We start from the raw sequence: 57,147 nt of genomic DNA on the forward strand, positions 1-57,147 counted from the left end.
ATTAAATTGATTAAATTAATTTAATTAATTATAATATGGCAAATAGGGGTAAAATATAGAGTGTAATAATGATGTTTTGGAGTAAAATGTGTAGAAAGTGGGGTAAAAATTGGCATTTTTGAATATAGGGGACAAGAGTACAAATTATGGGCTCAAGAAAAAAATGGCATGCGTGGTACTTGGGGCTGCTTTGGAAGGCAGCTGGAAGAGAAGCTGCTGAAGAGAAGTGCTGGCGTGCAGCATAAGACTTGCTGGAGCTGGGCCGTGGGCCTTGGCTTGTTGATGGCATTTGGAGGCAGGAGGCTTTATGAAGCTGGCATTTGATTGAATGATGGAAGCTTGATGCTTTTGGATTTGAGGAGTGATGCTTCTACGTGGAGGGAGCTTGGAGCTTCAAATTGGCACATGTTGGGCAAGGAAATTGAAGATGGAGGAGAGATTGGGCCTGGGCCCATGGCTGGTTTGGGCTTTTGATAAATACCAACTTTCTTCTTCTTTCTTTTCCTTGAACCACTATATTTTCCTTCATTTTTCTTGCTTTTTCAAGAGCAAAAATTGCAACAAATCCTCTACAAAAATCAACATAAATTAAATTAAAACTAAATATTTTCAATAATAAAATACACAACAAAAGTTCCATGAAAATATTAATTAAAATTTAATTTACTTAAACATTTAAGCTCAAAATTCCATATTTTTATTCCTAACTTAACAATATTAATTTCAAATAATTAAACTACAACATATTACAACAAAATGACTATAAAAACACACAAAAATCTATAAAATTAAAATAAGACTAATAAATTCAAAATTACTTAAAAACTTAATAAATCAATTGAAAACTCAAGAATTAAGCAACAATTAGCACATAAAAAGTAGTAAAATAACTCTATTTTGTAGAGTTGTCAGTGTGCCTGAGAATATTTTGGAAGATCTTGGTGTGAGATCTCGAGGATTTAGCCATACGAAAAGATAGCAACAAGGAAGGACCTGAGGTAATTTTTCTATTCATGTCCTTGATTCAATATACATATGCATGTGAAGAAGTAGATCTAGAAATCTTATGGGATTAATCTAACAATTTGATTGTTGTTCCGCTGCGCATAATCTCTGATTTGATCAATAAAGACCAACATACTATTCATAGTGGGTCCCACAGTAGGGTCCACATGGGTCCCACAGCGGGGTCCACCCCATGGTTCCCACATGATGATGCAGTAGTTGATAACTCTATGGTATAGAGTTATTTTTATTGGCTTTAAACTTGATTTATCACGAAAAGAGTAATGAAAGTGTGTTGTTTGTTAAGTTTGATTAGTTTTTGTCTTCATTTTCTATTTAGTATGATAGCTTTTGAGTCTTGTAAAATTGTTATTTTTAGCTGTGCTTATTTAATTAAATCATGTTTGTTTGTTGCTAGGAAAGAAAAGTTAAAATGCCAAGGGAAAGGAAATGAGGCGAGGCCAAAATGGACATTGAAGCTGAAAACTGGGATAAATTGCTGAACAAATTGCTATAAAAATTCAGCATTCTGGGCAGTGACGTGGACAAAGTGCAGAAAGAGTTTTTTTCAGCTGAGTCAACACAGAGGTGGCTGTCATTTAACTTTATGACAGCTGGATGATGTGAGAATGGGGGACAACAGAACCGTGGGCCAAAAAAGAAGAAAGTGGGCTTTCTAATTAGGGTAAATGAAAAATTGTACCCTAAGAAGGAGAGTACAGCCGAAATCATCAAGGAGAGGAATAGAAAACAGAGTACATTTTTTTTTACTCAGCAAGAAACAGTGGGAGAAAAGTTGCAGAAAAAAAAGAGCATGAAGAAGAAGAAGAAAAAGAAGGAAACACAAGGAATTGAATGAGGAAGATAAGGACAAGAAGATCCAACCTACAACACCATCAATCTAGGCTTTGTTCTCATTTCTTCCTTTCTTCTCTATTTTGTATTTTCTTATTTTGCATAGCTATTCTAGCACTCATGGATATTAATTTTCTATTTTGGTTTATGTTTGCTACTTTAGTTATGAGCTAAACTTTTGAGACTTGAATGGTTAAAAACCCCTTTTGTCATGTATTTTAAATTTGAATGCATTACTTAAGCTAAATTGTCATTGTTCATTCAAGTGAGCTTCATGTTTATTTACTGTTGTTGTTTGGAAATCAATGGCAGGTTATTAAGCTAGATTTAATACTGGAAAGGTTAAATCTAGTAGTTGGTACTTGAATGATGCAAGAGAATACCCATTTCTAGGTTATTCTTAGTGAGTGAAATAGGAATATTTTACTACCTTGCATAACTTTGAGAATTGGTGCTTGGATTGTGTTCTTAGATCTGATTTAATATAGGAATATATTGAATTAGATGATAGAACTTTATTTCATGAGTTTTGGAAAAATCTCATGAACATATAGGAATTCTAGTTAATTCTGTGCGTTTTACTGAAGCAATGCTGTAGCAACTGGGCAGTTTTAGACATAGGGGGATTTAGCTATTCAAGTCTGTTTGTCCTTTGATTACTTTTCCTTGCAGTTAATTTTCCAGCATTTGTAGCAATATTTCAATCTTAATTCCAATTCAATCAATTTTATTCTAGTTCACAACATCCAATCAATTTATTTTCTTAAAATCCAAATTGTTAAATAATTGATTTTGCATTAAATTTTACTTGCAATCCCTGCGGAGACGATCTTACTTATCACTTTATTACTTGTGTGACTGCGTATACTTGCGTATATTAATTTTTACAAAGTAGTGATACAATGATGACTTTAGCAAACCACCATGCTTAATATTTTGAATATTTTATTATTCCACTATGCTTGATATTTTTAATATTTTATTAGAATAGTATCACAGGTTTTTCCTATAAATATCCCTTCCAAAACTCATTTTGAATCACAAAACCTCATTTTCTTTCTCTCACTCTACCCAAAAATCTTCTTAACACCCTTCTAAAGTTCTAAAATTCGAAGATTTAGGCAAAGTTCTGTCCGTAACGATAGCCTACGAAAACCTTTTAGGTAAGCTCTTTCCCGAGCCTTTCATTTCAGTTATTTAGTTATTATATATATAGATTATTTTACTATGCCGTTATAATGCAAAAATTTATATATAGATTATTTTACCATGCCGTTATAATGCAAAAATTTATATATAGATTATTTTACTATGCCGTATAATGCCAAAAAAATTTATATAGATTATTTTACTATGTCGTTATAATGCCAAAATTTATATATATATATAGATTATGTTACCATGCCGTTAAAATGCCAAAATTTATATATAGATTATTTTACCATGTCGCCATAACTTACAATGCAAAAATTGAAATATAAACTATTTTTTTATGTATCTTTATAATACTAAACTTATATAGGCTATGGTCACACTTTGGACTATTATGGATTTTTATTATATGACCTTATTCCATATTATTATGGACTGATACTATGACCTGGACATTTCCGTATGACTATGACCATGACCACGACTTTTAGACCGGGATCTTGCCATGGACAATTATAGTATGACCATACGTCTGGACATAAAATAAACAATAAAATAAGAAAAATAGAATAACAACAATTATAAACTAAAGTTACATCATGTAGATTTTATGTAAGTTAATAGTTTGTGTTTTTATCAGGAAGCTAACAATTTCGGTTGTTTTGTCAAGACGCAAGGTAAGTAGAATCCTCATCTACAATACAAGTCTTTTATGTATTTTATGTGCATTTATATGCTTTATATGTTAATCTGCCATATTGTTCTTATGCATAAGTTATTTTCAAGAATGTTATATTTATTATGAATAAGCACGCTTAATGTTCACAAACAAGTTATTGGAAGCGTTAAAGTAGAGGTGCTGCTTGGGAGACCTAAGTCCCAAAAATGTAAGGAGGGAGATGTACTTCCCTATATAATGAATGTTTATGAGGGAGAAATTCCCTATTATCATGTTTATGTTCAGGTGGGAATGTGATTCCCTATATAATGCCGACAGCAGCATCCTCTAGGGCCCAAAAGAAAGGAAAGTGAAAGAAAGAAAATACATAACATGTTGCACGTTTATTTTAATGCATATGAGGTAGTTATTCTGCTTACTGAGCCTTAGCTCATCAGATAATGTTTTGTATTGTAGGTAAGATGCCCCAAATATAAATCATTGATGAGTATACATGGAGCCAACATGACTGTACATATGGGGCTGACCTGAAGGGAGTGGAGTTCTGCTATGCTATTTTATAAATAAACAAGAAACTTGATTTTATATTTCTTAAAAAGTATTTTGTGAACTTTATAAATTACACAAAGCTTTAAAAGTATTTCATGAACGTTGTAATTTACATAAAGCTTTTAAATTTATTGGTTGGATACATCTCTAATTCTACGTTAAGGTGTAGTAACGCCACGAAAAAATTATTTATAAAAGTTGTACGCCCTGATTTTCCCACGGGCTGATTAGCGAGCTGAGCTGTGGCCTAATCATGATTATCTCGTGGACATCCCCAAAACCGGAGCTGCCGTCATAAGGTCGTACCTCCTTAGCTCGAGGTAACCCAAGGGTTCGCCAAGCTTGCCTAAGAACTGAGTCCGGACTCTGAAGACCAAAGGTCGAGTTAAGTATCCAGCTCGCGGTACGAGCTGGATCTGGAGGTTATGATCCTTTGTAAAGTCAACACACGCAAGGTAAACGTGCATATATCAGACACCCATGACTGGGTTGGGCCGTGCGGCCCATTATCACCTTACCTATTGATTTGACCACACTCATATGTCAGGTTTAGGAATTAATCATGAATGTCACAGAGTTGATACGATAGGTAAGAAGGTCACGGGATGACCTTCTTACCAACTCCCAGGCGCCTTCTCCTATAAATATGGAGACCTTGGGAGTTGATAAGGGTTGGATTATCTCTTGTAAGAAATACTCTGTAATCAAATATCTAATATATAGCAATAATACTGACTAGTGGAGTATAATGATTTTAACATTTGAATCACTTAAAAAACGTGTCTTGAGTCACCTCTTTCATTTTCTAAGATCATATATCTGTTTCAGTTCAACATTTAGCACTAATCCCTTTCTCTTCTTCTCTTGATTACCTGTTGGCGAAGAACCGCGTCAACAAAAGTATTAAGATTTGTATGTAAGATAAAATTTTTATTTAGTTTGTGGGTATTGTATGGTTTGAAATTATTAACATTAGTTTATGTATTGTTTAATAAAGTTTTTTGTAAATTCAGAATTTCAGTATTGTCGTATTTAGGTTAAACTTTGTTTTTATAAGTATATATATGTTAAGAAAGGAGGTTATTTCAAGGAACCCCCCTGAAACGACCTTCTTCATCTCCTTCGATTCCAACCTGATTCCAATGCTTCCAAATCCCATTTTTGGTGCCAAATGAACCCAAAAACCATCTCAACATACCCCCAACATCCCAACCATATGAACCCTAGCCAAAACTCCCAACAAAACCAAGATCTCAACCTAGAAATCACAACTGCAAAACATAACTAAAACAAGGCAAACCAGGGAATACAATGGTTAGAAACTTACCCAAAACTCAGCTTATGATGCTCTTCAATGGAGGAACACACTCCCAAACTCCCAAGGCTTGCTTCCCAAGCTTGAATCCTCAAGAATGGTTCAAAAATCACAAAGAAAGTGAAGGAGAAAGAAGATACGGGAAGGCTTAGAAACTTACTCTGTTTTTCTACCTTCTTCTCAGCCAAAATGGTTATATTTATCCTAGGGGTGAAATGACCATTATATCCCTAGGTTAATTTAAAGTTTCTAAAGGCTCCCAAAGGCAAAATTGGTATTTTCCTCCTATCTCGTTAATCATAATTAACACTCTCCAATTCTCGCTATTCTCGATAATCCCGAACACCAATAATTTATATCCCGTTACCCTTTAATTCCCGGTAACGCTCTAATCATTAAAATCACCCCGAGACTCACTCCGAGCCCCGCACTTAAACTTGTTGTGACTAAACCGCTAATCAGTATTCCAAGATCGTCTCATGCCGAATAGCTCGAACAAGCCTACATTATAATGTGGTCTCAACAACATATCACCGACATGCATACAAATATACAATTACACCCTCAATGTGCCAAATTACCATCACACCCCTGAGATTAAAATGTGGACCCACATGCATGCATTTAACATCATATTATAATATAATCCACATATACATGCATATTATCAGTTAATGGCATAATTAAACAAATATGGCCCTCCCGGCCTACTAATCCCACCATTAAACCACATCGGAGAATTCGAGGCATTACATTGTGATTTGTAGTTTTTTTTAAAAGATTTTTTTAGAAGTTATTTTATAAATTAGAATAATTTTATTATTCCTAATTTATTTATATGTATATTTTTTTAGGATAATTTTTTTATAGGAGCTTCACTTTAAGCCCTATCAATAGGACTCTTAGTGTTTATCGACTCATGAACAGTTTGTGACGTGATTTTTTTTTATGACCATGTATATTGTAGCTATTTAGAGCATCTGCAAATTTTCAAAAAATTCCTAATAGTTTACAGTACCGAAAACTAGGTTCAAACATGTTACTTTCCACGCGCATAAAAAAATTTAGTCACCCGTGTAACAACATATTTGAACTTAGATTTCAGTACTGTAAACTATTCAGAATTTTCTGAAAATTTGTAAATGCTCTAAATAGGTATAATATATATGATCATAAATAAAAATCGCACCAAAAACTAATTACGGGTCGAGAATACTGATAGCCTATCAGTAAAACTTAAAACGAAGCACCTATAAAAGAATTCCACTAATTTTTTTTAATTGATATCCAAACAATTTTTTTCGTATTTGGGGCAAAAAGAAAAAATATTTTTTCTTAATTTAAAAGGTCTTCGGGGATAGAATCATGAAGTCGGTGCCGAGAACAGAACACGATTCAGCTCAGCTGTTCCACAATCCACACTACGACACAATTGTATAATCAGAAGACTGTAAAAGAACATTTGGATCCTTTCTTCATTTTCACCACAAAACATTCATATATTCACATAAATATATGAATATATAGTACAGAAATTCACATCTATATATGAGATGGTTAGGGCCACCGGAAAGCACACATCGGCGAGGTTATTGCTCATATGCACAGGTCTTTTGGGCATCGCTCTCGTTGCTGACATCTTCTGGGCTTCTTCTCCTCGCTTTTCATATTCCAATCTCTCCCAATGGTCTTCTCAGGATAAATCCCAAACCACCTTAGTATTGCCCTCGAAGACGTCCCAACGAGATACGCTCGCAAAGGTAGAAAGCTGTTTTCTTGACTCTCATTGCTCTTACTTTTGGTTGTTTGAGTTCAATTCTCAACTGGGTCTTGTTTGGTTTGAGAGAAAATGTGGAAAAGATTAAGGGAAATGGGGATTTTGTGAATTGGTTGGATAATTCACTGGGTATGGTTTAAGCTTAGTTGGGAGTTCTAATTGGATTGAGTTTAAGGATGGAGATTTTTGTATCTTGGACCATCAGGATTTTATTATATTTTTGTTATAATGGACTAAGTCGGGGGAGTAGATGCAGTAGTGATTTTATTTAGAATATTATGTTTGGATCTAACGTTAATCTCAACCTAATGCAGTCATTTCAATTGATCGTATTGGAAAATTAGTTAGAGATGGATCCTGATTGAATAGTTGTTTGGTGACAGAATGTTGACAAAATGAGAAAAAATAAGGAGATTTTGAACTACATTATCAAACACTGGATTGTGGTTGGCTCTATATAAAGATTAATGGCCCTATGCTTGAACCTTATGCTCTTCAGTTAGATTTTGAATTATGAAACCAATGCATTGTTTGTTAGTTTACTTGCCATTGGTGTCTTAGGAATCTATGGTTGGGTCCTTATTTTATTTCTCATAAAGTAATGACTGATTCCTGTTGCTTACAGGAAAAAACTATCAGATATAAGAATGAAACTATTTCTGGGAGAATTCTTTCAGCAACTTTTGCGGATCTGCCTGCACCAGAATTACAATGGGAAAAGATGGCTCCTGCTCCTGTGCCTCGTCTTGATGGGGCTGCAATACAAATAAAAAATCTTCTTTTTGTGTTTGCTGGATATGGAACCATCGATTATGTAAGAACCTTGTCTTGCTCCTTGAATTGTTAACTTAAACGTTCCTCTTCCGTCTACAAAAGCTAGATATCTGTGTTGATTGTTTTACTTAGTCTATGATGTTTTCTTTTTGAATAAATTGCTGATTTATCTGTTGTACATTTTTACTATCTTGTTGGTCTAGAAAACACATAGACCAACAAATTTTTTTCTCACAATCAGCTATATCTGCTAGTTGATTCAATTCAAGTGTAGGAAAGGTCTGAAAATTTAACAAATGGATACTGACATTTGAAATTAATGGTTCTACTATACAGATTATTACATTTTCATGATTAGAGTCACAATTTGATTGTTTCACAGAGTTATGATAGAACAATGTAGTTGTGCTACAATGCTTCTTTCTTCATGGTTGCTCATGCACACACATATTCATGTGTAGTTGTAAGTGTGAGTGATGGTACATGTGGATATATGCACTTGAGTCATGTATATTATTTTAATAGTGATGGTTCTTTTTTAACTTCCGTATGAACGATTACAATTTATAACAATGAACAAGGACCCCTACTGGGGTTGCAATTGCCAGCTGATACTACAGTTGTTAGATTAGAATTTACATACGTTGAACTGGAAGATATCTGTTGCTGTTTGCTTGTAAATGCTTATTATGGAAAAGATTATCTTGTTATCTCATAATAAAGAGTCATGGACCCTAATCTTCTCAACTTTTTCTTTTGTTGACAATATACAGGTGCATTCTCATGTGGATATTTACAATTTTACTGACAACACATGGGGAGGAAGATTTGATATGCCAAAAGAGATGGCACATTCGCATCTAGGAATGGTAACAGATGGGAGATACATTTATGTTGTGACAGGACAATATGGACCACAATGCAGAGGGCCCACAGCTCATACATTTGTGCTCGATACCAAGACAAAGAAGTGGCACGACATGCCACCTTTACCAGTTCCTAGGTATGTATTTTTATCAAGAGTACATTGACAAGTTGTGCACTGCTATTGGGACATGTATTCATTTTCTAATGCTAAAGCTGATTGTTGGCTCTCAGTTCACACCTCTCCTCCTCCCCTCAGCCAAACCTCTGCACTAAAATAAAAGTTGTGCAGCACTTGTTAAGCTTCCGTTGGGCATCATTATTCTTACAGTCTCTTGTGTTTTATGTCATGTTAAGATGTTGCACTGTATTGAACATCTTTTCTGTAATTGTTTTTAGTCTTGATTTTGTGCCATTCTTAAGTTGATAGTCGAGGAGTTTTTCGCAGTTAATATTGATTCTTTAGATTATATATCAAGATTTTTAGTTCAAATGGCTATCGGAAAATCGTGGCTTTAGGACTTCTAGGTTTATCGCTTCTATAGTCAAAAATTTTGGGTATATGTTAGCTCAAGAGGGGTTGACAGTGAACTTATCAAGAAGAAAATGAAGTTGATCATCTAAACTCAACACGTGGTTACAAATATATTTAATAAGTGAAAAGATTCTTTTACTGGTATTACCTGGTTTCACAGTCCAGATCCTTCGTTTACTGTCATTGTATGTCGAGGAAAAAATTGACTTCTATGATGATGTACTAATTCTTCAAGATTAGTGATATAATAAAAAAGTTCATGGTATAAACATTGTAAAGTCAGATGGTTTGACCATTCTTGCAGATTACTGCTTCAAACCTGTAACATTACATTTACATGATATTAAACAAGGTAAAATAGATTGTCTGAACACAAGTCATTAAAGATTTTCACTCACAGGTGTTTGGTTGGATCATGGTTCGCTCTCATAAGTTTGAATTTTGGGGATCTACGTAATGATTTGGTTGGATTAAGTGAGAGGACAAGTATCACGACTTATATAAACCATATTTTTGCTTTCAGTTCATGCTAAGAGTTGCATTTAGTTCTAGCCTTGGATGATAAGCTAGCTTCTACTTCTTCATTATTTTTGGGGTTAATGCTCTTGATGTAAACTTATATTCGTGCAGTTTTTTGCTTTTGTTGAGTTTCTTGATTAAGGAAATGGTAGTGAATGCATTTTGTTGAAAATTGGTCAAGATAGGAACTAAAGTATTTAACAAGAATCATATGGATTTCTGTGTCACTCCCTTTGTATTTATGTTGATTTCGTGTTCTGGGTATTAAATGGTATTGGAGTTTAATTAGTGGCTGCAAGTATCTAGTCACAAATAACTGATTGGAAACCTGCTAAGCTCACCCTAAATCTGAATGGTTTATACTGTTTACTTTTCAGGTATGCACCTGCAACTCAACTATGGAGAGGTAGACTCCATGTGATGGGAGGTAGCAAGGAGAACCGACATACTCCTGGACTGGAGCATTGGAGTCTTGCTGTGAAGGATGGAAAAGCATTAGAAACGGAATGGAGGGCTGAGATACCTATTCCTCGTGGAGGACCTCATAGGTTTGTGCAAATGCAAAGTATTCCTTTCAAATATGCAAACCTAATTATGTAAAAGATGAAAATTCTTTTGAAAATGGTTTCCTTACGGCAATCAAGAACTAAACAGCTGTTCATAATGCATAATTGATTTATTTATGTTGATATAGTAGGACCTAGTTGCGTTTCTTCAAATTCAAACTATTTTCATCACAAAGTTTTGTTCTTCAGTTCTTTCTCAAAAAGTGAATATTCTCTCCTTGTAATCTCTTGGCTCTTATTTTGAAAGGTTTTGTCAGGAATCTCAAAGTGTTAGAGAGTGAGATAAAAGAGATATGCTATTGTGGAGATCATTGTAGGGGTATCATTGTCTAAGAACATAGGCCGTATGATATCTAGTGTTATAACTGTCTGGTGGCATTTTGTTGTTCTTTATTGCCGTCATTTGACCACCTAAACCAAAAGTCTTAAGCTACGCAAGTCATTGTGATGACACTTTGGTAGAAAAACTAAGCACTTTCTAATTACATCAAGTAAATAAATGCCATCTAACTTGTAATTTTCTTGTAGGGCTTGCGTTGTGGTTGATGATCGACTTTATGTAATTGGTGGTCAGGAAGGTGACTTCATGGCAAAACCCGGTTCACCTATTTTCAAGTGTTCTCGAAGGAATGAGGTGAGGAAGTTTGTGTACTTTTCATCCGTGTAACTAAGTATTGCCAATTTCCTAGTTCATGTATAATGTCGATGGTTGGTCATTGACTTTCTTTTTTGCCAAATTACATATTTACCTGGGAAGGCATATGTTTCCCAGCTTAATGATTTTGCCACAAAAACAACACACATGCACACAGGTTAAAAAAAGGCTCATGTTTTTTAACACTATGAATTCTCAATGAAGTCTTCAACGAAACTATATGCACATAAGAATGCATTTTAGATTATTGCATGCTTCTTTTAAAAAAAAAAAAAAATTGTTTGATCCTTTTTTAAAATATTTATGAGTACATCGACTTAGTTGACATACAAATATATGAAGAAAAGAGATAGATTAGGTTTACCAAGAGATCAAGGAGCAATAAAGAGCAGGGGTGCTATTATAATAGTGTTTTTCATAAGATACATTTATTTTTCTTTTTAACTGTTGCAATGAATATAATTCTTATTTTCTTATAATGGAAGAGAATCTGAAATTTTAATTCAATTATTTACTGAATTGTTACTGCAGGTTGTATATAGTGATGTTTATATGCTTGATGATGGGATGAAGTGGAAAGAGCTACCTCCAATGCCCAAACCAGATTCCCATATTGAATTTGCTTGGGTTATTGTAAACAATTCTATTGTACTTGTTGGAGGCACAACTGATAAGCATCCTGTAACCAAAAAGATGGTTTTGGTTGGAGAAATTTTCCAATTCAACTTGAATAAGCTGGTAATACTCTCTCCTTTTATAATTTTATTTAAGCATTTCACAGATGCATAAGTTGTCACCGTGTAATCGTTCCAGCGTCTGCAGCTTCCTATGCTTTCTGGTTATCCACACATGTGAATGAAATTCTATGAATTTTGCTTGGCAGTGCCCTGTCCATGTTTGTAACTTTTTAGATTCATCTTCTTTTCATGGTGGACTATTTTAAAATACAACATCTGAAACAGTTGATTTATTATGTTTGGAATGGGACCAGTTTGGAGTTAGTTGGTCATGAACATAACCCTTGTTAGTAACAATTTGGATTCAATGATTCTATGTGAAGCTATTTGATGTGTAATCCTTTTCTTTTATGAGGATGCTAATTTCTTATATTGTTGGGGTGAACATTTTGTGTTTATTACAGGAGTGGTCAGTGATTGGAAAACTTCCATTCCGAGTAAAAACCACGCTCGTTGGATTCTGGGATGGCTGGTTGTATTTCACATCCGGACAGCGAGACAAGGGACCGGACGATCCAGCCCCGAGGAAGGTGATTGGAGAAGTTTGGAGAACCAAATTAAAATTGAACTCATGATTTTTCCAATAATTTTTTGGCAGGGAGGGATGGTGTTATGCACATTTAACTTTCTTCTTTGAGAGGCAGCCAAGTCAAAAGAGCCTCTGGTAATTTTTCTTTACATTTATATTCTTTTCTGAGTAGGAATTCAATTGAGAGTGGAGCAAATATCTCCTAGTTAAATAGCTTAGTCATATATTTGTATTGCTGAATGTATAATGATATATATATATATATGTACACTGGGGTTTACTTACTATTAAGACTACATTCTTTAAGACATTAGATGATATTGACATACGTGTTGAAATAATCTCCTTGTTCATTTATTATCTTTAATTTGAGCCCAAAATTCTCAAATCTTAATAACTTTTAGAAAGGCCATTAAATCTCCAAATGTTGGCAATTAATTCCTTGAGCTTTTATTATTATTATAATTACAATAAAACATCCATAAAGTATTACTCTCTATTGGAATAACTCACATTCACTTATAAATATGAATAAACTTCATATTGTAATAAGTTATATTATTTCTTAGTTTAGTCTTTAGAAAATATGTCTCTACACAGTAATAATAAATATTATATGTTATCTTATACATAATAAAAATTTATGATAAAATTAATTATTAATTTAGATTTGTAAAATAATTTTGTATATTTCCAAAATTATATATACATGTAGCTATACATTTATGTTATTTTTGTTTATCAATATCAATGTTTATATATTGAATTTGATATGTTTATCAATTATTATTTAATTTAGATTCAAATGTGTATTCTATTAAATTATAATTTTCTCATCCTAATAAAATATGTTGGTCCAACATTATTTCTTCTTTGGTTGGATAATTTTTCTCTTTTAACTCCTAAACTAGTCGTTTTTAATAATTATGTCGTTTTTCAGTGAAGATGTCGTTTTTTTCGGTATTGTAAAATTGTCGTTTTCGATAAGATGTCGTTTTCTTGTTAATTCTTCGTTTTTGAAGAATAATGTCGTTTATTTGAAGTTGTGTCGTTTTTTAATGTCGTTTTCTTGTAAATTTGTCGTTTTTACGATTATGTCGTTCATTCCGAAATAACGTCGTTTTCTCGTAAAAGTTCTTGTCTTCCTGTAAAGTTGTCGTTTCCGAAATTTTGTCTTTTTTTTTAGTATTTATATAAAAGAGCTATGCATGCATGGAAATATGAACATTTATTAATTAATAGGTCTAATAATAAATCAACCAGTTCTTATCTCAACTAAAATTAAAAGTCAAACGCATGTTAATTCCAATATGACTTGAAGATCATGAAACTTTTAACAAGAGAAGTGTAAATCGGAGCAAACAAAATATATGTATATATAATGAGATTTTCAGAATAAAATTTATATACATAAATATATAGTTCCATTCCATATATATGAGTCCAATATATATATATATATATACACATATAATAACATATAATTTGTTAATTAACTTTCCACCGTTGAGCTACCAGAAACGAAGCTGATGGTGGTGGTCCGCCGTCCACGGTGGCCGACGATGATGCCTTCCCATGCTTACTCGGAAAATCTCAACCAAAAATATAATGGTGTCATATACAAATTTTACTAACGTAACTCTTGTTCATACGGTTTTACATATAGATAGTTTATAATTGAGCTGAGCCTTTGTTTTCCACATATAATAAAATTTACTTCTTGTTCTGTAAAAAAAATAAAAAATCAATTATTTATTTAGAGTTAAATTGGCTCTTTCATTTAAAATACTCAATTACTATTGAAAACATAAAGAGATTTATGATATCTATCATAATTCATAAATAATGTTTAGGAAGAATTATTAATAATCTTAATAGAAATATAGACATGTAATTATAGATAAGTAATTGCACATAACACACCTAACTCTAATTATAAGTAATCAATGTGTGTGGAGAATCAAATCATAGAAATATAAGAAAAAAAATGACAAATTTCCTATAAAATTATTCCAATTATCAAGTTTTATTTGCCTCTACTTTTTTTTTCAGCTTAACAAGAATACTCATTGAATTATTACTTGGTGAAAGTGGTAATAATTGTTAGAGATAAATATATTGCTTCAATAGAAAATGGTAAGAATTACAACTCTAAGCAAAAATAATACAAAGACAAGATGATTGATTAAATAAGATTACAACTGAATAGTAATAAAATACACGTAAATGTAGAAAATGTAAATAAAGAGAATAATAGAAAATACATCTCTAAACAAAATATACAAATAGACTAAAAGTAGTAGAGAAAATATGTAGAAATGATTACAACTCTAAAAGCAAAGTGTAAATAGAAAAATAAAAGAAAAAGATGAGAAGCAATAGTAGAAAAAGAAGAACAATAACAAAAAACAAACGCTCTCTCTCACACAACTAAAGTGAACAGCATTAGGGATCACCAACTTGAACAAGATTTACAACATTTGTCCAAAAACTTATTTTTCTCCTATCTCAAGCACTAAGGGAACTCTCACAAATAGAAATAGCTCTATGGAGTAATCAAACATCTATGGTGAATTTTTAGCCAAGTGCTCTAGTAGATAGAAATTGAGGTGTCTAACAAATGAGCAATAGACTACTATTTATAGAGTTTTGAGACACCTTATGAATTTCAAATTCCACCAACCCCATGTTTGTTACCAATGTTTAATTTGATGTTTAGATAATTGAAGATAATTGAAATGGAGATTTGAGAATTACTTGGTTGTTGGAAACATTCAAAATTGGATAAAAACGAAGTTGGAAAAATGCTTTCAACACTCTAGAGAATGGCCTGGGATATGCCTGGCCGCGACCGCTGGCTTCTGTCCCCCAGGCGGCCTGGGACAATCTGTGGCTGCTCATTTCGGCCACCCAATTTTCCAAACTTTTCCAAAACGTTCCAAACTCACTCACACTTGATTTTATAACTTCCATACACATTATGGAAATTAAAATCACATCTCCAAAAACCATATCACTTATGGCTTTGTAAAATTCAAACTCAAAATGTGTAACATATAATCTACATATTATTGGGTAATATTTGAGAGTTACAAATTTATAACTGATTTTGTAACCTCAAATATGTTACACATATTCACACTATCCAAAAAATATAATTCTCATATATATTATGTTACAATATGTAACACACTTTTATCACATTATTTAATCTAAACATTATATTATAACTAATATAACAATAATTTGTTATGTTTAGCCTATTTTGTTCTTTAAATTCTAATCTAATTAATCATAATTTGAATCGTTCTCATTATAGTTACCAATTCCGATTAATTATAGATTGTCAAAAAAAGTCACTTGTCTAATAATAAATAACTAATATTATCATTTGATATATGTATTGTTATTGATTTATATATATAGGGGAATTTTCTTATAGGGGCTTCATTTTAAGTCCTACCGGTAGGGCTCTCAGTGTTCTCAATCCGTGAACAGTTTTCGGCGCGACTTTTTTTTATGACTATGTATATTGTAGCTATTTAGAGCATCCTACAAATTTTCAGAAAATTTCAAATAGTTTACAGTACCAAAAACTAAATTCAAACATGTTGTTTCACAAGTCAATATATCACTTGTATTAGTGATAATTGGAGATATAAAAGCTACAATTAATGTGAAATTAATAAAGTTGAGAATATGATTGTGCCTGAAGGAGGTCTAATTGGAGGATTTTAGTTAGGTGTCAACTAATCCATTTAGAATTCCTCCAAATGTTTCTTCTCTAAAGTGTAGTTTGTTTATACGAGTGTTGTTATTTGACACCATATGATTGATTAGCGATATTCTATAATACTTATTAAATCTAAATGTGGGACTTAATATTAGAATGCATCAACAACAGTATATCTTTACAGTATACTGGTTTCCCATTGCTTAGAAACTAACTTAATATATAATGATGTCATGTAGTAGAAGATTTATATCATTAAAGTTCAGTTTCTTATAAGCGAGTGAAGATTTATAATAATTATAAATATTAATTATAGCCTTGTAGATTCATTTAAATAATTTTGGCTTTGACAATACTTTTACTTTTCACTTCGGAGTTTTTGAAAAGATTATTTTAGGATGAACTCTAACAATAAAAACTATATGGTAGAATTTTAGTATCATATTTTTTTTTCATTTACTATACACCACTAAAACTTATAAAAAAATATATTATTTATTATTATATTATTTTATTAAATCATAACAATAATTAAAGATATTAATATCAAAAAGTAAAAAAAAAAACAAAAACAACAAGTACTTTTGTCGTTGCTATAGAAACCTAACATAAAAATGCGAGATACTGTAGCTCATTACCAAAATAGTGAGGAATATGCATATCGGTTGGGATTAATTTGGTGTTAAAACAACACCGAAACGGTAATATATCATCAGTTAAAAATAGCGTGAGAAGCTATAAAGATTAGTTTTATGAGAAATAGCTTTTTACGCTAAAAAATCTAAATTGCACGATAAATCTAACCGAACTTTTAAATTTTGAAGGCTGAGATAATATTTTCAAAACCCTAACCAATCAAAGTTTTAATTTATTTCGAATAACATTACGTAATTTTCTTTTATAAGTAGCTGATAAAATTGTCACAATAAAATAATAATTAGATTTATACCATTTTGAATCTCTCTGTTTTTAAGAGGACCTCTCTTATTAATAATCCTATCCTATGTTACTAGTCGAATGTTTAAAGTTTATTATATATTGTCCACACAAAAGAGTTTTGGTTGGTAGTGTAATAATTGTAATCGAAACTAACTAAATATATGAGTACGAGAGGTGTTGTCTCTCCCATAGTCTTTAATTTGTTAGGCATTTATTTATTTATTTATTTTAATTTAAAGCTATACAAAAAGGGAGTATTCTATGATAGGGGCATAAAAAAGAGCCCTCTCGACGGGATTTTTTTGTATTTTCGACTCGTGAATAGTTTTCGGTGTGATTTTTTTATGACCGTGTATATTGTAATTATTTAGAGCATCCTGCAAATTTTCAAAAAATTCCACATGCATAAAAGTATTAGTCACGTGTGCAACAACTTGCTTTTAAACTATTTTTTGACACTGTAAGTTGTTTGGAATTTTTCTAAAAAATTTGTAAAATGATCTAAATAACAACAATATACAAATTCATAAAAAAATAGTTTATATCTTTTTGGATCTTGTGTTTTGTCTCATTCTCTGTTTGGATCCTGTGTTTTGACAAATTACTTTTTTGACCCTATATTTTGTAAAATGGTTAAAATAGAACCCTAAACCCGATTTTGGTCAATGTTTTCTCAACTAAAATCACAAATAATTTAACAAACTAACAATTCAGAACAAAAATAAAATTATTCTGCTTAAAAATTATGTTGTTATATTCAATTTTTTGTTCATCAAAATTGAGTTTATGATTCTATTTTAACCATTTTACAAAACATAGGATTCAAACAGGTAATAAGACAAAACACATGGTCCAAAAAAATATAAACTCAATAACCCACCAAAACTTTTTTTAATTCCATACCGTACAAATTTAAAAAAAAAACAGTAACTATATTTATATTCTTTTATTTATTTGTTTGTTTATTTATATAAATATATTTATAGGCACTGTGTGTTTCAACCACCGCCGCACAAAAATGTTTTAATGCGCGCGTAAGAGATATTGTGGCTCCCATTCCATTCCATTCATTAATTTACTTATTCATACTCAATACTACTTATAGTCATTCATGATATCTACTCCTCAATAATTACTTCACATTAATTATTAACCAAATAAAAAAAATCTACACCTTTTTCTTTTTTTGGGATTAAAAATTATAAATGCATTCTAATTAAATTGCTGTACCTACCACAGAAAAAATGCATTGTAGTGACTAGTGAATTTTAACAAGAACAATAATATTTTTTTCTACCAAATTATGACTCTCTTAGAGTTTTGTCTCTTAATTTTTCTGTATTGCAAAAATGTCTCCCGAATTTTAGAAATTATTGAAACTGTGCTATTTCTGTTGCATTCTGTTTATTTTTTAAACGGTTTGCTGATGTGATTACATGCCACATACATAATTACAGTACAATAATCTATTTAACTAACTAATACGAGCCAGAATCGAATTTATTAGCGCTAAACATACAAAACAATAGTTCTAAGAATGCAGATACATGTTCTTAGAATTTATTGTTAAACCACTATTTATACATGTACCTTCCACCTGAACTCTTGAATCGTGCCATATTAGCATCACATCATTAATACATCAGCAAACAGTTTCAAAAAATAATCGAAATGCAATATAAAAAATGACATTTTTAATATTTTTTATAATTCGAGATGATTTTTGTCACACAAAAATATTCGTGGGACTAAACTCTAAAAAAAAAAAAAACATAATTCCATCATAAAAAATGTTATTTCTCCTTTTTAACATAACACTACACGTTACAACAATAGATTATAATTGGCCCGAGCTTAAAATGGAAAGCGAAGCCCACCAAAACGGCCCCACCAGAAGTCGTTTCAGTCACGCCAATCATGTGTGCGGAGGAGAGAGAAGAGAAGAGAAGACCTTGCTCACGCTTCCACGCGCCGCTCCGAACGCGTGGCGGAGATGTGGGCGTCTCATCGGCCGCCGGGTCCCCAAACGCTATGGTCGCGCCACGTGTCGCCCATGCCGTGGCTGTTAAATATTTTATTGTACGAATAAATAATTATTATATTATTGTGTGGTGTTTGGTTACATGGTTGTAAATCAATGGATGAATCTGAATATCGATAAATGTGGCGCCACGTCATCAGATACTGTTAAGTGTGGGCCCCACAAAATAACGATGATATTTAGCATCGCACGCAATACCCCCCGCGAACTGAAACACGTCCACCTGCTCCCACGCCACGTGTCCGCCATTCCTTTTTCAACATTTTCAAAAGAATAATAGGACAAAGTTTTCAAATTTTTATTCTTTCTGACCAAAATACCCTCGTTCTTTTTTATTTCCCTCTTTCAAATCTAAACTCGTAATAATTAGTATTTTTTTAATTATTGTAAGCGTAGTGATCGGTAAAAAATAACTAGATCACTATTTTTTTTTTAAATAAAGTAAATAACAGCACACTCAATGAATTAACTAAAATAGCTAATTTTTTCAAAATTTTGAAGAAATAAAAAAAATCATTCTCCTAAAGTCAAAAAAATGAATTATTTCTCTCATTTTAATTATATTTTATTATTTTCTTTTTATTTATCTCTTTTTTTTATTATTTTAATAAATAAAAAATAATATTTAAATGATGTAGAAAAAATAAAAATAAAAAATCTGATGTACGGTGTAATATAAAATAAAACAAATAAAGTTTTTATGATGTATTTTAAAAAACAAAGTAAAATATTTTTTGAGAGTGATCTAATTAAGTAAACTTAATGTGACACTTCACCTTAAGCGCCACATCATTTCGAGACAATCATTTATACTATTTTGTAATGTAATTAAATTTTTTATTTGATAAATTTGTATGAATACTATACAAGGATGGAATGGTAAAAATTCTACAGATTTTCTAGAAGAAAATAAACGCAAATGAAAACGGTATTTGAAAAATCCATATTCTGGTCACAAAAATTGTTAGGTAATTCAATTTTGTTTTTTTTTCCTTGGTCAGAAGAGTCAACAAGTCAAGTTTGACATGAATCTTTATACTAATTAATTTAGGGTTTTATACATTTTATTTAATTTGTTGACATTCGTGTGGGATTAGCTTTTGTCCTTATATACGATGCCACGTGCCATTACATAACTGCTTTTCTATCTTTCTTGCCCACATATACATGAATGGACAAAAATTCTTCCTTATATGAAGCAAGAACATGTGTAAGGAGGAGATCAAACAAGTAATAACAAAACAACATTAGAGGTTTTAATTATGATTGAATAAAATTTGTATTGTATTAAATAAGATCATTTATGATCCTACAAAACAAATCACAACGTGTTAGTTTGTGACTAATTTCTATTATAATTATTATTATTATTAGGATTTTTTTTTTATCCTATATATTTTTTTATTACTTATTTGGACTTTATATTTTAAAAAAATTATTTTTTGACCTTATATTTTATAAAATGGTTCAAATAGATCTATAAACTCAATTTTGATGAAGAAAAAATTGACTGTAACATCACAGTTTTTAAGCATAATGATTTTATTTTTATTCTGAATTGTTAGTTTGGTGAATTATTTGTGATTTCAGTTGAGAAAATTTTGACCAAAATCGGGTTTAAGGTTCTATTTGAACCATTTTACAATACATAGGTTTCAAAAAGTAATTTGTCAAAATACATGGTCCAAAAAAGTATAAACCCGTATTATTATTATTATTATTATTAGCCATACAAGTATTTCTAGAAGAGTGTTGTTATTTGGCACCTTAAGGTACTCAATACTACACCAGGTGATACCTTATAATTGATTAGCGATACCTCATAATAATTATTAAATTCAAATATGTGAAATCCGATATTGAATTGCACTATTAGCGATATGTTACCTCATTGTTGTGTTGGACACCACTAGTACAACTTACCAATTCTTTTTCTAGAACTAGTTGGTAGTACTTTGTATTCAAAATTAAAGACCTCGTAAAAACATATTTATTTATTTAAGAAAAACAATAATATTTTGATCACGTATTTTGTTGAATAATAATTATAGGTTTTACAAAATGCATCAAAATAGTATGTTAGAGATCTGATTTGAGTCAAAATATTTTTAATCATAAAATTAATTTTTTGAGCATTAGCGATAGGATGAGTTCAGAAAAATTAAGAAATTGGTCGATAAGCTAAGTATATTATATTTGAAATTTTCTTTTTTACTGTTTTGATTAATTTTATAAAATATAGAGTTTGAATTATCATTTTACAAAATAAATATCGATCGTTTATATTAAAAAAATATATATTTTAGTTTTATTTAATTAAAAGAAAAAAAAAGGTAATTGATGGGAGAGGGTAAATTTGGAAAGTAAAAAACAAATAAAGCTTTCGGCGAAGCAAATGATAGGAAATTGTACCACGTGTCAAACTTGATGGTTGTGGCTGTGGGGTCATCTTCATCTTCTTACTATAGAGTTGGTAGAGCCAGATATTTTGTTAGACCAACCACACATATATTCTAAACTATTACATCTTTGTCCTACTCTTTCACTTAAAATATCCCTTCGAATCCGCCAAATTAATTTCTTAATTTGTAATTTTTAATAACTTATACTTTTTCCCAACTTTTTTTTAATGTTGATATTTATTTAGTGGAGGAGACAACAAATTAAATAACAATTTGTCACACCAAATTTTAGACTACTCTCAATGCTGGCCACACAAAGTCAGATCATGAACTTATATAAATAAATTAAAATATAACCTTGTTGTATAATAAACAATAAGGAAAATAACCAATTTACTAAAATAATATAATAATTTTAATCTTTAAACAAAATTGATCAATGTGGGACATAACTCACACGTTATATCATTATCCATCCACACGAAAAGAAGGAAGTACCATTACTATCAGTGATTTTTTTGTGTTCTTGATCCGTGAATAATTTTTTGATGACCGTATACTACAAATTTTTAGAAAATTATGAATAATTTGTAGTGCCAAAAATTAGATTTAAACATGTTATTTTCTACACGCATAAAAAAATTAGTCACGCATGCAACAACCTCTTTGAAACTAGTTGTAAATTATTCAGAATTTTCTGAAAATTATCAAGATGTTCTAAATATATAACTACAATAGACACGATCATAAAAAAATTATTCTCACTGAAAACTGTTCATGGGTGAAGAACCCAAACCACAAGTAGGATTAAAAATGTTGTACGTACGTACGTACCTCTATATTCATTGCAACAATATGAATACATGAATGGATGTATCTAACACCTCCTCCTACTTTTAAGACCACTACTATTCGTTCAAAAACAGAAACTACTATCTATCTATCTATCTATGTGTGTGTGTACACACACACACACACGAGAATTCTTCTTTGGGGGCTTCTCTTTAAGCTCTATTAGTGGGGCTCTTCAGTGTTACCCACCCGTGAACAGTTTTCAGCGCGATTTTTTTTATGACCATATATATTGTAGTTGTTAAGAGCATCCTGCACATTTTCAGAAAATTCCGAATAGTTTACAGTACCGAAAACTAGGTTCAAACATGTTGTTTTCCACCCGCATAAAAAAAATTAGTCACGCGTGCAACAACATGTTTGAACCTAGTTTTCGGTACTATAAACTATTCGAAATTTTCTGAAAATTTGCAGGATGCTCTAAACGACTACAATATATACGGTTACAAAAAAAATCGCAACGAAAACTGTTCACTGGTGGGGAATACTGAGAGCCCCACCAGTAGGGCTTAAAGTGAAACCCCTATAAGAGAATTTTCCAATATCTCTTCTATATAATAAGTGTGTAATTAACGAAAATTCTTGGTTTTAACAGTTTTTTTTTAATGTTAACTTTAACGGAATATTCTTATATTTAGCAGAATATTCTTATATTTAACAGTAATATGTAAACCCTTAAACTTAAATAAAATAAAATAAATAATTAAACAATTAAAATAAGATATTTTTTAGATATTTTACAATGATAATTATTTAAAAATAATAAATAATTAAACAAATTAAAATATGATATTTTTCAGATATTTTACATTGATAATTATTTTAAAATAATAAATAATTAAATAAATTAAAATATGATATTTTTGAGATATTTTACAATGATAATTATTTAAAAATAATAAAATCGTACATTTTTTAACTTAAATAAAATTTAATTAAACTTAAACTCACTTATTAAAATAATATCATATTAAACATATAATATAATCTACTGTGAATTAGTAACAAATTGTTTTTTTTTTAAAACTAGCAAGAAAATTAAATTTAAAATCTACGAATAATATTTAATATTACATTAAAGATATAATATATAATCTCTTGTTGTCACTCCCAAATTCAAAAACTAGAACAAATATAAATTTAAACAAAAATAAATAAATTATTTAATTAAAATAGGATATTTATTTCAAAATTTATATGATATTAATATAAATTCAATAAAAATAATTAATAAATTTAGTAAATAAAACTAAGCAAACATTACAAATTGTTTGTATCTAGTATATATATATCTTAATGAAAATAGATCAATAAATAAGTAACTTGCACAAGACTAGGACACTCTTACGTGACTTATGACTTTGTCCATATAGTTGTGGTTTGGCCGAGTAATAATTAAGCTGAGATCTTCGGATCGGAGTGGTCTCGATCAAGCCTGAGCATGATGTAGAACAACCGCTCGGAGATGGCATGTCATGTGCTGCAAAAAATGGCCATCGGAGGAGCTATCATAAGCAAACTAAAAAGAAAGAACCCATGGTCAGACTCTGCACAACCTGCCTCACAGCTACAAAATACTTTCAATAATAATAAAAAAAATGAGAAGAAAATTACATACACTCTAGTCTACTCTACTCACCTGTACCCTACACCTTCTCCACCACTCGATTATATATCAATGACCTAAAATTTTACCTCACCCATATGGACAAAACACGCTTCCCTACAATAATCTTATAATTTTTTAGAGGTGTGCGAAAATCATCCATTCCAATTATAACCAACTGCCAAAAATTGGATATCCAATTATGACTGGATCAGATCGGATCGTATTTTGAAGATCCAAATTGGAACGGATCGGTTGTTGGATGATATATGCAAAAATTCAATAAAACCGAAACGATCCTGTACGCCCTGGTTTTCCCACGGGCTGGTTAGCAGGTCGAGTCTCGGATTAATCAAGGTTAGTCCGTAAGCCTCCCCAGGTCAGAGATCTGGTTTTCCCCACTTAGCTCGAGGAGATGGAGGCTGGGTCAGTGAAGCAGCTCGTTGTGCGAGCTGATGCTCGTGGATTCCTGGTCCTTTGTGAAGTCAACACACGCAAGATAAACGTGCCTATATCTGACATCACGTGTCCGATATCTCCCTGACTTTCCGGTCACGCATCAGGAACGTGCGCATTCAGACACCCACAGCTGGGTTGGGCCGTGCGGCCCATTATCTCCTTACATACTGATTAGACCACACTTATGTGTCAGGTTTAGGAATTAATCATAAATGTTACAGAGTTGATATGACCAATGGTAAGGTCACGTGATGACCTCCCTACCAACTTCCAGGTGCCTTCTCCTATAAATATGAGGACCCTGGGAGTTGATAGGGGTTGGAAAAAATAGTTTCTGAAGAGCCATATACTTTGTAAACCAAATACCCAGAATACATCAATAATATTGACTAGTGGAGTAGAATGATTTTAACCTTTGAACCACTTGAAAAACGTGTCTTGAGTCACATAGTTCATTCTCTAAGATTTCATATCTGTGACGGTTCTACTATCAGCACTAATCCCTTTCTCTTCTTCTCTTAATTACCTGTTGGCGAAGAACCGCGTCAACAGATCCAATTGTAAGTATATTTATTTTATTTAGGATTATGTTGTATCATTTTGAATAAATTATTCTTTCTATTTATAATAGTATGAATTATGTGAACAAACTAAGCTAATAATAAATATGCAAAAATATCGAATGGATCAAATCAAATATATAAGTAAGGAGATACATTCAATGGATAAAACTGATCCAATCTAATAGATAATTGTATCGGATTGGTTAAGACAAATTAATAGGATTTGATCGATTGTAAAAATCCAACATCCAATAAATAATTGGATAAGAATAAATAATTGGATCAGATTATATAGGCATAACAATATTAGATGTGATCTAATGAACATCCTTACAATGGTCTAGTGTTTTTTCCGTATAACATAGGTACAAAATTTTGACCAATATTGTTTAAGAAATGTGGAGGCACAGTTTAGCTACGGTGGTCTGTCCCATATAATACAATAGCTTGATATTGTAATCAAATAAGTAATGTCTAAACATATTATATATTCAATTATTTTTTTTAACAAATTATATGTGAATTGTTAGTGATACTAGTTTTTCAAGACAATAATTCAAGCATAGTACCTTGAATACTGTGAAACATTCTCAAAATGTTTGTTTTTGTTGCAACAAAAGATTGTGATAATGAAGAAAAAAATCATCAAGGACCACTTCTCAGGAAATAACTATAAAAAACTAATAAATTTGGGGTAAGTTGCAAAAAGAAAAATAAATAATAGAGAGTTTCGAGGGTAACGAGGTTATTCGTGGAGACAGGCATAGCCAGAAACGCACTAATGGACCCACGTAAAATGAATAAACACAATAATTTATTATTGAAAAAAATTATATATTAAAGTAAAAAATATCACTAATAATAATAAAAAAATAAATATATTTTTTTATAAATTTTATTTTTTTATGCTCTCTTAATATCAACCACAAAAAAAATTATAATACGAGTCAATATAAATACTCTCCTCGAGTCATCAAACTCACCACCACCAGTCCAACATACCGGTTTTCTCTCTCTAAAACCCTAATCAAAAATATAGTTTCTCTCACAAGGTCTCTTATAAAAATCTTTTTTTTTTTTTTTTTGTTTGAAGTTCGAAAATTCTATTGGATCCCATCTCACAACCACATAATCCTCCAATGGTTTTCCTTTGATCTTTTCTTCTCTCTCTACAAAAACCCATTGCTCTCCCAACCACTCTTTCCAGTTTTCCATTTCATTTTCTCTCTAACTTGCTTTCTCAGATCAAGAAAACCAGCCATGAAAGCAAACCAAGTTTGCTGTCTTTGCGGAGAAGAAGCTTTCCTCTTCTGCCGTGCCGATCGTGCTCTCCTTTGCCGGAGTTGCGACGCCAGCGTTCACAGCGCCAACTTCCTCGTCGCTCGTCATATCCGCCAACCTTTCTGCTCCGTGTGCAAGGATTTCGCCGGGAATTTAGTTTCTGGCGATGATCTGCGACAGCTTCGTTCTCAATACTGCCGGAGTTGTTCGCCGTTGAATGTTTCTGGCGGAGATCACGTCGAGGACGACGACTCTTCTCTATCGTCGTCGGTTTCCTCCGTCTGCGTTTCCAGTAGCGAATCGAAGATCCGATTCGAGGATCGGCCGAAGTTGATGGAGAGGATCGGTTCGTCCGACTCCGTCACGGATCTCTCCGGTTCCGTCGAGGAAACGAGCGTTCCGGTTAAGCTCGGCGGCGAAGTCTCGTCGGCGAACAAGACAAAGAGAGACTCGCTTAGACCGCGGGGCAAGGGTTTGACCAGTGTGGACGCGAAGGCGGAGGGCATTTTCGAGAAATGGTGCAGAGATATGGCGCTGGGAGGTAATTTCGCGGTGGTAGGATTGGCGTCGGAGGCGCTAGGGTTTTGCGTCGCGAGGTCGCGGCTTTTGCCGTTCAGAGTTTCTCTGGCGGCGTCGTTTTGGTACGGAATGAGATCTTGCGAGAACAAGTCGGCGGCGCGTACGTTGCACAGCCTTAGACGGCTACAACGGTTGTCCGGCGTGCCAGTCAAGTTGATCGTGGCCGTTGAATTGCAGCTGAGCCGCGAATTAAAGGCTCAAAAGCATCGCCGACGCGATGATCTGAAGGAAGGTTGGGCCGAGTGCTCCGGCTAAACGACCACCGTAAAAAAAAAAAAAAATACACACTTCTGTCTATATAATCTATGGGAGTTAGATTAGTGTTTAACCGAATTAATTAGATTATTAATCAGTGTAATCTCAAATATATATTTAATTTTTTTCTTATTTTGGATTTTTAGTGTTGCAATATTGTGAGTGTTTTTTTTATTTTTTAACTCGTGTTGTTCGCATTATTGCAAAGGTGCAAATATGAGAATCGAATGAATTTTCTGACCATTTCATTGGAAACTTGTTATTTAATTAATTATTAAAATTATGAGGTGAAAAATATATAGTATTTTTTTTTTAAATTATGAGGTTTAAATTGAAAGTAGAGTTTATACATTTTTTGAACACGTATTTTGTCTCATTACCAGTTTGTTTGTACCCTGTTCACAAATTATTTTTTGGGCCCACAAATTCCTTCTAGTCGAGTCTCTTTGCCTGTCATTATACCCCGTGAAGTAGAAATAATTACAATTCCCATCCTGCCTAAAATTCTAGAATTCGTTGATAGTTAGAATAGATTCGTAGACCAGGTCGACTGATCTGATACGTTCTAGATGGCCCTTTCCTATTCCTTTTATGTCGTAGGGTTAAAACCAAAAAGTAATTGGTGTTCTCATGATGTTTCCTCATATTTTCAATAAAACCTTCTCATAAAAAGATTTTAACAATATTTTTTGTAAAATAGTTAAAAATTGAATATATATTTGTTCTAAATTGTTTGATAAATTATTTATAATTTTAATTGATAAAATATTTAGCAAAATTAAATTTAGAATTTTATTTTAATCATTTTACAAAAAAATAATTTATCAAAGGTCCAAATACACATATTCCAAAGAAATAATAGAAAAAACAACAAGGCTAAAAAAATATAAGCCCTTAAAACGAAAGTAGTTGGGTTTGATCGTATGGTTGATTCGAATTTTCTTTAATTTGGGTACTGAAGCTTTTCTGTAAAAGGCTGTATAACGTACGGAATATTAAGTCTGACAAACTGATCACATCCACTACTTTAAAAGGAAATTAAAAAAAATGGGTATTTAATATTCTTCTTATTAAATAAAAAAAAAGAAAAAGAAAAAGAAAAAGAAAAACTATCGTATGTATTGCTTTTGAAAATGATCATTCTGATTTTAATATTAAATAAGGTAATATTTTTTGGTTAATTTCTCAGAGCAAAAAAAAAAAAAATGGAAATGTATTAGTTATTCTCGTTAGATATTTTCTTTCTAGCCAGATATTATATTCCACGTGTAACTCTTACCTCTTTAGGTTTGTCTAAGTAAATTATGGTAATAATAGTTTAGAATAATTTTATTTTTCGTTTTCTATTATAATTTTGGACTACCATAATGGGTGTTCACAAAATACCTCATTTAAATTAATTTGGACGATCCAATCCAATTTAATTTGTAAGTGCAGATATTCACATTTGCGCGGATTGAATTGTATTGAAAAATTTAAAATTCGTACTTATTATGATTAAATCTACTTTCACTTATAAAAACAATTGATCCAATCTAATTTAATCCGCAAAGTACAGACATCTACACTTGTGTAGATTGGATTATATTGGAAAATTTAAAATTCGTACTTATCCGAATTAGATCTACTTTCACTTGTAAAAGTAATCGATCCAATCAAATTAGCATCTATTTTTATATATATAGATAAAAATTATAAATATATATTAAAAATATTAATATTTTAAGAAATTAAGAAATATATTTTATATAATTATGCTGTTAAAAAATTATGTACTTGCTTTATATATTAACGGAGATTTAAGCTTGAAGATGTTATGTGCAATTAAAGTTTGTTTATTTATTATTGGATATTTAAATTTAAAAATAATATTTTATTTCAATATTTACGTGACTTATCTGCTATGAGAAAATATATATATATTAGTAAAAATTATTATAAAATTTAATATTAAAAACTGGAATATTGTACGGCAGAAGTGTGAGTTGGATAAATTATGAACAAGATAGTACAAATTGGATTGGATTTACACCTCATTATTAAAAATAAATTTTTTTATAAAAAAGATATATAAGAAAAACTCCTCTCAACTTGTAATATATCATAATATTTTCTTATAATAACGCATATTTAATTTACATATTATGACGTGATATACATATTATTAAGATAAGAACACACTAATTTTATATGCAATTTAATAATGAATTTTTGTGTGAGTTGTGTACCTGAAATCTCTTTATTCAACCATTAATATAAGTTATAAATTTTCTCTCTTTTTCTTCTTCTTCAATTATTATAAATGATATATTTATTGAAAGAGTACATTGATCAAACAGAGAATGACACAAAGAAGTGGTTGAAATAATCAGTTAGTAGAATTACGAGTTCTAGTTTTCCAAACCTAACAAACAGTATGTCAATAATATATCTTAATAATTGATTAAAAATACAAAAAAAGAAAAGAAAAAATAAGTAAATTAATTATAGACAGTTAATATCATTTTGTAATATATCATTTTATAGTTACTTCACTTTAAGCCCTATCGGTAGGGCTTTCAGTGTTTCTCGACTCGTGAACAGTTTTCGGCGCGATTTTTTTTATGACCGTATATATTGTAGCTATTTAGAGCATTCTGCAAATTTTCAGAAAATTCCGAATAGTTTACAGTACCGAAAACTAGGTTCAAACATGTTGTTGCACGCGTGACTAATTTTTTTTATGCGCGTGAAAAACAACATGTTTGAACCTAGTTTTCGATACTGTAAACTATTCAGAATTTTCTGAAAGTTTGTAGGATGCTCTAAATAGCTACAATATACACGGTCATAAAAAAAAATCGTACCGAAAACTGTTCACGGGTCAAGAAACACTGAGAGCCCTACCGATAGGGCTTAAAGTGAAGCCCCTATAGAAGAATTGTCCTATATATATATATATGAATCTTTTTTTAAGTAGATGCATCATTTTTGTCCCAATCGCATGAATGTTTTTTATTTTCGGTATTTGGATAAATTATAACTCAATTCTTTTTGCACGATAACGTATATTATAGTTATAATATATATCTTCCCAATTTTCGGAAAATCCCAAATAATTTACAGTGCCGAAATCATAGTTCAAACAATTAGTTGCACACGTGTCTGACTTTTTTTATACATGTGAAAAACAGACTATTTGAGCTCTAATTTCAGTATTGTAAATTAATCAAAATTTCCTAAAATTTAGCGAGATACTTACTATAACTGTCACGTACATTTTCATATCAAAAATAATTAGTTATAATTGGCGAGATCCCTACGAGCGAGCGAGGTAAAAGTAATACCAACCCTAAAAAGCTCACTATATATATAAATAAATAGAGTTTTGTTCGTACTCTAAACCATGGTTAATTATCAAACCTGTAATCTATAGTCTTTAAAATAAATAAAAATTAATTAATATATAATTTATATATGGCTGTGATAACACATATACGTGTCTCATGAATTAATGATATATCCGCGGTCCATGTGATTTCAGTACCCACCAAATTTATATAAAATAAAAAGAATATAAAACTAATCTTTTTTTTTCTTATATATATACTCAATAAATAGTAATATTAATAATATGAAATAATTAAAAAAAAATGGAAACTTAATACAAATTTGACATGTGTGTATTGAGATATTTTTGTACCTTGTCATTTGGTTTTCCTATTGATAATATAATATTGAAGCCGGTACATATATTGGAATATGCTCAATTTTAAAAAGTTTTGTTTCACATTGGATAGGTTGCTCTGATTTAATAATATATTATATAGTCCTTAAAAATATAATTGTATTATATTGAAGATAATGTGTGTAATATATTATATTCCAAAAATGTAGTACTAGCATTCTGCTTTTTTTACTATATAGGGTTATGATAGAACGATAAGGATCAATGTATAGACTATATATTGAGGTATTTGATCTTCGATTAAAATCTTATAGACTATATATTGAGGTATTTGATCTTCGATTAAAATCTTATTTTATGGGTAAATATGTATAATATATAATGTTATTATAAAATGTGATACAAATTAAGTGACCAATTATGTTATATCGTGGATTTAATGTGTAGAAACTGAAAAATAAAATTTTAATTTTATAATGGGTAAAATTAGAAATTATTAATTATAAATTAGGATTGTGGTCGCCTATATATGTATCATTTTATATTATCTGCAATATCATACTTTCTCTCGTAGAGATACATATTATATAAAAAAAATATAAATTTTTTGTGCAATTTATAACAATGGCTTCAAGTTAGTGCTTCCGCTCTCATGTTCGTCTTCTTCTTTAATTTAGCAAATGATCGATAGAAATATGATTTAAGATTTTATATTAAACCACTTTTAGTAATACATTTAGAATATAGAATTATGTATTGAAATATTGATATTTATGCATGTCGCTAGAACGGTTTCGTAAAAACTAACATTTGACACCTTAATTACTTTAAAATTGTTAATTATAACTAATTCGAAAAAATGATTACTATTAATTAAAGTTATCGATATTGAAGTTTTGTCTTTATTGTTGAAGCATATTATACTATACATAATATGTGAGTATAATTCGATTATTATAATAATAAATTTTAATTGACCGAATTTAGATATTTTAAAATATATAAAATTGCAAAAAATGTTGATTTCTTTTATTCAAATACAATAACATTTAATATGGACATGTTGGAGTGTTGGACTATATCTTTTCAAGAAAAAGAAAAAATATATCATAAAAGACAATGATTTTTAGCAAACTTATTAGCTAGATTTGATTGATTTGAATAAAAGAAAAAAAAATTGGGTAATATCAATAGGAGGCACAATGATTTTGAAATATATACAATGGCTTTGCCCAACCCAATGTAATAACACTTTTAATAAATATTAGGAGACATTTATGGCTCTAACTAATTACTATGTCACTAATAAAGTTGTGGAGGATTCTATGCTAGTAGTGCCCTATTGATAGACCTACTTCGTACTTTCGATTCGTGAATAATTTTTTTCGTGATTTTTTTTATGACTGTGTATATTGTAATTATTTAGAGTATTCTGTAAATTTTTAGAAAATTATAAATAATTTACAGTGCCGAAAACTATATATGTTCAAATATGTTGTTTTTCACGCGCATAAAATAAATTAGTCACACGTGCAATAATTTATTTTTAAACTAGTTTTCGATTCTGTAAATTATTTATAATTTTCTAAAAATTTGCAGAATGCTCTAAATAACTACAATATACACGGTAATAAAAAATTATGCTGAAAACTGTTTACGAGTTGAGAATACAAAAGAACTCCACTAATAGAATTTTTTTTATGTCGCTGTACGTGGAATAAATTATTAATAATGTCTACGTGTCAAAGAGAGATATCAAAGGATGTAAATGAAAGTAAAAAGAATAATAATAACAATTTGTGTATATGTTAACGATAATTTATTGTGTGTAATGTTTTAGTATATTAAGATTAATTCGTATTTATTTTATAGGGCTAATAATAGAATTTTTAATATTTTAAGGACTTTTTGTTGTATTTTTTTTAAGCTATAATGTTTTATATAAGAAATAAAAGATCTAAATATATTACAGTCAATTCCAACTCAGTTGTGACAAAGAAGTTACACATTTATTTGTGTTTCATGGTTATAGCTTAATTCATTTTCTAAATATAGATCATATTGATATACAATATATATAAATATATAATATGATATCGTATTTAATGTAACATATATATATATATATTTATAACTCATGTACTATATATGTTGTGGTGGGTCCCACATATACACACATATAAGCATGAAAGAGAAAACTCCAGCTTAAAGATATATGTATGTATTCTATCAACGTAACTTTAATATACTCATATTATATCAATTATATATATATATATATATATAAGACTTCCAATCAAATAATTATGTTTGATTTTCTTCTATAAATTCTGAGCCATGCATTCCGTGAGATTTTTGGCTTTAATAATATGTTAATAACACGATAATTTGTGTTCAGAAATACACATTAGTTTATGATATTTTCCATATTATAATATATATATACATGGTATATATAGAACATGGATAGGGGACCCATTTATATAATTATTATATCTAAATGTTTACGATAAGATACCCTCCTATAGTTTTTTCTTTTTTTAAAAAAAATCATTATACATGTTACATTGTATTATAAAACATAATAATAATCCCCAAATCTATTAACAATTTTGTGTGAAATTTCACACAGCTGACCAGAAACACCCAGAAAAAGAGTGACGAATCTCATCACGAGAAAGATTAAAAATCATAACAATAGCACTATTTTGGAGGACCAATAATACCACCACCGCTACACCTTGGGAGACAAATATCTGCATGTATACATATTTATAAATTTTTGGCTTTGATCCAAATTTAACCTCTATCCTCATGGTACAAAGCACGAGATTCTCATCGCTAGGTCAACCGGACGCATATAATAATGACATGAATATATACATTATTAATATTATAGTATTACTATATACAATAATACATAATTAATATACCAATGACAAGACACATTATGAATTATTAAACTAATTAAATAATGGTGACCCAACCCTATGGCTCAAAAAAGCAAAAAAATGAAGGCCATAAGTAACTATGAGGCTATATGAGAGAGTTGAGATGTTTATTTATTTATTATTATAAATGCTTGGTGAGATGGGATAAAGTGATGCATATATGGTTATATTTTATAATATATATCATCAATCTCAAAAATACAATGTTAAATTTAACACAAATAAAAGTTAATAAAAGACATATTTCATAACACAATTTTTGTATAATAAGTAATGTCAAAAAAGTAAATAAAATAATAACATTTAATATTAATAATAAATAAGATATCAAAAATAATATATAATTAATGGCAAAAAAGTAAATAAAAAATGAATATTTATTGCTAATCTACATTTGAATCAACTTTTAGCATATGAACAACTTGTAACACACATTGAAGAAGTTTTTTTATTATATTTTTTTTATTTAAGTGTACTATCATAGATTTGCATCTCCATTAGCGATGCTCTTAAAAAATATGAAAGCAATGGTATTGTAAAATGTGCGCTAAATTTGACACTTGCTAAAAATTATATAAAATTTAACATAAAATACAACAAATATCAAATTTGGCACACAATAAATATCAACTTTTTTTTACTTACTTTTTGCTACTAATTAATACCATTTCTAAATTGAAAGCTTTATAACTTTTTATTTATTTATTCAAATATATATATTTTTTTGTATATTTTCAATAAAAATAAAATTACTATTAACTTTTTGAGTTAATTTATATCACTCGTGTAAAAATTGAGCCAAATATAACATTAGCTCAATTTTCGGTCAAAATTGACACAAAATCTATGTCATCCATTGGAGATGGTCGGAAATTACTAGGCAAAAATATTATTAGAGAGAGAGGAGAGATATTTTTCTTTATTTTTCTATGTCTACCATACATACAAATGCTAAATATATGTATAGTAGGTATGATTTTCATGAGTAGTGTGAGCTAATATTTGAGCCATATAAATAAAAATGAAATTTCCCTACTCTTAAAATTGAATGGTCATTACTAATTCTCTTGAATATACTGTATTGGGATATTAATATTATTAATTAATTAATTATTAGGTGAACATTTAATATCTATGTCTTTCTACACCTTGTTTCTTTTTTTCTAGATATTATTTCTATATATATATATATATATATATATATTAATCCTCTTGAAACTAAAGTAGAGTATAGTACTGTCAGTCTGATCATGATGAGATTTTTCTTATTTTTGTAGCCACAAGATTTTCCTCAAGTACGTACTAAGATTTTCTAATATAATTGTTATTTCATTTGTTGGTACATAGTTACCTAACTTATTCATATCAACACATATAATATATAATATATACTAGATATAGACAAAGTGTAATATTCATATTTACTTCATTTTATTTATAGAATTTATTAAACTTTTATCTTTGCTATATAAATTTTAAATTAATAAATAATATTATGTATAAAAGAATAACACAAACATATAAAATAAAAAATTAAATCAAAATATTATTTATGATTTTTTTAAAAATATATATAATATAATAACATTTTTAATTATATTTTTTTTAGTAAAAATTAAGATTATTATTAAATTTATATTAATATAAATATTACTAGTCTTGTATTAAATATAACTATTATAATAATATTTTATAATATTTGAATTCATATGATATAATTAATAAAAAATTAGGATTATATATTACTATTGTATAGCATTTAAATTTATATTAATATAATATTAAATATCTAGTCTTGTATTATATATTATTATAATAATGATATTTTATAACATTTTAATTTGAATTTGAATTTGAATTTATAGTATAATATTTAAATTTATATTATATAATTAATAAATATCTATTTTTAATTAATTTTAAAAGTATATTCCATTAAGTATTTAAAATATTCCGTTAAAGTTCACAAAACAAACAATTAAAAACAAAAAATTTCGTTATCTACCCACTTTTTATATAGAAAAGATATACAATATAGGTAGGGTTTTGAATGGTAGGCAATATTTGAAAAAATTATAATATTTTAATTTAGATTAATACGATTAATAAATATTTATTTTTAATTAGTTTAGAAGTATATTCCGTTAAATATTTGAAATATTCCATTAAAGTTAACAAAAGAAACCATTAAAACTAAAAATTTCGGTTACCACCCAACTTTTTATATAGAAGAGATATAACTAGGGTTTTGAATGGTAGGCAATGGCCTTGGGAAGAACAATCAAACAACACCACTTACTGATCTGGAAAAATAGTGGCTATAGCCTTCTTAGTCACATATTTGGTTTGGTTAGAAATTTATTTCGACAGAGTTTATATATATAAATATATGGACAATATACATATATATATATACAAATTAAATTCTGAGCAGTTATTTGTTCCTCCATATATAGATTGATATATAAAATTGTCTAAATATCTACAAATTTATTTTGTCTCAACCTCAGAAATTGACCTGTCATGAAAATTGTCGATCGATATATATAGATCAAAACAGTTTGGCTCAACCACTTAGTCTTTTTATTATATATGGTTTTCATCACCAAATAGGGTTTTTTTTTTTGGGAGCAAATTAAACAAGTAATAGGTCCCTGTTTTTTTTTTTTTTTTTAATGAACCACTTTATAAGTAAGGTAGGAATATAATGGTGAAGTTTCACCAATTCTACTTATAACAAACACCAACTCAAGTGGGTCTTTCATTATATATTTATATATAAATAAATATCCCATCATTTTAGGCTTTTGGAACATGGAGACATGAAAACCCTAATAGATAACAAATTAGGTGATAAGAATTACAATTGAAATTATTGCCACGTTGTTATTGCGATCCTCTCATTATTATTGTTGATGAGCCTATTAATTAGTGCTTTTTTGTTTTTTTTTTGTCCATGTGAGAAGAGTAACTAATTAAGCACTATAATAGTGTTTGGCATGATAAAAGGTAACCCTAATAGTCCATATATGTGTGTTTGGTTGAGTATTAGAATGAAAATATGTATGTGTGAGTCAAGATTATTATTATTATTATTATTATTGGAAACGACTATAACACATTTATTTTTTTTGCAACACTGATGCATCTTTTTTCTATTTTGGCATCTGGATAGATATAATCCCAAATTTTTTATATGACGGTGTACATTGTAGGTATTTAGAATATCCTACAAATTTTTAAGAAATTCTGAATAGTTTACGAAGCCGAAAACAAAGTTCAAACTGTCAAATTTTACACTCGTACACAAAAAAATGAACGTGTGTAACAGACAGTTTATACCCTGTTTCGGTACCATAATTTATTCAGAGTTTCTTAAAAATTTGTAGGATGTTCTAGATAGCTATAATGTACATCATCATATAAAAAAATTTGAGATTATAACTATTCAGGTGCCGAAATAGAAAAATGATGCACCGGTGTTGTAAAAAAAATGGATGCGTTGTAGTCGCTCACTATTATTATTATTATTATTGTATAGTTGGAATGGAATGGAAAAATAACTATATATTTTGACAAAATTATCATTAATTAACTTTAATCATTGCTCTATGCTTTATCATAATCTATTAAATTAAAATTAAGAGAATAATAATAATATTATAATGTTAATCAAGACTATAATAAATTTAGGGTACAATAGTATCTAGATCTTTTTAAAGCAAATTGTATTAGATATTCCATATCTAATACCCTATTTAATTTGTACTATATAATTAAAGGAAGTTAATTTAAGCCGCGGGATAGGATCCTCGTGAGGACCCGTCCCTAATGGGGTGGGGGGTGGGGGCGGGGGACATGACTTTCCTCCCGATCTTATCGTGTTTACATTGTAATTTTATTGTAATTTATTTTTTTAATATAAATATTATTAAAAATATATATTATAATCATTTATATAAAAATATATTTCCTAATGGTATACTTTATTATTTTTTAATAATTGTATATTAAAAAAATATTAATTATTTTAATTTATTTGATCAATTATAGAAAAAAAAATAAACATGTTTATTCAACAGGTACCCGATAAAACCCCGATCCTGCCTCGTTTACATCCATAATATAGTTAGACATTACTTTTAAATTATCATAATTTTGAAAATTATCACTTTAAATAAACAATTAACATTAATTATAATGGAAGGAATAATTATTGGTCCTACTTATCAATAAAAAGATTCACTAATATTTTTTTTCTTAAACTTGTCCATTTTTTTGTTTATAATAACAATATATGTCGGATATCATCGTTTGTACCTTTTTTTTTTTTAATTATTATTCTTTGATTTAGAATATAAATATATATATATATATATTCATAAAACTTGATAATAAATCTTAAACTCCATTTTAAAAGATAAACTTAGATGAATACCTTGGTGTAATATATATATATATATATACCATTGTCGTTTTCGTAGATTTTAGCATAAATACCCATCGAGTTTTTTGTTATTTGACAATAATTCAATCCTTAAGAGAGAAAAATTTGCAATCAAATCCTTAAGCTTTATAAACAGTATACAAAAAATTTAATCCCAAGAATTAACTAAAAGTATTTAGTTGCTATTGTTTTTTAAACTGATTACCAAAAAGAAAAAAAAAATCTTAAGAACTACATTGCTAAACAACTAATCTAAAAACCCAATAACAGTAGCACAATCAAATATTCTGATTTGGCATTATTGCAAAGAATGAAGGAAATAAGGAGGAGTGCAGGCCCAGGCCCAAGTCCAAGTCCAAGTCCACTTATTTTATTTTTTGAGAAAATTACATTTTATATGGATTTTTTAATAAAGTGTGCAAAATTATGACTTTTTTCAAAAAAAAAAAGAAGTTATTTTATGACTTCTTTTAAGAATTTTTATTTTTATGGGTTTAGTTTCCTATATTTTTGTATAAAAGTTGGTTTATGTCATAATTTTACTCTTAATCAAGTTTTTCATATTTAGTTAGTTAGTAATTATGTTTGTCATACTTTATTTTTTTCTTTAATAAATTTCTCCATACAAAATAGGAAAAGTATAATTATCATATTTTTGCACAGTAATGACATAAAAGGCATATTTATGAAAAATTCTCAAATTTAAAAAAAAAAATTATAAGTAAAGTTGGCCTTTTATATTTATCAATTTGCCTCAACTAAAATTTTATTTTATAATATATATTTGCTAATTATAAATCTACACTTTTTTTTCTCAAAAATATGCAAATGGCCAATGATTTTTCAACTTGTAACCACCTATTCTACTTTGTCAAATCACTACTAGTGTCTTTGTCTTCCAAACAAAGAGAAGATCCAAACCTCTCATCTTCTTCAACAAGTTTGGTCAACAACACTTCCAAGTCAACCCCAGCTGAACCAGGCTTGACAATGTCAATGCTCCCCAAACTCTTACAACCCAACTCCAATGATGATAAGCTCTTGTCGTTCTCTTCAAAACCACACCATTGTCCAGACACAAAGCCCTCGAGAGTGCGGTTTAGAATGGTCCGATCGATCTTGTCTAGCACTGGATTGTTGGCTTCGAATGGCGCCGCAAAGGCTGCTTCGCTTGACACCATTTGGTCAAAGTGTGAGATGGTGAGAAGTTGGGGTACCTCAAAAATGGGGTCCCAAAGTGTGTAGCTTAGGGGGTTGTTGAGTGTGGTGTTTTTGAAGTTGGGTGAGTTGCATAGCAGTGTTTGGAAGTAGGACTCTAGAGGGTAAATCACATTGCTTATGTACATTAGTAGTGTTCTTGGGAGGTTGTCCCATCCTTGGATGCAATATTCCATGAAATCTCTTGTTAGTATCACCCATGGAGAACCTGTTTGGTTACACAAAATGAGATTAGAGAATGAATGAATATGGTGCGACTTTTACAGCTATGCTAAAAGAAGAGTATTGATATATGCACCCAAAATATGCATCTATACATTCTAATCACGTTTACTAAAATTGGAATCCATTCTTTTAAAAAAACGTGTCACGCTAATCTGTGTAATGTTTGAGTGCATATTTTGGGTGCAGATATCATTACTCGCTCCTTTTACTAAATATTTACTACACATGTGCCCTATATATAATGAGATTAGACAATGAATGAATATGATGTGATTTTTACAAGTAAAAGAAAAGTACTGATATATGCACGCAAAATATATATCTATGCAGTCTAATCACGTTTACTAAAATTGGAACCCATTCTTTTAAAAAAACATGTCATGCTAATCTGTATAATGTCTGAGTGCATATTTTAGGTACAGATATCATTACTCGCTCCTTTTACTAAATATTTACTACAATGTGCCCTATATATACCAAGACCGTAAAATTATATATTTTTCATATTATAATCTTATAATGACTATTGTAATAAATAATTAATTAAATTTTTTATTTGGAAATTCATTTGAATTCCAAAACTAAAATCTAAAAAGAAGAAAATTTATATATTGATGAGTTATTAATACTTTCTATAAAAGGTTACTAAAAATGTAACATCACACTCACTTAACCATTAAAAATTCTTCCATATGTATACTATATTGAATGCAAATTTCTCTATAAGAGTCACTTTCATTTACTAATAATTAATTTTGAATTAGAACTTGTAAATCTTAGCAAGCAGAGAGGGCCTAAGAAATTGAAAGTCTCAAAAGAAATTTTTATTTTGGTATAAATAAAAAAAATGATATTTTTCAAAACTATACATAAATTATGCTATTTATAAAAAATGAGACTTGAGAGTGCCCTGCCTATAGTCAGGGCAGGGAACTTGTTCTTCTTCTTGATTGAGAATTGTTTTACCTCTTTTGACCAAGTTTTTTGTTAGGTAGAAGATAATGATCATGTAGTAAGAACAATTCAACCTTCTTGTCTAATCCACAGGAAGGTTGACCAGAATAATCTCAAAGTTACTAATGAACTTTGACTATCTTATACTAAAAATATTGGTTTTGCTTCTGTTTTCTCATACCTCACATCAGTTGAAAATCTTTTTTGGGATTTCAATAACTTCTCTAAGTTCTTCACACATGACATAACCATATACATGAACTAGAATTCAGAAAGAAAGAAAAAAAAAAACACTAACCTCCAAATACCTTGAATGCCTCAGGTGTCTCCCTAGTCTCTACAGAATACATAATTGGACTGCTTTTTCTATTGTACAAACTCGGATCTATAACGATTCGATTCGCAGTTCGTCTCCTGATCCAAACAAAATCCAGTGTCATATTCAGAAATGGTGAAAATGTTATGAATGCAGAAAAATAGGACAGACTAAAAGTTCATTCAATTCAAGTACAATTGTTCTGTATTGTTTATGATGTTTTGTAACTCAAAAGAAGAAAAAGAGTTGACAACTAGTAAGAAAACTAAAACTTTCTTCTGAAAGTAAATCACATGGTTGGAAATTGCTCACTCTTTCCAGCGAGTTTCGTTGTAGTGAACGAAATTGAGATTCCTTGGCAAGAAAGTGAGAGCATGGAGAAGATCTGCAAAATGATCCAATGCTTTTGTTATAAGCAATAAAAACTAAGTTATTGACACCCCACCAAGATGGTGTTAAGCAAGTTTTTTGACCTTTCAACCTTATATTGAAAGTTCTCTAACATGCTCATATTTGATAACAGTTCAATTCTATTATCTGGTTTTAACATAATAGGTTGAGACATGATTAAGTGTCCATAACATGGGGCCTATGAGAGGACTGAATTTGGTTCAAGTGTAGTATATGACAGTTGATTATTGGTACTTTGATAATTCAATTTAAGTATAATTAAGCTGGTCTTTAGTTAACTAGTTAAATTGAGCTCTAAACAGGACAGCTTATCAAGAACAATAAAGAAGATCCTTAAAGTTATTTAATGGCATCTAAATGGCCACCAAGGCTTGGTAAACAACTGTCATTTATCTGCATATTTTTGTGGTTTAGAATATAGAAGTTAGTTGGACTCACAAAGAACTTTTAAATGACTAAAATGGTAGAATTCATACCAAAAAAAAGAAGGGTAAATATGGTAATTTCAGAGTTTTGCTGGGCAGCATTGTCCTCATTTAGCATCTAAATAAGCTTTGAGCAGCACAATTTTGACACACTTGTTAGATTTTTATTTGGGCTTACATTATTTATTTTCATGTTTTATAAAATATGGGTTGATAAATAGTTCTTTACTAATCTAGCCCATTTAATTTTAGTGATCTCTTGTTTATGAGCTTAGTATCTATAGTAGTCTAATTGAGGCAGAAGCGTGGGCTTTCTAGTTAACTGAAGCATTTGATGAGGAGGCCCAGTCCAACTAGGTTAATATAAGCTAAGTCTACTCCCTAACTTTATATATATGAATAGTCTCATCGCTATTCTGTAGACTGATAATCTGCTTCAGAAATAGAGGACCTAAGGAGGAAGGCTTAGTTGGTTAGTATTGCACTAACAATTCACGTTTTCTCCATGGCTGAATCAGGTATGTTTACTATATTCTTTAATTGTTTATTGTGTTATAAGTTGTATGCAAAATTATTGATAAGATATTGAATGAATATCTAACAAAACTAACATTACACACACTTACGTGACAACAAGAGTGTGTGCACATCTCAATAATCATATGCAGAAAAGGTAAAATTCAAGGTGCTTGAATGAAACTAAAAAACATGTAAAAGCTTGAATTTGACACTGTTTCTGATCCAATGTTTGGGGACTAAAATGCCAATGCGAGTGAAATTTCGATTCAGACAGAACAACCAACTCTTATTCCTACTTCAAACTCACAAGGGAAAAGAAAGAAAGTTTTGTGTACCATCCTGAGTCATGAGTGGATAATCAGCAGCACTTAGTGTGATAAACCAGTCCCAATCTGCATTAATCTTGAGAAACAATGCTGCAGCGCGAAGTGCGGCCGCCAGAGCTGACGATCCAATCTCGTTGAGTGCATAGCTCTTCCCAATAACATCAACATTGGCAAAGGCTTGAAATACTTTTTCTGATTGAACAGAAAGTGCTAAACTCTCTCTTTCATTGTGTGAAGAACCAGAATCAAGCTCGAGAAGGTACCGATTTCTTGGATGATATATGGCCTTTAAAAGCCTCATAATTCTCTCACTGTCTCCATTAGTTCCATAAATCCAATAAGCAAGAACAGGAGGGTGCCCTTTCTCTTTTGATGGGATTCTGGTTATTGGAACTTGAAACTCATTGACTTTTCCAGAAAATCTGTTCTGGTTTGACCTCGAAATCGCTCCCAACAGGGCTAAACTAAATGCAAATGCCAGAATCCATAGACAATAACTTGAGATGAGTGAAAGAACATGAAGTTTTCTCATTGCTGAAAAGACTAGAAGAATTTTTTTTTAAGCCAATATCAAAGGGTGACAGAAATGAACAGAACAAAGTTGTTGGAGAAGAAGATATGAGTGGCTATTAAAGAAAAGCAAAGACAATGCATTTGGGAACCTCAAAAAGAGCTCAGAAGTCCTAATATTTCATCAACTATACATGAATGAATTGAAAATGGTACTAATGAAGAAGATGTTTTGATGTTTTAACCACCAAACTATTTATTACTTTCTTAAAAACTTGATGTTAAAGCAAACAAGAGAAGGAAGACGTTTCAAAGCTGATAAAGAAGCCGTTGAGAATAAGGAAACGAATTGTCCATGATGGTCGCCTGGCCTTTTTGAAAATGGGGCCTAGAGAAGAAAACAAATTTTAATTATTAGTTGAAAAAAAAAAGGCAATGGAAAAGGTTGGAAGGTGCTTACCTTCTCTAGCCAATCAATTTATATATATATATATATGTATACATAAAAATATATAGAGGAGAATTCTCGTGTAGGGCTTCACTTTAAACCCTACTGATGGGACTCTCAATGTTCTCAACTCGTGAATAGTTTTCAGCACGATTCTTTTTATGACCATATATATTGTACCTATTTAGAGCATTGACGCGATTTTTAAAATATTATGAATAGTTTACAGTACCAAAAACTAGATTCAAACATGTTGTTGCACGAGTAACTAATTTTTTTTATACGCGTCATGTTTGTACCTAGTTTTCGGTACTGTAAACTAATCGAAATTTTCTGAAAATTTGCAAGATGCTCTAAATACCTACAATGTACACGGCCATAAAAAAAATCGCGTCGAAAACTGTTGACGAGTCGAGAACACTGAGAGCCCCACCGGTAGGCTTAAAGTAAAGCCACTATATTAGAATTCCCCTATATATTTATATATTTATAATATAGTTTTTAGTGCATAGATTGCCGTTACTAATCAAGTTAAGCCCATAATCATCGTGATCAAGAGGATTATGTTATGGTTCATAATGTTATCCAAAACTTTATTTCATACCAAAAAATAGGGACTTTTTAAAGAACATGATGAGTGTTTTGTGTGATTGAAAACTTTGAGATGAGAAAGTTTTCTATTGGGATTGTAGGATTGTCACAATGATTATTATGTATCTTTAGATTCAAGTTTCATATTAATTTTAGACTTGTATTTAAAAAAAAATAGTGAGCTCCACTTTAATTATAAATGCAATTATTAGTATACCCTTCATTTATTTTTGTTTGTCTTTAAATAATACAATTTTTTATATATATAATTTACCACGATTTATAATTTTCACAAATGTGGACAAGTTATGTCTTTATTGTAGTTATGACAATCTTCATGTACGTTTCAAAAATATATAAATTGTTTAGTATAAAGAAAAGAGAGTTCACGATAAATTGAACTACCTCGTATGCAAAAAAAAAAAAAACAAATTCAACTTTGTTTCTAACACACTAAATTATCCAATATTTCTAAAATAAACGTACAAGAGAGTTCTCGTAACTACAACAAATACTAGGTAAAAAAAAGGATAAATAATATTTTGACCCTTCTAGAGTTTTGCCTTCGAATTTTTTTGTTCGGAAAAAATCCTCCTGAACTATGGAAAACTTAAAAAATGTGCCCCTTGTTGCATTTCGATCATTTTTTTTTCAAATAGTTTGTTGATATAACACTGATGTGGATCTAATGTAGCGCAATTCGAGAGTCCCAACATAAATTACATGCATAAATAATGGTCTAATAATAAATTGTAAGCGTATATATCTATATTATTAGAGTTATGTATGTATGTTTAGCACAAATAAACTCGATTTGGCTAGTTTCAATTAGTTAAATAAACCATTGTACTGTAATTATGCATGTCGCCTGTAATCGCATCAAAATTGATCAGAATGCAGCAGGATGGGCTAATTTTTTTAAATACATCAATATACTGCAACTATGTATGTGGCCTGTAATCGCATACGCAAACGACTCAAAAATTGATCAGAATGCAGCATAATGGGCATATTTTTTTAATAGTTTCTATAATTCGGGGGCATTTTTAGCATGCTAAAAAGTTTGGGGGCAAAAGTACAAAAATCATAGTTTTGGGGGGGAAATACTAGGGGCGAATAGAAAACAAGCAATATAATTGAAGGGCTAAAGTGAAATTTACTTATTAATTTGTTTCTAACAGTATCTGAAGAGTGAAGAAGAAGACCCTGCAAATCTAGGAAGAGGGCCAATCGCGAACCCAGAAAACCCATCACCGGAAGTCCGTCGCCGAGGGCAGTGAGATCCATCGCCAGCCTCCTCTTCCGTCGCAACCCTCAGCCGATTTGGAGGAGAAACTCACGCTAAAACAGGTTCAAAACAATAATTGTAAACAAAAACAAAAAATTGTATAAAATGATGTAATGTTCTTTCGTGGATCTTCTTGGTTAATGCTTGGAAGTAATGATTCTTTGAGAAAGGAAGATTTCGTTGCTTTTGTTCAAAATTGCAACAAGCAATATTATTTTTCATGTGGTCAATTCTGAATTGATTGATATTTTTGGGCTGAAAATTGAGCTTTGCTTTTGTAGGTTTTTGGAATATGGGAACTAGCAAAACGGAAGTAAATTTAAGAAGATTACTCGCTGCTGCGCCTAAACAGCAGAACCAAGGAAAGCTTGTTCATGTATACTTTTTCAACTCTCAACTTCTGTTGCTTTTGTTTTTGGTAATGGGTGTGTGATTAAATGGATTTAACTTTGGAATTAGCATCAATTTTTGCCCCTTTTTTCTATCGTTAGCCAATCTTTTTCTGTTTTTATGAAAATTGTCGTTCGATGTGATGTAATTGGTGCAACTTTTGCAGTATGTTGCCACTTTACGAGAACAATTAGAACAACTAGCTGAAGAAAGAACAGCAGAAGGCTTACCAAGGTTGGTCACCTCCTATTCTTGTAACTCTTTATTTATATACACACACAACACAATTAACCATTTGAAGTATAGAAATCCATATTGGAACTTAAAAATAAAATTGCATGTATTAATTTTTGCTGGTTTGAAATTGGAGAGAGCTTACTGATTTGATTATTGGGCTGCACAATGTTAACATGGGTTGAAATCATTGGAGCTTCTATTCAAGTAAAGCTTCCTGTTTTACAAGTTCTGTATTAGATCAATTTTTTTTTAGTAGGGACGGATTAATATTTTCCAATGTGTTTCCTGAATTTGATTATTCTAAACTGTTTGAGGAGATATTTACATTGCTGATACTTCAAGAGTTAAATGGGTGAAACAGTCTGGAACCAGTTCATTAGCTAGCACTTTCTTGCCTGTGATGTGATAGCCCATGGAATAAGCCTGTAATTTAGGGGCTTTTGAATTAGCTTTTTCTGGGAAGGATTATTTGATGATAGATGGAAGTTCCAAAATTTTATTTGATGCTAGAAAAAGTTAGAACTGCATGTAGAGATTGATTACCCACTCCCATCAATCTCTATCCCGCCCCTCTCCCCACATTTTTACTTCTTTTCCACCCTTATTCTCAATTGTTAGTTCAACCAACAGTGTACGAAATAAAATATTATTTATTTTTCCTTTGAGATTGATCGTCTAGGCTCAATTGTTCCTTTCATTTTCAATTCTAATGTTTTCGTCTTTGTTTTTAGAACTGATAACTTTATAGTTTTCAGCTAGTTTTATTTACTTGTTGTGATGTTTTTCTAGAGTTTCAAAAGCTGTGGTGAGCGACTATTCAGAAAAGATTGAAGCCATTGCTTCAAAATTAAGTTCCATGGTGGTATGTACACATGTCTATGTAATGCAAATAAGGTTTTATTTCTCTCTTATAGGCACTACTGTTATAATGTGTACTCCGTTATCTCATTTATTGGTTATTAAAATATGTTAGATATACAATTTTGTGAATTCAGATCTAATTAATTGATGAATATCCATTAAAAGTACGGGTTCACCCTAACCAAATGGGTCATCTTCTTCTTCCTTTTCTTCATAGAAAAAAGAATAAAAATTGCCAAACTGTATATTGATTCAAATTTGAATATGGCAGAACCATTTGGGTTAGGTTGAGTGGTCATCTTCATGGTTTGCTTTCATGAGGTCATAGATTTCTTTAGGATCAACATAGTTAAAGGTCTTACTTTCAATCTTTTTAAGGGATTTTTTTAAAATAAATTTCACTCCTTTGCTATTTGCTTTGTCTACGCATTCAATTTATTCTGCTACCTGATTTTTTTTTAAGTCAGATTAAATTTATACTTTACTCCCTTAAGAAGGATGAAATAATTATTGCTTGTTCGGCTATTCTATTTCCAGCCAGATTTGGAAGTTCCCCAAGAGTCCTTAGAAAGTACTTCCATTAAAGGAAGCTCCTTTGTAGTGGAAGAAGAAAGTCGTATATCTCCTTCTCCAGGACTGAGAAGGAGATCTGTGTAAGTTGATTTTTAGTTGTTGATACTGTAAATTTTGCTTCGGCTCCTATTGATGATCATTTTCATGCTGTTTCTTGTTTGTTTAATTAATTAAAATTTATCTATACATTAATTTATACAGGCCTGCCTCAAATTTCGAAGCTAAAGCTGAGGCCAATGATGTTAATTCTTCAACACCTGTCAAATTGGATGCCATGGCACAAGCACACATAGAAAAGCACAGGTACTTTTCTCTTCCACTTTTAGCCTTTATATTTGTACTCAATTGCTCGCATTTTTTTTTTTCTGTTTACACTTTTTCTTGACCATAAAGGGTCATGTAGTGAAATCAAGCAGATATGAGTCACAGTTGCATTCAGTTCCTAACACGGGTGTTCTCATAAAACCTTTTTAAATCCAAACTAATCTAATAAAATTATTATTATTATTTATTCTTCATTCTTCTTTTCCTATTCTGCATCAAAAAGTGGTTAGTTGAGTTCATTTTAATGGAAGTAGTACTAGTTTCATTGGTTCCAAAGAGAGTGAAATACTTTGTTAGAACAAAGTTAGGTTGTGCTGCTGCTGATCATTGGACCCATTGTTTTGGTTTTATTTCTGGCTTTTGAACATACTATTCTTTGGTAGTTTGTCCTTCTAGAGCTGAATGGTTGAAAAAGGGGAAGAATGTAAACTGGATTGCAGAAGGATCGAAAATTTAGTGGTATGAATAGTTTTTTGGTCATATAAACAGTTTACATAAACTTGGAGTGGAAGAGATCACCTGGTGATTGTTAATCTGCATGTCTGTCTAGCATGCTATTAATTGTGTTATGGCTACGCTCAAGTTTTGACGTTGTTTCTTTTGTATGGAAAAAAACTCAATGAGTTCCTGACATGTAGTATAAAAGATGTCTCAATGCCAATAAATGTTTTGGTTACACCTATTTATGTAAGAAATCCCAATTACTGATCTTCTTTCTCCTATAATAGGAAGCTTCAAGAGGACTTAACAGATGAAATGGTTGGGTTAGCTAGACAACTAAAAGAGAGTAGCCTTTTGGTGAGCCAGTCAGTGCAAAACAGTGAAAAGGTGAGATACCATAGTTCATTTTATTTTATAGTTCATAAATTAAATGCTGTATTATAGTTTGGTTTTTTAAATTTTGGGTTAAGGCTGGCCTGAACTCGAGTTTTAGAGGTCGAGAAAAGGGAAAATATTGATGGGAAAACCTTACTTTAATATCACTAAGCACAGCAAAAAGATAAAAGAGGAAAAATAAATGTTGAGACTCTTTTGGGAGTTTCAAGTCCGCAAATAAATTTATTAGATACCATTAAAAGTGATCTGGCTAGACTTACATAGTTGCCTAATGCCTATTCCAGCCAACCAGTCCCCACCACCTAGAATCCACCTTACTTGGCAAATCACAAAGATACCCAAATCCTATTAGTACAGGATGTTTTTTTTCTCTTATTGTAACACATCAAGCTTGCATATAGGCTCACATAGCCTGACCAACCCAACTCATCTCATTCTCTTTAATATTCAACTAGAGAGGAAATGCATGGCTTTGAGTAAGTTGCACAGATCGGTCGCTCCAGAACTCGAATTTTTTTTAGAATGAGGACTTGTACAAGTTCATGCCTTTGCTCTGAAATCATTCTAAGGCATAATGGTTTCTCTTATTTCATCTTTTTCTTGTGTTATTGTACTTCAAGCAATGAGTTGCTGATATTTTCGAATTTTTCATTTGTGTGTGTAGATACTTGATTCTACAGAAGAGGCCATTGAACGTAGCTTGGCAAGCACTGGTCACGCAACTTCCCGCGCCTCGGAAATATACTCAAAGAGCTCTGCAACATCATGCCTCACCTGGCTTTTGATGTTTGTAATGATGTGTATCTTCATTATGGTGGTGCTCTTGATTCGTGTCACTTGAGCTTAGGAAGATCCTTTCTCCATTTCCTCAAGTCCTTTATTTCTAATTATATTTATATTCCAAAGTATAGTCTTCTTTTTTCCTTTTTCAAATGTTCATATAGAAAATGTGATTAGGATTACATGCATTTTATTATAGCTTCATTATTCAAACGAAAGGAAAACAACTTTTTTCGGTGCCTAGGATTTCATGATTTGGTGTATAATATTTGATCTAACTCCATTGTTTTATTTTTTTATAGATATGATTTGTTGTTGTTGTTGTTGTTTCAATATGGGAAATTAAAAAAGAATCATATCAACATCAATCATCGTGGTTTAACACATTATGTACTGTTAATTCTTAGAATCTACTTCTCTCTTCAGACTCAGTTTTATCACAACTCCAAATTCATTTTCTACCTTTGAAATGTCAAAGTAGGCAAATAAATCTTCATTTAAGGAGTCAAATTTTAAAGTTTAGCACCTAATTACAGGTCAGTTTAAATTTAAGTACAGTGGAAGCATCATAGTATATAATCTAAAAGAAGGGGGGGTGCACGGTCAAAATATTGTTATCAAGTAGGGGTATCAACTTATAAAGTGTTGTCCTTAAAAAATGAAGAGAAAAGAAAAGAAAACGTTATGAAGTGTTGGAAAATATAAACGCATAAATTTGTCACTTTTGGAAAATTTTAAGGTAGTGGCATGAGTTTTGCTCTGGTGTTGTTGTTTTTTGGTACGTGGAGAATTTATAATCAATTCTTTTATATAACGGTGTATATAGTATGTATCCTACTAGTTTTTGAAAACTTCTTAATAATTTACTGTATCGGAATTAGGGCTCACAAAGTCAGTTGCATGAGTGACTGTTTTTTATATTTGTGTAAAACAAACATTTTGAACCTTAATTTAGATGCGGTAAATTATTCGAATTTTTTTCGAAAACTAGTCAGATATCTATTATTACTACAATGTATTGTACATTGTCATATAAAATAATTTATGTTATAAATTCTCTATATGCAGAAAAATAGCAACGACCTTACCGGTAGAGGCAAAACCCATGCCCCACACTAGCATTGTCCTATAATTTTTTTTATATACAAATCTCTGTTAGGAACTCCCAAATTACACATATTTATGCACAATTAATTACAACCATACAATTAAAAATGAATTTAAAAGTATTAGTAATTAATATTAATTATACATTAGTATAATTCATGTGTTTATCTAGTATTATAGTAAAAAAAAATGGTTTGCAATTATGATTAGGGATGCACATAGGGTGAGAAATTTGTAGGGAGTGCTTCCTTCGTTCCCATCTTTATTAACAATTTTAATTCTCATCCCTGCTTCCTCCCTATGGAGGGCGAGGCGGAGAATCCCTATTGGGAGAGGAATCCCTATGAGGTCCCAATTAATTTAAAAATAAATTATAAAAGAAAAATTGTGAATTACATAAAAATTAAAAATATTAGAAAATATTTATAATTTAAAATACTAAATATTATCTCAGATAAAATTTAAAATATTTGAAAAATTATTAATATACTACAATAACATATAAATAAAAATATAAAATATTTAAAAAATAAATAAATTTCTCTTAATAGGGTTTGCAATGGGGTCCGTCAAGTAGGTGAGTGTCATTCCCACTCCCACCCGGTTTAACATCCAAAGATGAAAAATTATCCTTATTCCCATCCAGTTCCCCATTTAGACAGAGTGTTCCCACCTATTAGGGACGGGGCCCCGCAAGGCCTTGTTCCCACGAATAAAATGTGTATCCCTACTTATGATTAAGTTGGTCATTTGTATAAAATAAAATTTATTAGTATTCTAAATATTGTTATTTTGACAAATTCTTCCAAATAAAGACTTATATTTAAAGGAATAGTATAGAAAATAATTTAGACATATGAAATAAAATAAATAGATAAATATTTCTTATCAAATAATTATGAATAATTGTGATTATAAGAGGTTTTATTTGAAATAAATGTAATCATTATTGGTTGAAAAAAATTGTAATAATATGTTAATGCATATATGTTATTCTATTTTTTTCACAAGTTTTAAACAAATTGATTACACAATTAGAGAAGAAGTTTATGATTTTGGAAAGTGAAGGATATGGCAATTATAAAATCTTATCTTTTTTTTTTTTGGGATAAATCTTATCATTCGATTAAGGAATGGAAAAAAAAAATTTCTTCATTTTTCTTAGAAAAGGAAAAATTTAATATAAAAAAAAATCAAATTAGGGTAATAAAATAAAGGAGGGAGAATCTCACAAAACCCACACACGAAAAACCTCTTCTTTTTTTGTGTATTTATTAAAAGGTCCCCAAAAACCAGAAGGCCAAACCAAAAAGATCTCTTTACTCTTTCTTTCTCTGTCTTCCATGGAAGCCCTGGCAAACTCTGTGTTTATTCCCAACTTTCCAGAACATCACCCACTTCTTAATACTCAATCTTCTTGCGTTAGAGCCTCCAATCAGCGATTTGGGTCCTTGAAAATCAGTGAAAACTCTGCTTTTCTTAGACTTCGTCTTCATGCCGTCCCCAGTGAGGCTTCTGGGTCCGGTGAAGCTGAAGATGAGAAGCCATTGAATAATGGGTTTGGCTTGGTTTCTGAAGACGCCGTCTCTCTGTCTCACGTAAATTTTATTTTCGTTTTTCTGGTTTTTTTTTTATTTAGTTTATGATTTGATTCATAAAGCTTTTGTGTGTTTGGAGTGTTTTTCTTTTATATTGAATCTAAGAAAATTGAGAAATGAAAGGATTTTGGGTGTTAGTTTTGCAAAAAGTTTGCACTTTAACATGCTATTACTTATATCATTGAGAATTTGAATATTATGAATGTGAGGTAATATTGAACATTTTTAGGCTTCAAATTGGACTTGAAAAAGTGTGAAATTTATGGCTTTTCTCTTGGTACATTTTGTATGATTACAAATTTTGAGGTACTGACCAACTCACTCTTAAGAGTCAGTCAAGTGCAAACTTTTGCAATAAAGTGAAAGCATGTCTCCATAGATTCTTAAGTAGCTTGGCTTGTTTGAATTTCATTGATACCCTTCTGTTTGGGAAGAATTGTAACAAACCTAACTGACACCCTGCAATATGAGATTAAAGCAGTCAGAGACTTTGTAATAATTTTCTTGTTGAGTATGTTTTTAGGTTGGAAATTGCAAAAATATGAAATTTTGCTGAAGTACCATGAGTAATGGCAATGATAGCAATTTTTTTTGCACTACATTTCCCTTTATATGTCTGTTAGATCAAGTTCTATCTTTGAAATGGTGCAAGATATTGGGTCCTGTTACAGTCTAACTTATTTGAATTTTGTTCTGTTTTTGATAGCAATTGTTTGTTTGTTTGTTGCAATTATATTAGTTCATGTCATATATATGTTTCTTACTCTATTGGGGCTCATAATGAAAAATTTAGTAATATGGACACATCATTCTTATGTAGTAGAGAGGTTTACTCTAAATGTTATTTACATTTGTATATGCTTCCAGAGAAGGCTTGGTCATATCTATGAGTTATTTACATGTTTGTGTATGTACCCGTGTACCGGTGTCTTTATCGTCCATGACACTATATCCCTAGCATGGGTTCATTAAATGTAATGAACTACTCTTTTCTTTCCGGGAAATAGACAATGTCTAGGAGTATCAAATGGCTACTTCAGAGTTTTAATGGCCTATCTTGTCTTCTGAAGGGTGATTCGAGTCAATGTGAAAGCAGTGAGAATCATTTAAATGTGGAACCAACCATGGATTTGCCTCTTTCATCCCATTGTGGAAGTAGTGCTGGAGGAGGAGGAACCAGAGCTGGGCTTTTTAGAACACCTATTTCGGGTGGTGTGCAAAGCGCTACTTCAGCTCATGGCTTACCTCGCCCAGCCTTAGCCGTTCGTAATCTTATGGAGCAGGTAAACGATATTGTTTCTTTAACTATTCCTTCTTAGTTGCAGTTTTCCACAATGTACTTTGTTGCTTTTCTTCATCCATTTGTCTACGTTCTTAATTGAATCTGTGGCATCTTCTCCCAAATTTAAGGCCAGGTTTGCTCATCTATGCACCGTAATGTCTCGCATGCACCATCGACGTGAAGGATATCCTTTTGGTTCACTGGTAGATTTTGCACCTGATTCTTCTGGACGTAAGTCATCGGGATCCTTTATTTTAGTTAAACTGATTTAGTCTTTTCAGATTCTAAGATGCATAAGGAGTTCACTACTTGGTTAACTACTACTTTGTTAACAGTTTATAAGATGTTTTCGATACACTCGTCCCTGGGAATGTCAAAACAATTTGTTTGTTTGTTTAGGAGGTTGAATATATTAATACGTGTCTTGTTTTATGGCCTTCGTGGCATTGGCAAAGATAGTTGGACACTATCCTTTCAATTGGGCTAAAAATTTCTTTTCACATGTGTCATAAGTTGTATCTTAGACCATACATTAATTTTACATTTTTGGATTGTTTTTGCTTATCATTTCATTTTATGATACTTCTCAGATCCTATATTTTCATTTTCTCCATTGGCCATCCACACACGGAATTTGCTAGCAGACCCAAGGTGCACCCTAGTTGTGCAGGTAGTAATTGACTTTTTCGTGTCTATGGATTTAGACATGTTTTTATATCTCTATGGATTTTATTGACAATTATGAATTCTCAGATTCCTGGATGGAGTGGATTGTCAAATGCAAGGGTAACGATTTTTGGTGATGTCTACCCACTTCCAGAACTCCAACAGGTTGCTTTCAATTTCATAATCTGACAATGATGACATTTATTCTTATTTTATAGATCATTTGCCCCTATTAAGGATTCGGAATATAAGTTCGTTTTTAAAATATTCACAGTGAAAGCAAAAATGAATCTCTTTGACCTATGCCCCTTTTTTGAGAAATTATATATTTTGTGAATGTAGCAGATAACAAATAGAGAAGACACATTTTCTCTTGAAAAAAATGCTTATCAGAGAAAATAAAGTAAAGAAATAGCAATGCTCTGTGTACAACTCGTACTCGAGAGTAAATTCGTGTTTACTAAACATGCTCATAAGTTGAATATATTTGCTCATTGTGCTTTTTTTCTTTTTCGATTCTTATTAGATACAAGAAAGTTGTAAAAATATTGTTTGTAGCAGTATACTCATTGTATCTTGCTGTATTTCAGGAGTGGGCTCATAAGCAATACATTGCTAAGCATCAGCACGGGCCATCTCAACAATGGGGAAATTTTTACTACTTTAGGATGCAAAATATAAGGTTTGTTGTTAATTTCTCTTGACCTTGTCTTCTCCCATTAGGTGCATGCAGTGAACTTTGATTAGTCGGAAAATCATGAACGCGAATACTTTGTTCGGACTTCTTTTTCCAAGAGACATTAGTTGTGGAGACAAACTTTGTTTTTATTTGTTGTGCTGATTGTGCTGTGATATTATAGTTAACATGTTGTTCAGACACTGATTTCATCTCCATTAGGTCTTTGCTTTTTCCAAAGTGGAATATTTTACATCCTTAATGCGGTTTAAAGTTCAAAATCAATGTTGCCACCATTGCATGGCCTTATAGGTCCTAATAGGTTTCATGACTTGAGCTGTACTAGGGATTTTTCTCACCAAAATTTGGACAGTGTTGTAGGATTTGCATTTTCTTCTATAAATTTCTACAATAATTTTTTGCTGGCAGTGACATATATTTCATTGGTGGGTTTGGTACTGTTGCTTGGGTTGATGTCAAGGAATATGAAGCCATTCAACCTGATAAGATTGCAGTTGATGGTGGGGAGCAGAATCTAAAGGTAAATAGTCTATTCTTATTGTTTTCAGTTACATACAAGTGTGTGTATTTATACATATCTCTTCTATATAATAAGTGTATGGATAACGAAAATTCTTAGTTTTATCGGTTTTTTATTATTAATTTTAACAAAATATTTTTATATTTAACCGTAAAATATTCTTATATTTAATTGTAGTTTGTAAGTTCTTAAACTTAAATAAAATAAATAATTAAAAAAATTAAAATTGGATATTTTTTTTTTTTTAGATATTTTATAATGATAATTATTTAAAAATAATAAATAATTAAATAAATTAAAATATGATATTTTTAGATATTTTACCATAATAATTATTTAAAAATAATAAAATCATATATTTTATAACTTAAATAAAATTTGATTAAACTTAAACTCACTTATTATAATAATATCATATTAAATATATAATATAATTGACTGTGAATTAGCAACAAATTAATTTTTTTTTAAAACTAACAAGAAACTTAAATTTAAAATCTACATATAATATATAATCTCTTGTTGTCACTTACAAACTCAAAAACTAAACAAAAATAAATAAATAAATTATTTAATTAAAATAAGATATTTATTTCAAAATTTACGACATTAATATAAATTTAATAAAAATAATTAATAAATTCTATAAATAAAACTAAGCAAACTTGCAATGCACGTTGCTTGTATCTAATATAAATATGAATTTGCATTCTTGTCCACAATTATTGTTGTTCTCTTCTATGAATTTCTTGTCTCTTCTTGTGTATTTTAGGAACTCAACGCAATCTTTTCGAAGCCTTTAAAAGAACTGTTGTCTGCTGAAACTGAAGTGGATGATGCTGCACTCATATCTATAGACAGCAAGGGAACCGATGTTCGGGTTCGTCAAGGGGCGCAGGTATTTCGTTTTTGTTTAAACCAATAACTTTGCAATTATTTTGATCCTTCTATACTTGTAAGTTGATTGATTTTATTTTTACAATCATATGCAGTTCAACATACAGAGAGTTTCATTTGATGAAGGGCATTCTGTTGAGACACTAGAAGAAGCCAAGGCTGCCCTTTGGAAGCTAATAAAGAAAGGTCTAGTAGTATATAATTTGCAGAAGTAAAAGTCAAGAAGAGTGGTTTCAACATAATCCTTTCTTTTAATAAGATTCAAGGCTTGCAACAAGTCCCATCTTTTTCAATCCAAGTAGTAGAGTATAAGTATTTTACATCTTTTTTTTTTTTTTGGTTTCCCTTGCAATGTAACTTGTTTTACCATTCTAGTCCTGAAACAAAAAGAAAAGCTATGGTAGATTATCTAAGTTTGAGTTTTTTTTTCCATTAGGTCAAGCTTGGTGTGCTTGTAACAAATTTTGTGGGAAAATATGGAAAATTATATGTGAGAAGCATCAATAATCTTTGTTTGATAAAATTTTTTATAGGCAGCTCATGAAAACACCTAGTTTTGGATAGATGGCAAAAATGACAGCATTTTATCATCTCTTTTATTAAAACATACATGTTCTTGTTTGCTGTTGAATGTTTATATGTGGATTGTGATATTTCTTGATTGGTTTAAAAATTGAAAAACTTTAGCAAAAGTTGTAAATAAAAAAAAAAATACGGATAACAATTTGTAACAGTTTTCTATTTAGTTAGTAAATAATGTCTATAAAATTGTAACATATAGTTACAAATATGTTAATTTAGTTAAAAAAAATTGTTTTGTTACAACTTTGTAAATTTTGTTTAAAAATAAAAACAGTCTGT

At 30.4% G+C, this 57,147-nt stretch overlaps 5 protein-coding genes across 5 annotated transcripts; 4 read left to right on the forward strand and 1 right to left on the reverse strand.

Annotated features, from left to right (window-relative positions):
* Positions 1 to 6,888: 6,888 nt before the first annotated feature.
* On the forward strand, positions 6,889 to 12,795 carry LOC133821805 (kelch repeat-containing protein At3g27220-like). Its single transcript, XM_062253952.1, has 7 exons — positions 6,889 to 7,315; positions 7,958 to 8,146; positions 8,880 to 9,109; positions 10,402 to 10,572; positions 11,119 to 11,224; positions 11,777 to 11,983; positions 12,387 to 12,795. Exons 1-7 carry the CDS (start codon positions 7,109 to 7,111, stop codon positions 12,555 to 12,557), a joined length of 1,281 nt encoding a protein of 426 aa, XP_062109936.1. The 5' UTR covers positions 6,889 to 7,108; the 3' UTR covers positions 12,558 to 12,795.
* Positions 12,796 to 26,095: 13,300 nt separating this feature from the next.
* On the forward strand, positions 26,096 to 27,464 carry LOC133821806 (B-box zinc finger protein 32-like). The gene has a single exon (XM_062253953.1). It carries the CDS (start codon positions 26,367 to 26,369, stop codon positions 27,219 to 27,221), a length of 855 nt encoding a protein of 284 aa, XP_062109937.1. The 5' UTR covers positions 26,096 to 26,366; the 3' UTR covers positions 27,222 to 27,464.
* Positions 27,465 to 38,997: 11,533 nt separating this feature from the next.
* Positions 38,998 to 43,426, reverse strand: LOC133821807 (beta-glucuronosyltransferase GlcAT14C-like). Its single transcript, XM_062253954.1, has 4 exons — positions 42,690 to 43,426; positions 41,312 to 41,384; positions 40,982 to 41,097; positions 38,998 to 39,712 (listed from the first exon to the last, which is right to left on the reverse strand). Exons 1-4 carry the CDS (start codon positions 43,210 to 43,212, stop codon positions 39,150 to 39,152), a joined length of 1,275 nt encoding a protein of 424 aa, XP_062109938.1. The 5' UTR covers positions 43,213 to 43,426; the 3' UTR covers positions 38,998 to 39,149.
* A 1,984-nt stretch (positions 43,427 to 45,410) lies between these two features.
* LOC133821808 (uncharacterized) lies at positions 45,411 to 49,839 on the forward strand. The gene is made up of 8 exons (XM_062253955.1): positions 45,411 to 45,579; positions 45,799 to 45,893; positions 46,074 to 46,141; positions 46,934 to 47,006; positions 47,543 to 47,658; positions 47,780 to 47,881; positions 48,631 to 48,730; positions 49,404 to 49,839. The coding sequence occupies exons 2-8, from the start codon at positions 45,810 to 45,812 to the stop codon at positions 49,578 to 49,580; spliced, it is 720 nt and encodes a 239-aa protein (XP_062109939.1). The 5' UTR covers positions 45,411 to 45,579; positions 45,799 to 45,809; the 3' UTR covers positions 49,581 to 49,839.
* A 2,075-nt stretch (positions 49,840 to 51,914) lies between these two features.
* On the forward strand, positions 51,915 to 56,809 carry LOC133821809 (uncharacterized). Its single transcript, XM_062253956.1, has 9 exons — positions 51,915 to 52,224; positions 53,295 to 53,507; positions 53,635 to 53,737; positions 54,097 to 54,176; positions 54,260 to 54,337; positions 54,763 to 54,854; positions 55,278 to 55,389; positions 56,162 to 56,287; positions 56,382 to 56,809. The coding sequence occupies exons 1-9, from the start codon at positions 51,970 to 51,972 to the stop codon at positions 56,499 to 56,501; spliced, it is 1,179 nt and encodes a 392-aa protein (XP_062109940.1). The 5' UTR covers positions 51,915 to 51,969; the 3' UTR covers positions 56,502 to 56,809.
* The last annotated feature ends 338 nt before the right edge of the window (positions 56,810 to 57,147 follow it).

The sequence above is a fragment of the Humulus lupulus genome, chromosome 3 (genome assembly GCF_963169125.1).
Source record: "Humulus lupulus chromosome 3, drHumLupu1.1, whole genome shotgun sequence".
Classification (NCBI taxonomy): domain Eukaryota; kingdom Viridiplantae; phylum Streptophyta; class Magnoliopsida; order Rosales; family Cannabaceae; genus Humulus; species Humulus lupulus.

Excerpts from the sequence above, each read along its gene's own strand:
- LOC133821808 (XM_062253955.1), top strand. The coding sequence starts at position 45,810 with ATGGGAACTAGCAAAACGGAAGTAAATTTAAGAAGATTACTCGCTGCT. Across the intron at positions 45,894-46,073 it reads ACCAAGGAAAGCTTGTTCAT|TATGTTGCCACTTTACGAGA; the intron begins GTATACTTTTTC and ends CAACTTTTGCAG. Across the intron at positions 48,731-49,403 it reads CAGTGCAAAACAGTGAAAAG|ATACTTGATTCTACAGAAGA; the intron begins GTGAGATACCAT and ends TTGTGTGTGTAG.
- LOC133821809 (XM_062253956.1), top strand. The coding sequence starts at position 51,970 with ATGGAAGCCCTGGCAAACTCTGTGTTTATTCCCAACTTTCCAGAACAT. Across the intron at positions 54,177-54,259 it reads GGTGCACCCTAGTTGTGCAG|ATTCCTGGATGGAGTGGATT; the intron begins GTAGTAATTGAC and ends ATGAATTCTCAG. Across the intron at positions 54,855-55,277 it reads TTTAGGATGCAAAATATAAG|TGACATATATTTCATTGGTG; the intron begins GTTTGTTGTTAA and ends TTTTGCTGGCAG.
- LOC133821805 (XM_062253952.1), top strand. The coding sequence starts at position 7,109 with ATGGTTAGGGCCACCGGAAAGCACACATCGGCGAGGTTATTGCTCATA. Across the intron at positions 8,147-8,879 it reads GATATGGAACCATCGATTAT|GTGCATTCTCATGTGGATAT; the intron begins GTAAGAACCTTG and ends GACAATATACAG. Across the intron at positions 10,573-11,118 it reads CCTCGTGGAGGACCTCATAG|GGCTTGCGTTGTGGTTGATG; the intron begins GTTTGTGCAAAT and ends ATTTTCTTGTAG.
- LOC133821807 (XM_062253954.1), bottom strand. The coding sequence starts at position 43,212 with ATGAGAAAACTTCATGTTCTTTCACTCATCTCAAGTTATTGTCTATGG. Across the intron at positions 41,098-41,311 it reads AACGAAACTCGCTGGAAAGA|GAGACGAACTGCGAATCGAA; the intron begins GTGAGCAATTTC and ends TGTTTGGATCAG. Across the intron at positions 39,713-40,981 it reads GGCATTCAAGGTATTTGGAG|GTTCTCCATGGGTGATACTA; the intron begins GTTAGTGTTTTT and ends GTAACCAAACAG.
- LOC133821806 (XM_062253953.1), top strand. The coding sequence starts at position 26,367 with ATGAAAGCAAACCAAGTTTGCTGTCTTTGCGGAGAAGAAGCTTTCCTC.